Source organism: Festucalex cinctus, chromosome 14 (genome assembly GCF_051991245.1).
Source record: "Festucalex cinctus isolate MCC-2025b chromosome 14, RoL_Fcin_1.0, whole genome shotgun sequence".
In the NCBI taxonomy this organism is placed as follows: domain Eukaryota; kingdom Metazoa; phylum Chordata; class Actinopteri; order Syngnathiformes; family Syngnathidae; genus Festucalex; species Festucalex cinctus.
This window is the reverse complement of record NC_135424.1, coordinates 11,360,759-11,428,014: the sequence shown is the minus strand read 5'-3', so window position 1 is coordinate 11,428,014 and position 67,256 is coordinate 11,360,759. Positions and strand designations below refer to the sequence as shown.

At 38.2% G+C, this 67,256-nt stretch overlaps 1 protein-coding gene across 4 annotated transcripts; it reads left to right on the top strand.

Moving 5' to 3' along the window:
• The first annotated feature begins 17,693 nt into the window (after window positions 1-17,693).
• On the top strand, window positions 17,694-60,414 carry cfap46 (cilia and flagella associated protein 46). 4 transcript variants are annotated; one of them, XM_077494644.1, is made up of 60 exons: window positions 17,694-17,840; window positions 18,192-18,248; window positions 18,326-18,453; window positions 18,721-18,852; window positions 19,079-19,143; window positions 19,860-20,024; window positions 20,548-20,671; window positions 23,476-23,570; window positions 23,938-24,063; window positions 24,879-24,978; window positions 25,247-25,345; window positions 25,680-25,870; window positions 26,069-26,294; window positions 27,236-27,353; window positions 28,102-28,231; window positions 28,395-28,519; window positions 29,142-29,257; window positions 30,001-30,107; window positions 30,527-30,739; window positions 31,425-31,614; window positions 32,894-33,040; window positions 36,037-36,141; window positions 36,392-36,573; window positions 36,851-36,982; window positions 37,098-37,263; window positions 37,595-37,661; window positions 37,776-37,911; window positions 37,979-38,162; window positions 38,681-38,834; window positions 38,917-38,931; window positions 39,389-39,489; window positions 40,569-40,676; window positions 40,788-40,949; window positions 41,104-41,252; window positions 41,490-41,588; window positions 41,662-41,722; window positions 43,052-43,192; window positions 43,281-43,481; window positions 43,551-43,657; window positions 43,774-43,956; window positions 44,971-45,109; window positions 46,887-47,081; window positions 48,197-48,385; window positions 48,618-48,737; window positions 49,785-49,967; window positions 50,135-50,308; window positions 51,725-51,822; window positions 52,502-52,572; window positions 53,075-53,247; window positions 53,352-53,458; window positions 54,543-54,619; window positions 54,916-55,080; window positions 56,267-56,334; window positions 56,797-56,902; window positions 57,251-57,353; window positions 57,437-57,549; window positions 59,467-59,548; window positions 59,740-59,876; window positions 59,982-60,050; window positions 60,280-60,414. In XM_077494644.1, the coding sequence occupies exons 2-60, from the start codon at window positions 18,200-18,202 to the stop codon at window positions 60,387-60,389; spliced, it is 7,578 nt and encodes a 2,525-aa protein (XP_077350770.1). In that variant the 5' UTR covers window positions 17,694-17,840; window positions 18,192-18,199; the 3' UTR covers window positions 60,390-60,414. The 4 variants fall into 4 exon arrangements, with proteins under 4 accessions (XP_077350770.1, XP_077350767.1, XP_077350769.1 ...); XM_077494641.1 differs by having other exon boundaries at window positions 39,389-39,612; XM_077494643.1 differs by lacking the exon at window positions 38,917-38,931 and having other exon boundaries at window positions 39,392-39,612.
• Window positions 60,415-67,256: the final 6,842 nt, after the last annotated feature.

Genomic DNA, 67,256 nt, shown 5'->3' with positions numbered 1-67,256 from the left:
AGCTGCTCCGTGGCTTGACCCCTGACCTGTGACTGAAATGTGCAAGGGGAGGATTTATTTCACCAGAATAGAGCTGTGGCGTAACAAATTTAATAGCACCTGTAATAAGAATTTGCACTGACTCAATCAAAAATGTAATAAAACCCATTAATGTAATAATTCCACCAATAATGTACGGTATTAAAAAATCCCGACTACCGTATATTGTAATAAGATTTTTACCGACTACATTAGGCTATTGGGGATTTATTAAATTTTCAGGTCAGCCCTTTTTTTCTAAAGTGATCATGTAAAACTTGAAAGATAGTGTAATATACAGTATATGTTCATTTTCAAAGTTCTACATTTTGAGAACCTAATATGGTAATATACATTCACAGCAAAAATTAGAGTGTTGTTAAATGTTTCTGAGTTGATTTTTAACACTTGGTCAGTGTTGGAGTTGATTTATTCAGTGTTTAATCAACTCTGCAGATAGTTAATCAAAGTAAGTGCCGCCCACTTGATTAGATCTGATGATATAATGAATAATTTAATAAGCTATGACATTATTGGTAAAAATGTTACTACAATATTAGTCCGTTTTTTTTTTAATTATTAGTGAAATTATTACATTATTGGTTTTACAGTATTACATTTTTGATCAAGTTAATTGCATATTTTATTCAATTTCCAGCTGTTAGATTTTCAGGAAATTATTACATTATAGTGTGCTACAAGGCTCACTACATTTGACTGCAAAGAAAAGGTACAGTTGAAGAGGATATACAGTAAAAAGGAACACTGGGATTTTGTATAGTTGAAATGAGGTTTATTTTAATCTCTACACCTCTTAACTCATTTGCATTAAAAGTTGCCTTGAGGCACACTCGTAAAAGGTCAAATGTGTGCAGACTGGCCACACACAACATGTAAATTTAGTATTTTTACTTTGAATTTGGTAGCAACTTTACAGGTCATTTCACTCTTTCAAATAATTTTTCTTCTTGTGTTTATTCCTGATAAGCTTTGACATTAACTCAATTTAAAAAATGCAAATGTGTTACATACCCAGATGTTATGATGCATTCCAGAAGACTTTTTTTTTTTTTTTTGGAAGAGTGGTATTATAAGTGACCTTCACCTTAGTTTATGACATTAACACATGGCATTTGTATAATGCCAAATAGTAAATTAACATCTACGTCAAAATGAGGGGAAGTGGTCTTCATATAGGTCATCACAAGAGAGGGAAAAGGGAAAAACAAAACTTTTTGGATGCCCTGTATTATACTCACTAGTTACAACTTTAGGTTCACTTAAGCAATCAAATTACCTCAAATATAAATCTAAATATATTTGGACATTTTGGAATGTGGGACTAAATAGGAGTGACTTCTAATTTCATAGTTAAAACTGAAATAACCCATTTGACAATCATAAAATGCCTGTTAACTGTACATCTGTACTATACATCACTGTTAATAACCCATTGAAACAGTAATGTGTACCCACCTGTATCTTTGATGACATAATTTGCATTAGGGTAATTTTTAAAATTGTATGTTGTTTATGTTCATGTTTGTTCACAGGTCTGGTGAAATCATACAACATTTTCAATGACTGAACATCGCACCTACACATTTATATTACATAACCCTGTGTACCGTATTGTTTGTGGCCGCTGGACCCACGGGTATAAAAGTTTTAGGTGCAAGTGTAATCTTATCTTTTCATTTCACACTCTTGTCTTTCAATGTGGGCTTGCTGCTGGTGTTTGTGTATGTTTTTCTTTTGTTTTGTTTTTCTTACCATTCCTGTAAAGATTGCAAGCAATGCTGCATATCTAAAGCATCTACTGGAGTCTGCTCTCACAATTGTGTGTATAAATTTTGCCCAAAGAAGCCATTCTTTATTCTCTCACATTCCATCCCCGCTGTAAATTAGGGGTGGAACATAAAAAAGAAATCGCTATGTAGCTCCATATCACAGTTGATCAAAATGGTTTACTGTTCAAAGATAATATGTTTGAAAATATGTTTTTGAAGATAGTGAGGAGGAAGCTGTCCAATTTAGGATCGGATGACAGTGAGCTTGAAGAAGATGATGATCTTGTCCATATAGCCAGCCACTGAACCAGTCTTTCAGTAGCCAGCAAGTAGAGAATTGATTTTTTTTTTTTTTTTGTACGTGCAATTAAATAGACTTCTTGTTCAAGAATGAGCCCCAAATTGCTGCCAAAGTGACAACCAGATCCAACAACCATTCCATGCCTCTTCCCTCATGTCCCTGAAGACATTTAACATTTTGTTCCTGGTTATATATTAGAATATTATTGCATATAACATATGACCAGCCTCATTGTTTGCATCCCTGGAGTTACGTTGTGATGTGTCAGGGTCCAGTATAAACTGAGGACTGTGTACAAGCATCACATACATGAAACATACATATGAAACATAACATCTGTAAAATTGAATATGTCTTGATTTGGGTTTATTTTGTTACTTTTGTCATGGCTCGGGCTTGATTTTAGTTTGGTTTGATATATTTTGTCCTCATGTTTCTTTCAGTTCTTGTTGTGGTCTGTGTTTTGTCATGTTGTCCTTGTGGGCTTCCCCCGTCTCGTCAAGCCTGAGTATGTCCACCTGTGTTTGCCTACCTGTCTTAGTGTGTCAATCAATCAGCACCCTCTGCCACTTGTGTCTTGCCCAGCTGTGTCTCGTGTCAATTAGTGTGTGCGCGTACTTAGTCTCTTGTCTCCCTTCTGTCTGCGTCGATTCATTGTCATTTTCCTCCTGTCATGCTGCCGGTTTTGGTCCACGCCTTCTCTCGTTTTATCCTTTTGGACGTTGTTGTTTTTGTTTCTTAGTTTGCAGCTTATTTTTGCCCCCTCGTTTTTGTTTATTAAACATTTTTTTGACTTCATTATTTGCCTCCTCGCCTTGCTTCCCTCCATTTGGCTCCACCACCACACCTCAATCGTGACAGTATATACTGCCATGAAAAAGTCTGTGTTGAGTGAAGCTGATTTGGTGTGTCTCATTTAATAAATACATAAATATTGATGTGTCCGAATGAGAAATATTAACAATATTGCATATAAGGGATGAAAACATCTAATGATTGCATGCCCTTGTACATTTGATCTTAATGTGATGGTCAGGAATGGGTTCCCAATATGTAATGCAACTCTGTTCTTCTATCATTAGAAACATTGCTGGACACTGGGCAGAGATGCACCCTTACACATGGATGGATGAGTAGTACCCAGGAATCGGTGCAAGGCCATTAATTTCATGCAATTTTAAGGAAACGTGTAATATTGGGATATATAGATCTTTGTTTACAATTATCTTTTATTATTATTTTTTTTTTTTTGGGGGGGGTGTTATGTATAAAAAGTAGTAGTGGTATCAGGTAATGGTATCGGACTACTCAAAAGTTGAGTGCTCATACTGGTATCGGTCTGAAAAAACATGATATTGAACATTCCTAGTTTCAATCGTAGTTTTCCTTTTTGCGATTATGGTTATTCTTCTCTTGTGGTATGAAAACACATACACACACACACAAAAAAGGACAAAATAAAGTACACTTGCAGAGTTAATGTTTTCGATGCCCACTCAGCCCACTTTTTTTTGTCTTGTCATATTCGCACCATATCCACACTTTTAACCCACATGTGCCCATTAATTGGCTGTTGACCAGTGCAGGGTGTCAGCCTTTCACCCCAAAGTCAAGTGGGAGATCTTCTCACTCACCTGCAACACTAATGAGGACAAGTTGTATTGAAACTTTTGTGGATGACTCTTTGGAACATCCTTGAAGTTCCCACAGTGCCCCTTCTACTTGTTTATGCATGACAGAATCTGGGACCAGCGACCACTTGAAGGCCATCCAGCTCTCAACTTCTTCCCCTATCAGCAAGGCCAGTTATGATGAATGCGCCCCTCCGTTCCCTGCCATTATAATTCTGCTGAGGAACGTCACCACATGCACCTGAGCCCTCATTCATGTGCAGCTTTTTACCTCAGGTCATAGCAGTATGTGCATATTTTATTCATGCTTTATGTGCACTGTACGCCAACATTTACATTTGTTTAAGGCGCACCCTGAAATCAAACCCATTCACCCATTTTTCCAGTGATGTTTGGCAATCTTCTGAATATGATGAGATGATTATCTTCTTCTTCCCCAAGCATCTTTGTGAGGAGCGGCAAAGGTCAAATCATCACCCGAGCATTGAAGACGGACTCTGTCCTCTCTGGTTATTTAGCATGTGACCACAGAGCAAGAGGTGCTTGCCACCATATTGACATGGGCATACATTATGCAACATTTCATTTGCTACAATAGTTATGGTAAAACAATTCGCCTGTTTCGAAAAGGTTCATTTGAAGGGTGACCTTGCCTTCCTTCCTCATCTGGATGATGGATTTCTGTGCAAAGCTTCAGAAATCATGCACTTATCCACAATTTATTACGTGAGCGTGTACATGTTGCAAACACAGTTTAGTGTCAAAAACCAACAGTAATGCATTGGATTGCCCTTGAATAGGGTACGCGATCAAAATATGCAATATATTCTATCTATTGGAGATTTCACCTCACAATATCAAAATACAAAAAAACAAAAACTAAAAAATTTGTGTTGTTCCGATACCGTTTTTTGGCCCCAGATACAGATTCAGATACCCAGCTTTGCAGTATCGGCCAATGGCGATACCATACCGATACCTAAGGTTTTTTTTTCTCAACATGAAAAAGCTCTCCTGCCATTGGTTCAGAGCATTCAAGGGCCAATAGTATATCTTAGATGCAGTGAACATGCCACATATCAGTGAATGTTGTGCATGAGCAAAACACAAGATGCTGCATCCAAAGTCCTATATTAGCATTGAAATTAATGGTATCGGCATGTTGCTTGTTAGTACTCACCAATACCGATACCACTGTTTTAATGCAGTATCAGGGCCTCTGCCAATATCAGAATCGGTATCGGAACAACACTAAAAAAAAAAAAATGGGAGCATATATAGAAAACCGAGTGCGATATTTGGATTTAGAAAATGTCACCATGATAGCTGAATAAAAGCTCCTAATAAAACAACGATGATGTAACAAAAATACTATTTAATGAAAATACAAAAACTACAAAACACATGAGTAATTAGACAAGAATGAGGAAACACCAAAAACATATTGTGGAAATGATTCTAAAAACAACTATAACTAAAGTCGGTGTGATTCAGGAGGCTCCGCCCATCAATGCTCACCCCCAAAACTGCAAAACAAACACACTGATTCAGTAACATGACATATGGGTTGTTTGAAATGAAGAGAAAAAGTTCATCACTTATGTAACCTGTCTGTGATGTTTACCTATGTGTGAATGGCTAAGCTATCAGCACGTGCAAATTTAAAGGGCCTCGGGTGCTGATTTCGTTAGCCTCAAACATTTCAGCTTGAAATCTAAAAAGAATACTACAGTAATAGCTTTCATACTATCAAAGCACCAATATGTGCCTCGTGTCACGACATCCAGCATGTACCTTCAGTGCACAGATACTTTTCCAGGAGGGAGCCCACTAGCAGCTTAAAACTATTTGCAGCATCCTTGAGAGATGTCATCGAAAGCCAGGCTCCAATTCTACCTGAGGTTTCCTCTATTCTTTTTCTGGCATGCTCATATTCAACTGTTATGTTTGCTGACACCAGCACTGTGATGGCTGAAGCAACCCTGTGCGCACGGGAGAAGGATGTGCGGTTGCTACAAAACAGACTCACATGAATAGATAAATAAATAAATGCAACATGGTTTAATCATGTGTCCCCATGCCCCTTGGGTTTGACATGCTCGCTGTAAAATGGCTTTGAACTAGAGGAAAGGATATGATCATTTGGGTAGGTGCTCCTTAAAGACTGCAGTGCAACCAATTTAAAAAAGCCACACACCATAAAATTCTTTCATATATTCTTCTTTCTTGCTCTGTTCATTTCCTGCAACATCCCTATCTCTCATGCCTTCCTGTAAACGTGTTTTCTTCCGACTGTTGGCTCATCCATGTCTTCCAATCTTGTTTTTTCTTGCATTTGTTTTCTTTCCTCTTTTTCACCCACATATGCCCACACATAGGCTACCCAGAATAACTCGGATTATCGGATGGTTGAAGAATGTAGGCATGTACTGATACGTGATAAGAAGGTTAACATCGGTATAGCAATTTCATCCTTTTTCAAAATAAATACAAAAGTTCTATCTTTTATCATCTGGATCATTGGTGGCAAGCTCGAATCGGACCTAAAGGCCAGTTACAGCTGTCACATCATTTTATAGCGTGTTGTCTAGTCATTAGCTATCGGCTAACGTTGGACGCATCACTAGGTTCCACTGCACATGTGCGAGTCCTATTTTACTGGAACGTAACAGGTGAATGACCGTTTGTAATTAGTGTGTGGGCAAACACCGGTATTTGTGATCATTTTCAACATGTTTGGGTAATGTGACCTATTATTATTATTATTTAAAATATCCGGAACCATCTGTGTTGTGGGCGTAACGAACAAGTGTTCAATAATTTTCATAACAGAATATGGACAATCTGTAACATTTGGAAGCTCTGATAATGTAAACGTCAGTATTTTAAAATTTAATGTGAGCTGTATCGTTCTTGTGGATTAAAAAACATTTGCGATTCTCAGTAAAAATCCACATTTCCATGATTTAAAGCCAGCCTCAGCTGTCAGTGAATCACACATCTTTGGTGTTTCTGCATTCATTACCATCTTACGCATAGTGGGTGTCTCGCAAGTCTGGAATGGAGAAAACATAGATGAAAAGTAGGCAAGCCCGTGCACATAAAACAGGACTTGCGTGTGAACGAGAGGATTTGGCCGTTAGTGCACACGGTGTTTTCTAAACCTTGCATATTGTGTAAAATTTACTCCGTAATTGCTTGAATGCAAATATTTGGGTCTTTTGAGTGTCCGTCCATCAAAGCACCAAACAACCAAGAACTGCATAACATTCGTGAGCTGCCTGTTTCTAAATGTGTCTGTAAGCTTGCTGTTCTCAAATTGTGACTTCTGGGAGATGCACTGATCCACACACCGAATTGCCAAGTGTAATTTGACGGCAAGGTGATGAAGTGAAAATTTATTTGATGCTTTGACTGACTTTTGGGAGGGGGAGGGGGGGGGTGGTGCGAACATCAGTCGCACTGGCTTTTGTCAACTTCAAGCTCAATACGCAGCCACACTTCGCTCCCCTAACCTGGCAATAGCCAGATTGATATTGTGATTCACTCGAGGGAGTTCTCCACAATATCAATCTAGGATTGCTCCACAGTACAATACTTCGAGCTGATTGGACGATACCGGTCGGCGGCCACTGGTCTACTGTACCTCTAAAAGAATAATGGGGGAAAAACTAGGCGACTTGCAAGCACACTTTCCTGTATTGCCAGTGTCTGTCAAGTATGATTAATAGCCCACTCATCTCTCTCATTTACCAAATAGATAAGTCTTGGGTGGTGCTTTCTTTGTGGCTTTAGAGTTAATTACACCGCATGGCTAACAAAAAGCAATACATACATTCACGAAATTCCACTTGCATGTTGTAAAAGGTTGGCGATTCTTTTATCAGGAAAGGAAAATTCTACATATCCACAGCCAATTATAATAGAAATAATAATTTTACACACATTTTCATGAGAGCCTCTTGACACAAACTCCACTGCAGTAGCCTATATCATTCGTCTACCGTAATGTTTCTTCTGTGAAACTTCTTTTGAATAACTAATGCATGGACCTAAACAACAACTGGTGTGTCATGAATCAGGTATATCTGTTTGGCCTATTTAATTAATCCCCATTTGTACTTGAATTTGTATGCTAACTATTGTAACTAAGATCCACAATAGCGTCACTGCTCTTTGTTGCAACTTTATCTCTTTGTGGCAATGTCATCTCACATATGAAGGGTTTTTAATCATATAACAAATTGATTAATCTAGCATTTTCTCACAATATAACAAAGAGAAACATTCCAGTAAGGACTGTGAGGGGGGATATTGTTAGGTCAATCCATAGCATTGATGGGACTAATGCTCTTGCTATTTGGCAAAGTTCTTGTGATCGACTTTTGAAAAACAAGTTGGTTTGGCTTCTCATTAGTGTTAACCTTTACATTTGTCTTGGATTCAAGCAGATATTTTGAACACCATTTGGTCAGGGATACGCATTTCTTAAAGTGTTAAGGAGGTTAGGGAATACTGAATATAACACTCCCCCATGGATGAAGAATGTTTATAGTAGCGAGTAGTGATGGGGATTTCAGCTCTTTAGTCAGCTCCCAAGTGGTTACTAAATTAAATTAAAATAATCTATTCCCAAATTATATTTAAAATTACTGACTCATTAAATATAATATTTTGAAGATGCATTATTCATTTATATTACTTTATTAAATCACATTGTCAGAGTGTTACACAAAAATGAACTTTAATACAAAATAAAAAAGGACCATAAAAAAGTGCCTTATTTTTGCATAGTGTTAAACTATTGTAAAAGCTACATCATCTTCATCAGGTTTCCCCAATTCCGGTTTTAGCTGTTTCCACTCACCAGCACACCTGGTTCATATAATCAGCTCATCAGTATGCCTGATAACAATTGCGATCTTTAGTATCAGGTGTGTTGGTAGGAGAAAATATCTAAAACCTGCAGGACCTCGAGGACCGGAATTGGGGGATCCTGATCTACACTTATATTTTTTCTTTGCTTTTTTTTTTTTTTTTTTGTCAGTTTTGTTTTGTTTTGAAGATAAGTATAAATTTGTCAAACGCCGGATGTATGTGACAATGCAAAATTGCAAATGTCGCAATTTCCTTACTTCCTCATGTTTTCCTTTTTCCTAATTAAGAAATTCAGGGCACTAATTAGCAAACCGCCAGGCTTCCCCTTCTATCTCCCTCTGTGAAGACCGTTAATATACAATCCCGGCCAATAAAGATAATTCGGATTTGTCGCATGTTTGTTCACAGCAGGTTCTCTTGCTTGTGTTTTAAAGTAATGGGTGAAGAGCATGTACAGTATATGCCAAAGGCAGGTTGTTTGGGTAGCCTGCTCAATATGAAATTAAAATTTTACAAAGTCACCCTGAAACTGTTTAAAATGTGTGCAAATTGTAATCCCGATTTTGTCTTTCATTCTTTCCACCTTAACTTAGCCCACCCTCTTGTCCAGGGGTGTGCAGAGGAAGGGTGGGTAGCGGTGGCCCCGGGCACCGACCAGGGGTACAGACAGAATCCTCCTCCAGTTGCAAACATTTTTTTGGACCGTGGCCATTGCCGATCGTGTATTCATTGGCATGCTTCAGGGGCATCCATCTGTGTTGAGAGGCATCAAGTTGAGGAAAATTCACGCCACTACTTTTTTCTCTCCCTTGCTCTAGTTTTTGTGGTCACTGAGTAGTCTCCTCATCTCTCCTATCATTTGCAACTGACACGTCACTAATATATAGACAGTTTTATAAAATAATAATCCTAAGAAAAATAATCCTTTGTTGATCGCCAGAGGGGAATTTTGTGTGTTGCAGCAGTATGGGGTAAAGCATCAAAGGATTAAAAAAAATAAAATAAATCTGAAAAGTCAGCGCATATGTACAAAATGGCTCATGTCTATTGAGCTGTCATTGGAGCTGATGGATACCCCTGGTTTGTTTGCCAACGGGCATGGGTGTTGGATTTGATGGCACCCTGGAAGCGTATTTAGCACAAGCTGACATGTTTCCACATCCCTTAAGATTAGCCTTTTAAACAGATTGAAATGACGTGATGTACAGTATTACATTTAATACATAAATGTCACGGTTGGTGGTGAGGAGTGAATGTGGTGGAAGGACCCAATGGCGGAGACACATGACAGAGGGAGGAACGCGAAGGTTTTGTTTTCAACAATCAAGAAATGAGAGGACGGGACGTGAGAGGACTGACGAGGTGTGGGCGGACTTGGACACACTTGGCATGAGATGAGGGGAGACGAGGGGAGGCTTGGTTTGACGAGGGGAGACTTGACTTGACGGGGGGAGACTTGGCTTGATGAGGTGAGACTTGGCTTGACGAGGTGAGACTTGGCTTGACGAGGGGAGACTTTGTTTGACGAGGGGAGACTTGACTTGACGAAGGGAGACTTGGCTTGACGAGGTGAGACTTGGCTTGACGAGGGGAGACTTGGCTTGACAAGGTGAGACTTGGCTTGACGAGGGGAGACTTTGTTTGACGAGGGGAGACTTGACTTGACGAAGGGAGACTTGGCTTGACGAGGTGAGACTTGGCTTGACGAGGGGAGACTTGGCTTGACGAGGTGAGACTTGGCTTGACGAGGGGAGACTTTGCTTGACGAGGGGAGACTTGACTTGACGAGGGGAGACTTGACTTGACGAGGGGAGACTTGGCTTGACATGGTGAGACGTGGAGCTAGACCCACTTGGCTGGGAAGACGTGGAGCGAGACACACTTGGCTGGGAAAACGTGGACTTGTAAAATCTTGTAGACTAACTATTTGTTGTTGTCATGGTAAGTGATTTATTTTTAATAACATTACTTACTGATAATGGTTTGGAGAGAACATAACAAATATCTTAAATTAAACAGCAAAGTTGCATTATTGTGTGGTCTATTTTACAGACCCAGAAGGCTCCTGCTTGATAATACAGTCAAGTTTCCATTAAGATTGCTTGGACTGTCATTTGTATTGATTGACAGTGTTGACACACTCCAATAACCACCACGCCAAAATTGTTCTCTCAGCATCGAAGGGCCGCAAATCAGTTATGATTAGCCACACTATGGTTGCCCCGCTGGCAGCCATCAATAAGCCACTTAACAGATACCCACTGAGTGAATCTTTGCCTCCCATCTTTTGCTGCCTGACGTTGTATTGGTGCACATCGATCATCAAAATGAATATCATTCATGTTTACTACAGGTCGGTCCAAGTCACTGCGCAGTGACAGAATTATGATTCTGCCTTAATTTCCTCTACATAATAATGGATTTTAGATAAAACAGTAAACATCTGACTAAAGTATAAACTTTTAGTTGAAATATTAGAAGTTTCGTAATGGAATATAGCATTTTAATTTTAGTTTATTCATTTTTTCCTTTCAGACACATTACAGCTTACATCAATCACATCACATCATTTGCAACATTGACATCCGAAAGAAGGGCTGACGGGTAGAAGCCGAAGCTTATTCGAGACCCGTCCCCATCGACCCATTACTATAACGCATCAATCATATACATTATTTAGAATAGTCATTTTGAATGTGATATGTGATTGTGAGTCAATTTGCAATTAATCATGAGTTTGTCGTGCTTTTTATTCCAATCAAAACTTTTACTCAACTGACTTGAGACGTTTTTGAATACCAATCCTGACTTGTATTTCACTCCTTGTTCCCAGTTTGCTGCCTTCCCCATGCTCCCTGCGAGCCTTTACACTTCAAGTATCCTGTCAAACCTGACTCAGCTCGCAGATCTCCTTCACCAGCCAGCAACTGCCCATCTGGAGTCCACTACTCTCCGACCACCTGTTGTGAAATGAACGTTCCATCACTTGGACCAGCATGACCAATCACAATGATGGAAAAGGAATATGAATTCCATGAAACACCCACGACCCTTCAAAGGCAATTTGCTTCATTGCAAATACATGGAAAGTCATTATCTGGCACTGCACCCATGATGACCACCACTCCCCTCCCCCACATTGTTAAAGTACCATTCAAGCCTTTACCTGACCCTCATGATGGTGATCTGGGAGTCTGTTTCAGCTTTTTGGTTCAGTGCTCGCTCGTGTTCGGCCAGCAGCTGCTGTCGTACTCCATCGACCATGCTAAAATTGCTTACATCATTGGTTGTCTTTGAGGTACCGTGCTTTCGTGGGCTACGGTGGAATGGGAGAGGCAGTCATGGTACGAGTTCCTCTAATGCTCTCAGATAGCCATCAAGAGATCATCAACGTTCATGTGTTTAACTGTCAGTTCTTGGCAGGGCAAGTCTTGGCTGAGGATCCAAAACCACCACATTGACTGGACCGTACCCAACATCACATCTTGGAGCAATTATTGTCACGAGAATTGTTTGTTTTCAACTGCTGTAACTCCCACTTGTCAAAGTCAGCAAGAAAAGCACAACTTGTCTTCTGCTGTCTGCGATTACTATGACCGCGCTCAGGTTTATAGGAGACCTCAAACCATACGAATGTGCTATCAACCTCCAGTAGAGCCAGAATGGGAGGCTACAGTTTTTGGAACCATAAAGTCCTGTCAGCAAGTCGGATTTTGCCTTCCGCTTCACGATTGTGGAATTTTTTTTAATGGATGAAAAAGACAACAACCTCCATTCTAGCTACATAGGACACAGGGGTGGCATGGCTCAAGGGTAGAGTGGTTGTCTCCCACAGTAGAGGTTGTGAGTTGAAACTCTGGCCCTTGTAAACACGTCTAAGTGTCCTTGACCAAGATACTGAACGCCCAATTGCTCCTGATGCTGTGGCATCCGTAGTTGAATGTGAAGTAAATGTGAAGCACTTGAGTGCCTTAATATGTGGAAAAATGTTCAGTGGCAAAATTGACCATATATGTGCCGTGCGTGATTTAGTAAATACATCCACCACACCTAATTTGAGACGCGATGGAGAGAATATGTATGTCCCCAAAAGCTTCCATCCATCCATCCATCCATCCATCCATCCATCCATCCATCCATTTTCTTGACCGCTTATTCCTCACAAGGGTCGCGGGGGGTGCTGGCGCCTATCTCAGCTGGCGCTGGGCAGTAGGCGGAGGACACCCTGGACTAGTTGCCAGCCAATCGCAGGGCTCCCCAAAAGCTTAACCTAAAAAATGTCAATTGTACCACCTGGCACGGCTTAGCACTTATCTATGTAACCTGCGTTGCATATTGCATATGCAATCACGTTCAGTCTGACCAAAGCAGTAGCGCTATAACACCAAATTAACCTTGAAAATGTTTTTGCACACAATCCACACCCCCCACCCCTAAAAAAAAAAATAAAAAAAAAATATATAAAATCAAAAATAGATTAGGTTTCATAAATTGGTATAGTCTGATCCATAATTAATAGCTACTACAAATTCTGTGTACAAATTATTATAAACAATGTTAAATTTCTCATATTGTGCAATGAAATCCTTGGTCCGCTTCACATGGTGCAAGGATGAGAAGATGAATGATTGGCAAAAGTAGGTCAGCCAGCACCTAAGAAGAGACAAGCATTGAATATAGAACTTCTTGATTTTCCCTTCTCTTTTTAAATAATTTGGCTTTTGTCTGTAGATTAAGCTTCATCTTACAAAGATCTGAAAGAATTGGCAAGCAGAGAGTGATCTTTCTGAGTCTAGTCGCAGATTTTAGACAAGACAAAATGGGCCTTATCCATATTCTCCCATTGACTCACATTTGTCATTTAAGCCCATGAAAGTATGCCATCGTGTTTCTATGTTTCAGGTGGCTTTACTTTGGTTTTGGACCTTTTTAATTTTTGTTATTTTGCCAAGTGCCTTGTTTGCATTTTTTATTAATTAAATCCCTTTTTTTGCCTGCATTCCTGCTTCACTTTTGTTGCTGCATGCATTTGGGTCCTGCATCCTACGCACCCCACCCTGACATGAATAATTTCCATAATTCCATTTAACAAGGCAAGCTTTCATAGATTATAGATTCAGGGCCCACAATTTAAGTGATTTCACGTATTTATCTTTACATTATTTGGGCTTCCAGCTTATAAAACCCACAAAAGCATAATTTTAAAAAATTTGAATCCGAACACATTGTTTGGATTTGAACACAGGATTTAAGGTTTTGAAGTGAAAAGTCAGGGGTTTTGTGAAAATTGTTAACATTTTTGTTTCAGGTTTTGAGAAAGTGGGTGCAGGTTTCAGGAAATCTTTTGGCTATTGAGAAAAACGAATATAACGCTCTTCTGTATCAAGAGGAGCCAGATGAGGTGGCTCGAGCATCTGGTTAGGAATGCCACCTAGACACCTCCCTAGTGAGGTTTTCCGGGCATGTCCCATCTGGAGGAGGCGCCAGTGACAACCCATGACACGGTGGAGTGACAAATTTCTCCTGGGAATGCCTTGGAATTCCGGAAGAACTGGATGGAGTTTGTTGGGATAAGGAAGTCTAGTCTTCCCTTCTAAAACTGCTGCTCCTGCAGTCCAACCCTGGATAAGTGCAAGAAAAATAGATGGATGGTTTAACGTAATCAATTTTTAACAAATGTTGAGAGAAGCCTGATTGCAAAGGCCATTGAAAACTACTTTCTTCTTAAATGTTTTAAGTATTCCTTTTTCCGCTTTCACAGAGTATTTGTTCTTATGAATCATGAATTGATGATAGATGTTGTCTTGGCAGAGAGCAGAACATTTTGTTTTTCTTAGGCACATAATATGACTTGCCTGTATGAAGACAAAAACTATGCTCTACAGTAATAAGATTGAAGAACACGATGTACTGTAATTACTGTTTAGCTGATACCATTCTTGCATGTGTACAAACCATTAAATTATTAATGAGGGCTTGGCAGGTAATCACTGATTTAGCTGATCCTGCGGATTCACCATCATATGGTAGGGATATAGAATATAATATATTTAAACATTTAAGTGATGGTAAAGTGAACCCACCGTAGGTGTCAAATAATGCAAATGTGGATAATAATTCAGCTAACTTTTCTACATTATGAATGAGTTCTGCACATTCGATATATGTAGTTAATTTCTGACAATTCTTATAAAAGAAACATAAACCAGGCCCACTGAATTACATTTAGACACATTGTGGAAAAACGTAGAAATCTATCCTTTGTAAGGTCATGCTGTATGCAAAGCTCTTATCATACCAGCATGCTCTTTTTTTTATTTATATTTGTTTTTTTCTACGTAACAGATTCATAGCTACATTTCAGCGTTAATTGCTACTATAATTGCTTCCGAGTGGTATAAATTACAGCTTTGTTCTGCTAATTAAAATGCATAATAACAATGAGAACCCCTGCAGTGAAACACAGAAGCAACTGCTTCCTGGGGGCTTGCTTCAGTTTATATCTGGAAAGTAATTAATGAGTATTAGTAGCATATGAAATGGTGCATTATTTGTATTTGTTTTCTATTTCTATGGTTTTCAGGTGTTTGTTTTGCCAGATTTATTGCTTTGTCTGTACAAGTTACTTGTCTTGTGCTCTATGACGCACCATTTGTAAAGCAGTCCATGCTGAAAATAACATTTTTGTAATATTTAACTTCCAACTTAAATTTAAAAACTGATGTGAATTCTTTCTTTCAAATAATTAATCCAAATATTTTAGTTTTTCTCACTCTTGGGAACATTTCTCAGATCAGAAGTTCTCAAAACTATTTATTCAATCTTCACATTAATATGTCACTTGTGCACATCAAAAAAAGCAGTTCTCATTTCTTGGAACATGTTGCAAATGCTTTGGCACATCCATGCACATGATTTAGTAGAATTCTCTGTTGAATTGTCTCACACCCCACAACATTTTGGTATTACAGTTCATCGTATACATCTTTACATGCAAAATGGCTTGAACAATTTGTCAGAATATGTTAGCTCAAGCAATGAGCAAACAGTTTTCTCCTCGGATACCTCAATACTCCATCCATCCATTAATTTTTGAACCCCTTATTCCTCATAAGGGTTAAGGGGGCGCTGGAGCCTATCCCAGCTGGCTTTGGGCAGTAGGCGGGGTAGGCCTACACCCTGATGGTTGTACCTCAATACTCGTACCTCCAAAATCAGCACTTTTCAGACCCCAAAAAGCTCACCATTGTTCAAAAAGCAAAATTGCATCATCGAGGCAAGCAATTTCTGACACAACAAGGAGAGGTAGGACTCAGACGCAGGATTAAGGTAGGCCACCAAGGCAACAGGTTTATTTCTGGCCAACAGCTGTCTCCTCTCAAACTGAGATGAGAACAGGGAGTCAAAAAAGTGGAGAACAAAAAGCGCTCCACTGGGGAGGAAAAAACAGGCAAAGGGTACAACAAAAAGCGCTCCGCTAGGGAGGAAAAAGGGCTCAAGGCACAAGGGGTAACTAAAGGCGCTCCGCTGGGGAGGAAAAGGCAAAAAGACAAGGCAAAAAGACAAGGCAAAAAGACAAGGGAACGTGAACGTGAACGTGAACGGGGACAAGGACAAGGACAAGGACAAGGACAAGGATGAGGACATGAGGACATGAGGACATGAGGACATGAGGACATGAGGACATGAGGACATGAGGACATGAGGACATGAGGACATGAGGACATGAGGACATGAGGACTGTGGGACGCTTCCATGCACTGAGATGTGACACTTCGGCAACGGAGGGGAGAATGCAGATGGCTTTTATTGTGGCTTGATTGGTGGCAGGTGGTGATAATCATGGGCGGGGACCGGTAATTAGGGAGCGGCAGGAAGGGCAAGTGACCTGGGGTGAGAGGAGAGTTAGACTTTCAAGGTAAAACAGGAAACAAGGACACAAGAATAAAAGCATGGATCACCACGCCGGTGGCGGCGTGACAATTTCAACACTTTGGACAATAATTTAAATAAATAAATAAATAAATAAATAAATAAATAAAACCTGCATGCTCGGACTGAGAAATAGTTTAGATTTGTAAAAACAAAAACTTTTCATGAAAAGTGAAATGTGAATCTTGCCCAATCTCTTGCAATGAATCTTCCACATACACAAAAGTGTAACTTTCAATTAAGAATACTGAATTTGTCATCAAAATTAAGCGGTAATTTACATCAAAACATCCTTCCAGCGTACACTGTTATTTTTACAACATGACTAAACAATTTGTCTCTTATCCTTACACAATGACACAAAGACTTTTTGTTCTGATGATACCGACATATTCAGTAACACAAATATTTAACTTCTATGCGACATATATTTTGAGAAATAAAATGGATTTTTGCAGGGGAACCACGATTGCTTTGCTATTTGTAAAAAATTGTTTTGAGAAATCCACATTTTTTTTTTTTTTTTTTGCAATTTTCAATTCTGATCTGAGAAATGTACCAAATCGACTGAGAAAGACTGTAAATATTGCACCTAAATGTTAAATTTACATTTAAAAATAAGTTTCATCTATTAACATATTTCTAAATGTTAAATATTTTTCTAAATGGTATAACAACAAACCTTAAATCTATGCATACAATTTATAGGAGCCACATGATTATTTGTCCTTGCGTTTACGGCATATCTTCATCGTTCAGGGGCGTGCAAGAGTGCCACATAATGTTCTGCAGGTGCTTGATGCCTTTCAACAAACCATTTTGGATTTGGAAAACATCTCTCCCTTGTCAGTGAGGCTTCTTTGTGTTGCTATGCTGAAGCCCATTTAGCTTCTTCGTAGTGTAGATATTGATTAATTATGCTGCAGAACAGGTGTATGCTTGTGTCATAATGAGTGATGGGAACACACATTTTTACATTTTAAAAGCCTAATCATCATGATTTAGAACCATCTGTGTGGGGCGGACTGAGCGACTAATTGTTTTTCCAAGCCAGAACCAGCCATGCCCATACTTGATATTACTGAGACTTATTATTACTAACCTGATATTACTAACCCTAACCCTAACCCCCCGACTGAAAGCGATTGAGGAAAGGCCGTATTTTGTCTCTCTTTACTTACCGTAGCGACATTTAGGCTCTGTTGCTAAGCAACACACCCACCAGTCATTAACGCAAAACAGAGAAAACTCCTAGAATAAGATTTTCCTGCTCTTAGTTGTACTACACAGGTAGGCCTATTTATCCATTTTACGTCGGGGGAACTCACTAGTTAGACGTAACATTTACGTTTTCGTTAGCTCGCGCCAGTATGGCTTATTACAATAACATTCACTCAAATCGCAGTGTGCTATTTTTTAATTGTTGACTAAGCAACGAAACATTAAGAGCAAGATGAACAAGTGACGCGTGCTGGTGTCTTTCAAGTCATTAAATTAGTTTGGAAAGGTCGCTAAAGGACGTCATTTTAAGTTCAATAGCTTCATATATATTCTCTGTTTGGTAAACAAAGTCACAAATAGTTGTTTAGAGAATAGAGAAAATACATGTCTGCAGTTAAAGAGTCGGTTTATTTCAAACAGACGCGAAAATGGACCTGGATGTCCTCCAGTACTTGGCCAAGGCCAAGAAGAAACAAGGTTTGTCATCCTGCAGGCTCAGTTACTCTTGAAGTACATTATGGAAATTGTATTGCACAGTTTTGTTTTGTGTACAGACACTGGAGCTTTGCAGTCAGCCTTCAATGAATTGGAAGAGATGACAGAAGCGACAGAAGCTGACTCAGTAGAAACACTCAGCTTTTATCAACATATGTACATCTCCTGTGCAGAAGTAGCCCTGGAGGTAGGAGACTTAGCTGTATAACAACAAATGAAGTAACCTGACGTTTAGTCGGGTGCTAATACCTGCAATGCAGAAGCTCAATGTAGATGGAGAATCATAGTGTGAATGTGCCTGCAGATTCACATTTCAGGTGGATGCTTATTAGATTATGCAGGTGTACCTTCAGAAGTGCCCAAGGTGTTAATTAAGTGACTAGTTCTGCTTGCAATTCAAATGACAAACTGATAAACATACTGAAACAACAATTTTGTTTGGATTGTGTTTTAGCTTGGGTGTTTAGAGATAACGACAGCCTGTCTAAAGAAGTTCTTTCATGGCAATCCACCAAATGATCAATATCTATGTCGAGCCTTCCTCTGTCAGAGCCAGTTGAAGATTCCCCCGCCCACAGGGAGCATGGTGAGTACAGTAAATTAGGCACAGCTTCTTGGTGCTGTTGGTGAATGGTATAGTTAAAGTAAAATGAAAGTTAAAGGTTCAAGTACCACTGGTTGTCACACCCACCTTGTTTAACTGTCTAAGCAACTAAATGGCATTTAGGGAGATTTTAGTTCAAACATACAGTGTTTTTGGGGTGATGGGTTCTCCTTTAATCTAATTTATCGTGTTATTTTTTTTGTTTTAGGGAGACTTTAAAGAAAATGTACAATATTTTCTGAACGCAATTGAGATTTCAAAGCGAGACACCAGGTAAGTAATCCCTCAAGGCAATGATTTTTGCTTTATAATGGTGACCCTATATGCATGAACACACAATATGCATACACAATAAAATATACCGTCTGTAGAAAGTGTACAATGCAGTGAATGGGTATGTGTAGTTAAGTCTGATTTTCCACTACATGAATGTTTGAATGGAAAACAATGAATAAATTAAATGATATCTACTTACTTGCGATGACCTCTTATTCACATTTGGCTCATTTGTACCATGTTGTTTTAATTCAAACAACTTTGTGGTGGTCTTTGATTTAAGTATATTTATTCCCTGGTGTTTCTCTGTAAAAGATGTTTGGATGTCAACAATTACTCTTTGCAAAGAACTGCGGCATGTGTCAAGAAAAGGGTCAAATGAGCAAACCCTCAATTAGCACCTAAGGGAATATGAAAGTTAAACCCAGCCCAGACAAGTACACAACATGCTCTCTGTTGGATAAATTAGTAGCACTAAAGTAGTCTATTTAGAATTAACACATAGTTACTTTTTACACATTGAATCATTTCTGTACTGTGGCTCATTAGACAAATAGTTTAAATTCCACTGTTTTGCATTTCACTTTACTTGGGCTTTCAGACTCAACACAAATTGTACCAAGATAATACATGGCTTAAATGTGGATATATTTATAGACAATATATTAATACATGTATTTTTCTTTGTTGTGCTTATGGTTTGTTTCCGGCAGGTCTCACTACATTGTGTTCAATGCTTCAGTACTGTATCTCCAGATGGTGCGTCCTCTCCTGCAGCCAGGGCGGTGCTGTCACCTCATACCTTCCCTCAGGCAGATGGTCAAAAATCTGGAACTGGTGTCAGACAAGGACCACAGCTGGAGGGCAGAACTCATGATGCAAGTGGCACCCCATTGCACTCTTATGCTCGTTCTGCATTCATGGGGATGGTATACACAGCTAATTAAGCAGCATTTCGTGTGCTGTAACAGCTTTGTGGCTCCCCAATTAATTGGCTTGCTTCTCATCTAATAGAGGGAGGAAGTGCGCTGATGTAAGCTGTCTCATGTTCATGAAAACACCGCAGGTTCAAATGCTAATTTTGTTTTTGGTCACCAGATACAATGTACAATGTGTGTACAGTGCGGTGCGATGTGAGTGAGTTTTAATTAGATTCACAGTTCTTGACAGGATATACGGTGCAGATGACATGTTTTTGCATCTCAGTCCACAGTCGGTTATACTGGATGACTAAATTTCATATCTTAAATCAAAAAGCAGAAAAAAACATCTGAAAACTAACAATAAAAGACAAATAATAAGGTGTTTAATGTAATTTGCTAATCACATATGGAAATATAGTGTGTTTTGGACTTGCAAACACTTTTCAAATAATGTCCATTGCTTTGTGCTTCTGTTCAGGTACCTAATTGACTCTCTTTTGGACGCTGGGAAAACTGATGATGCAGCAATTTATGCCAGACTTACAGAGGAATTCATCAGAAAACACTGTCCACATCTTTACGCAAACGTTTTTCGTTTACAGGTAAGCAATGCAATGTCTTCACAACAAAAAACTATGAAAAATACCAACTATATGGAAGATTAAAATCAGCTTTGTAAGAGTTTTAGACCAAAAAAAAATCTTTAAACTTGATTAGCTGGTTTAGTAAAAAAATAAATATTCTCTGTACTAAAAATAGTGTTCTTTTCAAAATCATAAATATAAGCATTGCAAATTATGGATGTATATAATACAAAACAAGTTTTTCTTTAATTGTTGGTCCCTCTCTATTAACGAAAGAAAAAATTGATTTTCGAAATAGAAACTTAATGAAAATTAACCAATCAAAGTCAGATATTGCTTTGGAATTGTGGTTCAACCGAATTATTACAATATAAATAAAAATACTCATGAAATAGGCCTGGATACCTTCTGTGAGACTTCTGCATCTCTCAGCAGGTATTTTGGCACACTCTTCATGAGCAAACATCATGAAGAGCATTCTCCAGATAGAAAATGGTCCAATGATTTGTTCCTAGCTACTCTTGATGTTTTTAGCTGTGGTTTGGGTCATTATTCTTTTTGTAAAACCCATGACCCATGACTAGGGTCAAGCTTTAAGAAACTGGGTAACACATTTGATATTCCATTGTAACTTGTACTGATTCAACACACTCGGTGTCAGATGTAGCAAAGTAGCCTCAGAACATAACAGAGCCTTCTCTGAATTTGACAGGATTCCCATGCAGTGTTCTTATCTTTGTATCCTTTAATTTTGTGTCTGTGAACGTAGAGCTGATGCCTCTTGCCAAAAAGTTTCAGTTTTGTCTCATCTGTCCATAGGACTTTTATTGAAAAGTTTGTAGTTTCTCAACATGCAGATTGGCATTTTAAAACAATCATCAAAGCAAGCATTTTATACACAAATTACAGTACCTCAATGTGCTTTACATATTTAAAAGTACAGCATTTAAAAACCATTTGCACACAAAGCAGAAATTGCCGGGAAAAATCTCAATCTCTTGTATTTAAAAAAAAATAAAATAAATCCTTGCATTTCCTGGTTATTAGGGACACACACAGGCATACACAAAATAGTCAATTAAAAAGATAATAAAATAAAATTGCAGTTTTTATAAACCTGTGCCAAACGACCTCGCTGACCAAACTTTGACAAAATACATTTTGGGTACAAAATATGCTGAGTCGTGTGGAATCTTGTTTTTGGAATATTTATTGGCAATTTCAAAAGACATTTTTGCATCAAGCATGCTCAACAATATCAACACTTTGAACACTCTGTCAGGATTCGTCAGGTGTTTTTCTTGTGGTAAGCTGCAGACTTCTATCTGCTCTGACCCTTTACACAGAACAGACACTGACCTCTCAGATACCGATATTTAACAAATTCCATCACTTGTCTTAAGAAATCAGCTAACTTCAGTGTCTAATTTACTAATGCCATTTTTCGTTTACACAAGACAATAAGGCTGAATGGTGGAACAGTCATGGCCACGTCACAATGCTTCATCCACAGTAAAAAGGAGTTGAATGTTGATATTCAGCAAGGTCCATCAACTTGTCTTTTTCTACAGAAATCAGTGCAGGCCAGTGACTAATTTACCATTGCCATTCTTTGGTTACACAACACAAAAAGCCTTCTCCCAAGGCATGCATTTGCATAATTGGACACTGGACAGTCATGTCAATGATTCGAGTTGTTAGAGGCAACACAGGATATGAATCCTACAGCTACTTTGTGCCTGCAAATTGACCTATTGACCGAGTTCACCATGCAGAGAATGTTTACAGAGCCAACTCCTAATACGGCCATATTATCCGTTTGGCACAGCTTGTTCTTGAAAAATTAATGCTTTTATTTATTTGATTATTTATGTATGTATTTATTTGTTTATTTTTAAGTTATCTGATTATGTCCAGTCGACATTCATAACCCACAATATCACAAAACATTACAAAAATAAGGGCGGCACGGTAGTCGAGTGGTTAGCACGTCCGCTTCCCAGTTCTGAGGTCTCCGGTTCGAGTCCAGGCTCGGACCTTCCTGGGTGGAGTTTGCATGTTCTCCCCGTGCCCGCGTGGGTCTTCTCCGGGTACTCCGGTCTCCTCCCACATTCCAAAGACATGCATGACAGGTTAATTGGGCGTTCCGAATTGTCCCTAGGTGTGCTTGTGCGTATGGATGGTTGTTCGTCTCTGTGTGCCCTGCGATTGGCTGGCAACCAGTCCAGGGTGTCCCCTGCCTACTGCCCAGAGCCAGCTGAGATAGGCGCCAGCACCCCCCGCGACCCTTGTGAGGAATAAGCGGTCAAGAAAATGGATGGATGGATGGATTACAAAAATAAATCATAATCATAATAATAATAAACATTCTAACCTGTGAAAAACTAACCAGAAGTATGTTGTAAGCGAGGGATGATCTTAGATCAAATTAGCATCCTGCTGGGACTTAAAGTTCATAATCCATTTCTTCCACTAACATAGGGGTAACCAATAATTTTCCCCATGTCTGTATAGCAATAAATTGCCCCATATTAGCCTGTGGTTGATTCAGATTTATTTTTCATCCAAGGCTTTGGTCTGTTAGACCAAACTACGATACTCATTTATACAACATGAAAAGAAAAAAAAAAGTGTGAAAACCACATTTGCAATCAATGGCCCTTGTTGGTAGTATTTATTACAGTATAGTAAGACGCATAATATTGATTTTGGCAGGAAAGTAATGGAAACACACACACACACACCAATTTTTACATTGCTATCTGATTTATAGCATATCTTAGAAAGCAGTGCCAATTGTAACCGGAGCCCTCTTGCCTTAGGTGTGGCACAACCTGTCAAAAAGGGAAATCCTCCTTAAAAAAAGTCGCCAGACTACTACTTTAACTGTCATTTACAAAATGCTACAGTTCAAAAGGTAAGAAACTTTGATATACTGTACTGTATTTTTGTAACACTGTACTGTCGATGCCAGTATTTGGAATGCAATTACTTGTTAATTGCTTATTCCCTGCATGTGTTTTGGAGAGTTAACTATGGCAATCAAAATGTTGACGTCACATTTCAAGTTTTTTATGTTTTGATGTCAGCTAAAGTTACGCTTTTTCAACTTACATTAGGTCAAAGTTTACATTATTAACCAATTATCTTGATGTATGACAGTATTATGATTTGTGCAGACGCTCACAGTAAGCAATTTGACTCACAGTTTGTTACTTCTTTAACACACAAATAAAGTGTACATAAACAATTTATTTATTCAATGACTCTGCCACTGCTTTTAGGTGGTTGGGAGAAATAAGTGAGGAGGAACTTGCAAAAAAGGATTTGAATGAGCTTGAGGAGATTTTTACTCTCCTGGGGGACCCCACAAAAGTTTCGCTTCGGGCACCCATCCCACCAGCTAACAGGTACGAAACATTAAATTCCCTGTTAAAATCCCATCTTTAACACGTGGATTCCAGGCACATATTGAGGCAAATGTATTAATGTATTCATTGTCGCCCAAAAATTGTACTCAAGTAATAGTACTGTTACCTTTTTTTTTTTCTTTTTTTACTAAGCAAAGGCAAAAGTGCAGAAATACTAAAATTGCTAAATGAACATACAGTGCAAGAAAAAGATTTCTAAAATTTGTTTTTAAAAAATGATTTTTGGATAGGGAATGTAAACAAGTGAAATTGTGGTTGCACAAGTGTGCACAGCTTCTCATAATTGGTATTAGTTTAGTTTTTACCAGTGGTGCCATTGGAAAAGGCTCTGAAGTTAAGAACCTAGGAAGTTAGGGGCAGAGCTGGTAGAAATGTTGGGAATCTTGTATTCAAATCATTACTAGCATCCTGCTATCCTATAGCATTTCTCATTGCATTGCCTCCCGGAAGTATGTGTGACGCTGAAAAGGTGTAGTCACTTATTTTCTTCTTTTGACAGTTGTAAGAGTGACTTCCATCTGTTTCTGAAACAGCACCACTCTGTTGGCACAGCGTAATACCACAATTGTAGTAGACAATAGTTAGATAATGGTTTTCATTCTGTCAGAGCTTTGCCTGGCCGAGGTGGCCCAAAATATGACAAAACCTCCAAATTTGATACGCAGTACCCTACTGTTTCTTCTCTTCACTCACACATGGATATACAACAACCTGCTCATTTCTCATGGTTCAAATTACTGTTTAGTTGTGATTTGAATTGTATATTGCATATTATATTTTGTCTTGGATTTCAGAGTTTCCTTCCTTCTGGAGCTGGCTCTACTGGCTTTACAAGCAAAGAATCACAAAGTGGCTGCCAAATGCTTAAATAAGCTCAAGTCAGGAGGGGAGACTGTGAGTGCTCAATATAGTCCTAAAATCTTGACACACTAGCAAGACTGCACATACATAACAGCCCGGCATTGAAATGATACACATACATACAGTATGTGCAGTATACACAATGTTTAATGGTGTATTTTTAAAGGGAAGGCAATAGAAAGAAAAGTTAATACCATACATACCCATATCTCATGTATAAATGGCTACTTGTTTTTCAAATAGAACAAATCTTTTTCTTATTGCATTTAACACTGAACCTTGAATTGCTTCCTCCCTTCAGAATATTGGTGAACAAATAATAATGGAGTGTGTCAACTGTGAAATAAACCTACGGAAGAAAGAGACAAAGACGAATGACTATTCCAAATCCAGTGTGGAGGTGCTCCATCATCAGACACATCTCAGAACATATTATTAATCAAGCAGTAACTTTAGTAGTTTGATCAGGAGTTCAAAGTTAATAGTTTCACTTTCTTTTTAAGTCAGCCATTTTTATACTTACACACTAGTTAAATTCATGGCTGTACTTTAAGTGAGATTGCTGTTCAAATTGAGTTTTATGTTTATGAGTATCTTTATTATTGCATACATTAATACACTATTATCATATAGCACTAGGTTCTACTTAAAACCCCATTTTTTGAGAATAGCGCACTCAGTGGTAGAAGGGTTGTCTTTTCTAATTGCTTCAGAAGATTTTGTTTTCTTCCTAGGCCCGTCTAAAAGCGATAGAAAAACTAAACCAGTGTCTGCAGGCTGCAGTCAGAGAGGGGGACCCCCAAGCTGTGCAGGCAGTGTGTGCGACCCAGTGGAGTTTCTGTCTCCCGCTGTTGCAGCATAATCTTCGCAGACACGTGAAGACACCTCTGTCACGGGTGGCCCACGCACTAGAGGACATGCAATGGTAACCAATTTCATTGATTTTATCTATAGTCACGAATGTGTGAATCTTTTGCTTTTTGAAACATAATCAGATTTAGTTTTCGTGCTAATAGTTAGATACCTACCTAGTACCTACTAACCGTGATATGGTTCTATTGTTTGTTAGTCTAGAGCATTATTATTAGTTTCTATTCTAAGAGTTACAATTTCATTTTTCCAGCATGCTGTTCCCAGTTCGATGTCAGGTCCACGCTGAGCTTGCAGTGACTGAAGAGGAAGATGGACTCCTTGAGGCTTCAATGACTCACCTCCAGAAAGCAATGCTGCTGGATAATGGCACACAAAAAGAAAGATTGTCGTCAGCTTTCCATCTCCTACAGCTAAGAAGAAACCTTTATCAAACGCCCTCTCGGACCGAGGATAAATCCGCGATGCTTATGCAGCAGGTTTGCAGCACTTTGTGTCACACGTTTTTGGAAGCTGCACAAGGTAGAATTTTTGACGGAAAGGATGCTAGTCACATTTATTAGGAAGGGATAGAAGAGGATGCAATAAAATCTATACATTGCCCTATAAATATTCAAATTTAATAAGACAGTTTAATTAGTGTTGCTTAAGAGGGAAATAATTTTACAGAAGAGTGTAGCTGCAGTTCAATTAGAGCTACAGACAGTTTAAGGTCAAAATTATTGTTCCCCTTTATAAAATCAAATACAGTAATAACACGTATCATAGATGTTGCTGATTTTCGTGCAGGCCAGTACACCATCCAGTTTAATTAAAATAAATACAAAAATAAATAAATAAATAAACAACATGGCTGGTTGTGTAAGGATAAACATCTGGCATAAAAACTGTGCCAAACAAATCATGCCAGAATTTGCAAAAGCAATATTTTTCCTCATTAGATGATCATTACACAAACATTTTGACAATTGAGTACTTGACGCTGCGATTGGCTGGCAACCAGTCTAGCAACTCAAGTAGTCAGGTTATTTGTTATTCCAATGTGTGGTGATATTGTTGAAGAATGTATTATATAAAATGTAATCAATATTGTACATATTGGGAGGATTTTATGCAAATGTTTCTTATAGTTTCCAGGGGTGCAACATATTTTGCAATTAACCTTACTATATGCAGTTTTTGCGTAGCCAAGTACTTTTGTCCATATTAGAGCCATACTCAGATTTACAGTATTGGTCATGTAACCACAAGGACTTTTGTCTTCACAGTCACAACCTGTCCGAGAAACACAAAAAATAACTCAGAACGGGAAGCCTGCCGGTTTGCTAATTAACACCCCGAGTTTCTTAAATAAAAAGGAAACATAAGGAAGTCCTTAAGTATACAGTACTTGGCAGTAAGCCCCCTCTTTTTCTTTCAGGTCAAGGACAGGCAGCCCCAACAGAATACCGATTGCCGCCCCTTACTGCTCACTGTGGGTCAACTATTGGCACCTGCTGATTTTCAGATGGTGCTGAATGCAGACAACATCTCGAAAAGTACACATTTTCCTACTTCACATTCATTTTCACATAGTTGTGGATCGATTCGCTTTCAACCCATGTCACACATAATCTTTTTCTCAGAGGTTGAAAAAAAACCTTTTCATTCTGCATGCAATTTGTCGAACTGGCACATGAGCCAGTTCCTCTTTTATGGGAGGACATTGATTTTCTGATTGTAGCATTATAGGCTGTGTTAAATGGGTTTAATCATACAATAACATTGTTTCACATATTCTATTGTATCGCTGCATTCAAAAGGACTTTCCGCCGTGGGAGATTATGTTTAATTAAAAAGTAATTTAGTTTACACCAATGATCATCGATAACAGCACACACATATACTGTACACACTGTAGCATTTGAACCACTGCAGTCACGACCTCTCGTTTTAATCCTATTACTGAGCCAAATGCCCCCAGTGCTGTTGAGACCATGGCATATCTTAATAAGATCGAAACAAGAAACTCTCTTTTAAGTTCCATTCTAAGCGTCTTGCTGTGTAGCCATTGACATGACTGAAACGAGGATTGATTGACACACTTTTCTTCTTCCTGCAGCGTACATTTTTGATTAAATAAACATACATATTTAATCTGTTTTATATAAATGTTACTGAAGTCTGAGAAACTGCAACATAACAAATAGAATATTTTCTGTTAGTGACCTCTACAATGCCTTCCTAATAAATTATGAATATAGGCTACAAGTTTTCAACATAATTCATTGATTTTTGTTTGACTAGTTACCAAAGCCAGTGTTGGGTGTGGACCAATATCTCAGCTCTCCGCTGAGGCTCATAATTACTATGCAGCTGTACAGAAGTTGGAGGGATACCTGGATCGACAAGGAGAAAACGCTGACAACACAGAGAGGTGTCCATGCATGTTTTTGTGTGTGGGGGCAAATTGGTTCTGCCAATTTCTTATGTTAAACTTCACATCTGAATATCATTGCATCATCAGAAAACCTGAAAATACCCATATTGAAAATGTTCATATTCAATTTGATGTGTAAGGTATATATTTTCTGGTGTAGATTGAGACTGTGGGCGACACTTGCAAAGACGGCAAGAAAACAGGAAGTCTGGGACGTGTGCAGAGTGGCTGGTCGATTCTGTTTGCTCTATGATGAAGCGAGATCGAAGATGTCCAAATGTTACAGTAAGATGTTCAATGAAAGGATCGTTGAAGGTCATAAAAGGTGTATTAAATATGCCAGAAGACAAAACAGTTGTATTGGTTAACTGAGGAACAAAACTATTGAATATAAGTTTACATTTCAGTAAGATGTCAGTTATTGCTTCTATTAGCTACCTCTATGAAGGCTATTATGATTTTACCTGTCTTGGTTGTCTGTGGGCAACTACCACACATGGATCACATGTTCTTTCTTTCTTTCTTTCTTTCTTTCTTTCTTTCTTAATGTAACCATTACATTTTTGGTAACAACCCATGAACAATAACCTGATATTTGACGTGAAAGCATTTGCTGTGTGTATACATGACCAGAAGTTGTAACGTCAAATCTGCTAACCAGGATGAAATGATAATATGGCACTCTATCTCCATGAAATCCTATACGTATGGTTTTTGTCTTTTCTGTGTTATCTACAATCTTAATAGATGAAAAAGGCTAAAGTATGATTCATAGATCTATGTCTATTTTTTTTGGGGGGGGGGTGATCAAAATGAACGAGAAATATTTATTGCCGTTTATAAATTTCATCAATGGAATCAGTGCTAATGATGTGCTTAACTGGTGTACTGCCCAATTTGTATGCAGAGTCAAAGTGTTCAGAGGAAGACAGTTCTGCCGAAAGCCTTAGCAGCTATGAAGAAACTCAACCCTGTCCAAAGAAGCTACGCCTTTTAGCTGAAATTTGCTTCATCACTGCTGAGGTATTTAAGTCTTTCCTAAAAATTATGGTACACCTATGAACAATTTAGAGTCATCAATTAACCTACCATGCACAATTTTGGAATGCGGGAGGAAACTGGAGTTTCTGAAAAAAAAAAAAAAAAAAAACACGCCGGTAGGAGGAAATGTAAACTCCACACAGGAAGGCCAATTTGGACCCATGACCTCTGAACTGCGAGACAGCTGTCTCTGAGTCAGTCACTGTGACGCCAATTTAAAATATGTCGTTTCTCATAGGTCCTAGAAAAGTTTTAAAAAGCACTGAATTCATGAATATAAGAACAAGGTCTTAATTGACATAAAAATGTTTTATAATCAACCTTTCAAGTCTTAACAAATGTTGACACATGATAAGTAGGATTTTATGGTTGTAAACAGCCTCAAATCGTAAAAAAAATATATATATATATATATATATATATATATATAATTAACCGACTGATTCTTGTGGTAAGATCTGCAATTACAACAGCTGGACCAACAAATCTATGATGTGGTTTTAGTGGGGACTCTAATTGCGCATAAATTTAATTTAAGATGAAATTAAAATTCTTAAAAGTCTTGAATTTTAATTACCTTAACTACAGTAACCCTGTATATGTAAAAGATAAATATATGGTTTGCGGATTTGTGTCTTTTGTCAGTAGTTATAGAACGTAACCCTCATGCTAAACGATCAGACTACTGTTTATTGTTTTAAAGTGAAATAATCTTTGTTATTCAGGCTACTGCCCAAAAGCTACAAATGCAAGGTATGCAGCTCAATAGCCCTGCAGTCCTCCCACAGGATGTAGGTGTGTCTGAAGATGATCCACACTGGATTATTTACAGGTAAAAACACAGTTACAACGATTTGGTTATAAATCTGAAAACACGGTGTCCAATATAATATGTCATGAAGAAGCCACTCATATATATGTTTTTGGGGTAAAATGTTTATCTTTTATCCCTCATGAATAAATTATACAGTTAATAGTAGTCTATTTTTTTTGTTTTGCATTATACACGGTTGTGTGCTATTCTTTTCTCAACAAATGACGGTATTCAAGGTGACCACTGTGAGTGGTGAGGTGCACCCTGGTGCACTCTATTGACCCTCTGCCACTTGTTAACCACACTAAACATGATCTATTACATTTAGCTGTGTAACAATGACTTATTAAACATAAAAATAGAAAACAAGATCTCAAATTGTATCTTGAGAATATATTAAATGCATGTATAATTCTTCTTTATTCAAATCAACCCAGAGACTGGATCCAGGACCTGTCTGCCTACGCCACATCCACTTTCTTGCGAGCAGCGGAGCTTGGCACACAGATAAGGGAACCCTGGATTGTGGCAAATTCCGCCATTTACTTATGGAACTACAACAAGCACTTGCTGGTTACTGGAGATTATAACTGTCTCATCCCCACCTTCCAAAGCCTGGTAGAGATGTTCCAAAAGACGGAGTGCACAGGGTAGGAATGCGTTGTACATCATCACTTAGCATTTGACTTTGTTTTCTCTAGGGTGCATGTGAAGCAGAAACAGCTTAATGGCGTCCATGAAATAAAAACATTTGAAACAACCATTCAAATATTTTCATAGTATGAAGTGGGCACAAGTAGAGATGTGAGCATATATTTTTGTAACGATCGATTATATTTTTTCAGAGATTAGGTGACATTCGGCTTTTCTACATTCATTTTTAGAATATGCCTTTTGAAGGCTGCATTCTTCAGCCGCCGCCGTTGTAAATGTTTTTTGTTTTTTTTTCCCCTTTCCTGAAGGAACAACATGAAACCTGACATGGCTATGTGTCCCTATCTAAATTATCGAAATAATTCGTGACACAATATTTCATTTTTAGAGCAAAATAATTCAGGGTGTAAGTCCAAAAAGAACAACTGCCCTGTTTGAATGATTCAGCGTGTTTTTCTTCATAGTGATCACGTGCTTGCTCAAAACTGACCAAGATACGTTATTATTTTGATACTTAATCGGCTTAAACGTTTTTTTTTTTCATGGAATCAGATGCTATTGATATTTTCACTATGATTGTTTATACACACTGCCTAATTGAATTGAACATGCATTTTCAGTGGTGTGTTGCTTTAACCTTCCCCAAATGGCTCATATAAAAATCAATTTTGTCATCCATAGAAATCACGCTCTTTTGGTGCTCCTATGTGATGCTGTGGCTCGAGGTTTGTACCAGCATCTAGCTTTACCAGACAACATGGAACAAGCCTATCCACAAGACAAGGGAAAAGGGAAATCTGAGAAGGCGAACAATAGTCAAGCTGCAGTACTTGACCCTGATGACCTCCTTAAGGTCCAGAAAGCTTTTGAGGTACAATATGTCAGTGAGTGTTGTGTGATGATGCTAAAGTGTATCAGTTTCGGTTTGGGATGGATGGATCCCTCTAAGCTGCGTGCATGCGCAATCGCGCAATGCTCTCACCCTCTCCGTGCACAGCAAATGTCTTCAGCGCATTAAAATAATAATAAAATATAATCTTAATGATGTTGCCAAGGGTTTAATGTAAACAAATGGACTAACAGGTTTACATTTCACAGTCAATTTTGTCCTGATGGGCTTTGTTTTAATTTTATATTTCATGGTTCTTACAACATGGTGTGGACAAATCTTTGAGTAGCACTCACACTATTAGCTTATAAGAGGAAATTTATGAATGCATTCTTACCACTGAAATGTGCATGTAGCACTTCTCACAGACTTATTGGTACAACCATACTCCACACGTGGTGGCATTTCACCATAGAGACTGTACATAACATGAAAATGCTGCGGGAAAATCAATATTTTCAAGTTTGGTGGGCTTAGCGGGTGGCAACGTAAGATGGCTGCCAGTGGCTTCACTTCTCGCTATGGTGAATAAGTGGCATTCATATATAAGTCTGTGGATGTTGCTCACCGTAGTCTAAGGAACGCTCAAGAAGTTTGTGTGAATGCACATGCACACGGAAAATTGGATGGATGGATGGATGGATGGATAATGTACTGACAAGTACCTGCACTCTATACTGCCAAATAAATAGGAGTAAAATCCATCGAATAGAATTAAAATAAATACTCAATTTATAGGCGGCGGCACGGTGGTTGAGTGGTTAGCACGTCCGCCTCCCAGTGCTGAGGATGCAAGATTGAGTCCAGGCTTCGGCCTTCCTGTGTGGAGTTTGCATGTTCTCCCTGTGCCTGTGTGGGTCTTCTCCGGGTACTCTGGTCTCCTCCCACATTCCAAAGACATGCATGGCAGGTTAATTCGGTGCTCTGAATTGTTCCTAGGTGTGCTTGTGAGTGTGAGTGGTTGTTCGTCTATGTGTGCCCTGCAATTGGCTGGCAACCAGTTCAGGGTGTACACCGCCTACTGCCCAAAGCCGGCTGGGATAGGCTCCAGCACTCCTGCAACCCTTGTGAGGAATAAGCAGTTAAGAAAATCGATGGATGTACTCAATTTATAGTTCAATTCAGAAATTATATTCTGCAGTCAAACCTGCTCAATATTAAAAAAAAAAATATTTTGTTCCAATTAGACACTATGGGATACTCTATATCCTGTAAAAACAACTTTAAATAAATAACTCTAATGTTTTGTGTTCACGCTCAGCTGTGTAACTATGCCCTATCCATATCCAATGGCAACACCACGGTGGAGGCAGTACCCCTTGCTGTTCAGAAGCAACTGGTGGCGACGTGGGTACAGATCAAGATCCTCCAGCAGCAGACTGGTTGCCAAACAGACACAGATGAAAAGGTACCATTATCCCTCTCAGCCCAGGACAGTAATGTTAGGTCAAATTGAGTATTCCATTTAATATACCATTATGCGCCATTACCATTATATTTTTCAACCATCAATATTTCCCGTTTGAGTCAGATGCAGAAGAGAAACCTTTTCAGTAGTAGTCAAACACGGTGAAGACACTATATTGTGACAATACATAATAGGGTGTTACAAAACTTGGTGGTGGACCTTAGTGGGACGGGAAGCATGTATTTTCCCGCATTCAACGGTCCTTTCAGGTTTGTCACATTTATTTGTATGTTGTCCTGTTTTACCTCAGCAGGCTAAGGGCACATAGTTGCCATTAGATCAAGTTCAATCAGGGGGGTCTCGTGTGACAATTTACCTGGCTCAATGGTACACATTGCATTCTACTACGGTCTGACAGGGCTAGTGCAGTCTGGCAGGATACGTCGCGTATAGAAGTGCCCACACTTGTCTCCTATAACTCTTCTAAAGCTAAGTAAGCCATCCGATCCATTTACCATGGCATACCTGCTTACAAACGTTGAATATGCGTGCATGAGCCTGTTTCTATAGGCGTGAGCGTGTGAATGTGTTTTGGAGTGACAAAGACAGCATGTGTGCTTGCAATTATAGCGCACTGAGCAGTGTGTTAATGAATAATTTCCTTTTTTAATTTTTGAGAGGAAGCTAATATCACACAATTCTTGAACAGCAGTACGTCTCTGCCCATATCCCAAGGGTATGTAAACTTTCAAGCACAACTGTATAAAAACAATAAGACAAGAGTCATAGAACTGTCGCTCTTCACAGCTCATCATTAATGCCATCCATCATCCATCATCAACCAGTTGCGGCACGCAGTCCATTTTTCATTGGCCCGCGGCGTATGCTACAAATGGTATTTGACTCAGTTAAAAATAAATTAACAAAAACAAAAATGTTTGGAGATGGTCAAAGTAAGAAGGGAGGGTGTCGAAAAAAAGGTGCCATTAAAGGAAATAACTAAACGGAATAACTAAAACTAAAATTCAATAAACAATTTCATTAACAAAATAATATAAAAACGAAAATGCTTTTTAAAAAACGAAGACTAACTGAAACTACATTTTATGTTTCCAAAACTTACTTATACTAACTATAATTATAGCAAAACTGTCCTTTTCATCTTTGGTGTGGATTTATTTTGATATCATCCGGAATAATGACGTTTGAAAGTATGTCACACAGAAGTGACGTCATCTAGCAGCAGCCAATAGAAGAGCACCTTCAGATAACGTCGCTCCCATGGTGTTTTTTTAAATATTGCGCGCATGTAATACACATTTTTTTTCAACTAAAACTAATACTGAAACTAACTAAAACTAAACTAAAACCAAGCATTTATTAAATAACTAAAATTGATAAAAAACTTACAGAACCACCCTCAAAACTAATTAAAAGTACCCGGTAACTACATTTAAAAAACCAAAACTCAAAACGAAATAAAAACTAAAATGAAAAATTCCAAAACTATAATAACCCTCCTGCCATGTTAAAGTAGTTAATAATAAATACATTAGTTTATATACTGTAGCATTTTTCTAAATATGCAAAAGCACAAATGAATTATTTGTACAATTTTTAGGACTAACCACAATTTCTCTTCATAACATCACATGGCCCTAGCATCCTTCTGATTTTCTGTATGTGGCCATCAAATGAAAAGGTTTGGACACGCTGATCTTCAGCATGCACACTATATTCTCTGTCAAATAGTATGTCTACCAGTAAGAGTGCGATGAGCAGCTTAAGCTTGCTACCCGGTGACCCGACCCAAGATAAGCAGAAGAAAATGCATGGTTGGATGGACTGATGACACTTCTGATCCATAGTAGGAATTGTACATTGTGGTACTTGTACATGCAATATGATCCAGTATGTTGAAGTGATACATAGTTTGATTTACTTGCATATAAGAATTCACTGTTCATATTTTTTTTTTTACAAAAGAAAAAAAAAATCTTGTTTTGGACTGACAAAATAGCATTTTCCTTGAATAACAGGGTGGATTGCCTCCGTACATGAACACAGAGATCACAGACTTGCCTTTAAAAAAGCCAATGTTGTTGCTACATGGCAGTGCATCAAAACTTAAAAGTTTTGACTTGATTTCTGTGCTGTACAACTAAAGAAAAGTTACCAACTATTTTTGGCTTTGTATTTCCATGACACCCACGGCATCCATTGTAATATGTTGCCTGACTACTTTGTCAGGAAATATTTGCTTAGTTTTCCCACATAGCAGTCAATGAGCACAACAGAACACAACTTTGTTTGTGATGATGTTAAAAAGAATTACTCATAGACTTTTAAAATGACTTTTATACTACATTGCACATTCTTTATATCTTCTTACGATGATTCACCCACACATTTTCTACATTTGTTGTTACATTTGCCATTGTCACATACAGTAGTAGCATAGTGTGCACAGCATTATGATAATGCCCCAATGTTATATTTTTCTCTACCATAAATGAAAAGACTGATTATATTTGCCACTAAAACTGACTGATTGGTCACCCTATTCCTACACCCATGAGCTTGATGCGTGTTTTTCGTCAGAACTAATTAGGATTGTTCCTTCCCAGGCAAACTCAGAACTGCAATGTTATACGCAATCATGAACGCTTGTTATTTGAATTGGCAAGTCCAAGAGAGTTTGTTATATATTTTACCATGCACGACATTTGGAAAATTTAATTTGATAATTACACTGCATGTGTACAACCTGCACTAATGCAATTAGATTCAATAATAATAATAATAATAATCTTTTATTTTGTCATATTTATTTTGTAATGATCACTTCTATTGAATCCTATTATTACATTATACAGGTTACCTAATGATGCGTTCAGTCAGTGCATGTATAATTCAGAGCCAACCATGAATATGTGCTCAAAAGATCACTGTGTCCAACTTAAAGTTTAAGTATAGTTGTTGTTCCAACTTGTCAGAATGAAGAAATGTCACCTATGACTCGTGTGCTGATTGCAGTGGAGATGCTTCAGTCCTATAAAAATTCCAGTCCGTTGGAGGGTTTTGATCCCGGTCTCTCAACGGTACGTACCTGAATCTTTGTGTGTTTCAGTTGTTTCACCAATTGACTGGATGGCCGTACGTTGAGCTATTGGATGCCATGAGATGATAATTAATTACTGTACCTTTAACTGAGTTAACACCTGTCCAAATGGTCTTGAACCTTCAAAGCATCCACTTCTCCACTTGTCAATATTTCCACTTTTTTTATTCACCGGTATATACTCCACTCCTTTGTTGTTCATTTGTTTTTGTCCCTCTTGTTCCAAAAAGCTGGTGACCATGGTGTGTAATTGCAACTGGACTGATGCTGTGGTAGAGTTACAGACATGGTGTCAGCTTGCTGCATTCTGCCACCATGCCAAGGAATATAATTTGGTCCTGAGTTGCACTGAGAGAGCAATGCAACTTGAGGAAGCAGCATCAAAGTGTCTTAATACCACACCTTGCCTTTTGTAAGTGCATTGACATGTTACAATCATTAATCACATACCTGAAGTAGTTGGTAGACCCTTCATATCAGTTTACACATGTTATAGGACTAACTTATGTATTAGTGGTTGAGACATTTGGAAGTATTGTTGGGGGGAGAATGTTCTGTAGAATTGCAATTTGGCACACGTTTTTTAATTTGTAAATTTCATGAAATTATAGAATGTTTATGCTCTGCAACTTTTGGGGTTCTAATCCTTGTCTTTGATCTAACACTAATTAATCTGCTAAAATCCCCAGGTATGGTTTACCTGCAGTGAATGAGATGCTGAGCACGGCAGCCTGTTTGAGAGGGTTGAGCTCAATCCATGACTCCATTGGAGATGTACATATTTACAAAATAGCGATGGATATGCTTCTGTCTAGTGTCAGGTGCTGTTTACGTGTGTACTGATTTAACACCTCTAACACAACTTGTTCAAGAATCTTTATTCATTACTCAGCCTCACACTTATCAAGCATGTTGTAATGTATGATCTCTTCACAGGTATGCACAAAAGGCTGGCCATTCAGAACTATGTTTTACAGCTGCCAGGCATTACTGGAACAATTGCGTCCCTCTAACAAGTTCACCGGAGGAAAGACACCAGCTCAAAGAGCCATTGGAGGCAATTCTTAATGCCCTCCTCCACACTTATCCCAAACACACAAACGTATGCCTCCCTTTCTTTTGCCATATTGACACCCTCACTGTCACATTTATTTTCCTCTCTGTGATTGTGTGTGAGAAGGGCCTGTTGCCAATATTGGCAGCCAGCATTTTTGTTAATAGTTAATGGTATTTTTCCAAATGAAATTGGTTTCCTTCCTATCAATCTTGAGTATATAGACAGCAGGGCTCCAGAGCAATTCATTATTTATGAAATGGTGAGAACTTGTGGATAAACTTAGCTTAAACTATCGAAACATCTCTTATATTGTATTCAGCTCTCTGTTTCTCATAATGCACTTCAGTACTAATACTTTTCTCATTTAATGTTTCAGAAACAGGATAAAGTGAAACATTTGCAGAAAGGAGTCCCTCTTGGGAGTTCTAAACCTGAAGCACCAAGTAAGAGCTACATACATGGACCCAGGCATGGTTCATCTTATTTGTCGTTTTGGAAACCTATATTCCTGTCTGAGGTTAAAAAGACACACTTTCTGCGTGTGCCTGTGTGAGCAGATGAAGAAGTCCTAACCCTGAAATCATCGATGTACTGCCTGTTGCTTCAAATATACATTGATAGAACAGATTACAAAGGTGCTTTGCAGCTGTTGGATAATGCTGTTAGGGATATGCCTGGCACCAAACACCGACTGTAAGTAAAAACTAAAAACACTGATTAAAAAATAAGATGGAGCTAAGTTATTATCTGTATTTCACAGACTTCTGCTGAAACATCGCATACAGATTAAGGCACGACTTGGGGAAAGTGTATTGATGGATATGCAGACGTTGCAAGGCAAAGAAGAGCAGAATTGTTCATTAATGTGGCACAAAGCAGCACTGTGTTCCTGCAATTTAACACAGCAGCTGACCTGCTATCAGAAATCAGTCACCTCTCTCATGGTAGGTAAAGATAATGCTGCAAATAACTGTGATACCTATCTTATTGTGGAAACATATATTTTAAGTGTAGTCAATTGGGGTCCATAAAAAAAGAGCTCTTAGCAATGAGAGATCTCCCCCTCCCCCAATGGTGTCCGCAAAATATATGAGATCTTACCACCATCTTGTGGAATCAAGATATTATTACAGCCGTTTAACAAAACGTTCAAGGGGTAGGGTGTGATAAAATAGCATATAACACAATATAAATGAACTAATGAATGTTATAAGTAAGTCAGTAAATAAAATAAGAACAAATTTAATAACACAAGAAGAATTTAAGTAAATAAATAAATAAAATAAATATCAAATACATTGACACAAAATACAGCAGGCACCAAAACACACTGAAACAATGCTGAGTGAAAAGCTAAATAATAAAGATATTTTAAAAGTACAAGTATTTGCATGATTTTTCAATCTTTGCATGATTCTTCTGTTCTTGATTTTATGTTCATACATATGTGATGGCATTAAAGTCTGAGGAAAATCAATGGCAAAAGGTCAGCTTCTTGCTTTCATTTGGAGCATGGATGTACTGTCACAACATGTCTACAGAGGAGGCCCAGCTCCAGGTTCAGTGGGCCATTGACATTCTTCTACATTTGGAAACAGAGCAGTCGCAAAAAAGAGGTAACCGTTTGGTGACTAAACATTTCACTGTTATTGTTAATCTAGTAAAATCAGCTTTTTCTTTTGGCTTTCGTTTGTACAGGCGTACCTGTGTCAGGTCAGTGCAATTTCTGTCTGTTTTGGACCAAAAAGTATTTTTTGGTTTAACTGAAGCTTTATGGAAAGAATGGTTTTATGCAGGAAATATCCTGGCTATAAATGGAAAGTTTAAATATAAAGCTTTAAATGTTATGTTTCTAATGTGTACAAAATGAAGACTGAGATGGTGCTGCTGATGCTCCAGTTTCTCTTTTTATGTGATTCCAGTTGTTTTGTTAATAGTACATTTTTCTGCGTCTAAAAAGAGAATGTGTCATTGACTTTTTGTTGGTTACCTTGGAAGTATGCATTTGCCTATACTCATTCCTATTTTAGTTTTTATAAATTATGTGCCATTGGAGTCACAGATTTCCTTACCCCCCCCTGTCCTCTTCTCTCCTGTACTCTCTGCATAACGCAGCTGTCTGCATCAGACAACTCCTTATTTGTTTGGACTTTTTGAATTTTCTGTTTAGAAGAAGACTCTCAGGAGATGGATCCGGACTCAGTGAAATGTGAAACTCTGGCTGTTGTTCAAGGACTGTCATTCACACAGACTGTGTCCAGTCTGAAGGAGGTACAACGTCTTGACAGCTTGGTACAAGCACACACACTGCTTGCCGTCATGGCAGACAGGAATTCACCCGAGCACCAGTCTAACCTGCTCCGAGCATACGACTTTGTTCTCCAAATATGGCAGGTATGTAAGGGGAAAACGATTTTATTTATATAAAGTTTCTTAAAAGAATATATAGTAGAGTAAACCTGCATGACACATGTCTGTAAAACAAATCTGATTAAATGTAGTGGCACATATAAACAACAGATTCAAACAGATCTTATCACATGTAAACAGTTGACCTGAGACCTTCAATAAGAATGATTTCAACCAGAATGACATTAAAAAAAAATGTCTATAAGCAGCAAAGGGAAAGGAACCAATCAACGGTTTTCTTAACAGTTGGAAAGATAGAGAAGGGTTAAAAGGTAAGATGGGGCCTTGCCGAGGATTGTCTTGTAAAAAAGCCAATGTCAGAGCCTGCAGACGTGTAGGGAAGGCCAGTCCACCAGTAGTAAAGGTTACAGTGACATGTGTTAAAGACTCCATTGGTAGCAAATCGGCATAGCTGAATGCAAGCGAAATGCCCATTTTTTGAAGAGCTGTCTTCAAAGTCATTTTATACAGTTTAGCGGAGGGTGTGAATGTTGCAGAAGTGAAATACCAGTCTGGCTTTCAATTTAATCTGAAGATTATTAAAGGGGAGGTCAAGTCAACATTTTCTTTATATTTCCTATGCAGCCCCACTCTTCTAAGCTCATTATTTTTTATGAACAATTAATACCTTTAAAAAATAATTTTGCCACTAGTTGTTGACTGAAGATAACATCACCTGTGCTGAGGAAATAGGCAACAACCAATCATGGCTCTGTTTGCTGACCAAACCCAGAAAACAGGTGATCAAATTGGGCCCTATTAGAAAATCACCCATGTGATTCATCAACATAGGCACAAGAAAACAATGGCAAAATATGCTGATGATATATAAAACAGAATTGGCCCAAGGATTTAGCCCTGAGGCATCTCACGTTCCCACACACATGTCACAAAGTCCCGTCTTTGTTAAATGAAGTCATCTTATATTTGGGAATTTGTAGGTGTCAACTGCAGTTGTTTCTGTGACTCCAAGTGAACAGCCTAAAGGTCAGGGCCCCACTCCTGCTGGGAACAAAAAAGACAAGGGCAAAGGCAAAAAAATGAAAGAGGTACTTTACTACTACAACTACTTTACCTCATTGACGGGATTTACTTTAATATGTGGTTTCTACGAAATATTGCAATACATTATTTCTTGTGTGTTCCATCTCCTTGCCCAGCACCCTACCCCACCAGAGGTGACTCTCAAACCTGTCTTGGATGTCACTCTTCCTTCTACTTTGGAGTACTGGGTTAAATACACGTGCTCTGATCAAGTCCGTTATACGTTCAAAACAAATTGTAACCCACAGTGCATCAGTATTCACAGCATTACAAATCAGGTAAGGCTACTTCTTCACCTATTGTTTTAATGTTGAATCTACTTTGTAAGAGGTTAAAGGATACTAACAAGTTTCATTTCTATAATAGAAAGAACGTGATTTTTGTTGATTGATTTTTTTTTTTTAATGTGTTATTTTATGCACCTGATATTAGACCCAGAGCTTGTTTTATCTTGAACTCCTGGAAAAGGAGCTCCACTCGCTCTCATTAGGCCACCTGACCCTACCTATTATGCACCTAGCTGAGACATTCGCTCATGACCTTTTGGATAGGAGGAGCCTTTCTGACCTGTATCGACTCAGGTACAAACAGTGACACATTACTAGTTTGGATAGCTAATACGAGATCCTTTCCACTGACAGTTCAATAGGTCAATAAGTCAAACCCTTAAAAAATGCTTATTTATGAAAGGCATTTAAATAACAAGAGTTAATTGATTTTATTGATGACCACATGTTTTAGAAATATGCAATAGGCCTAGTATGAATGTAATGCATGGTCATCACATATTTTTCTTCATGCCCTACTGTCCTTTTCAGAATAGTAAGGACATGCTGTCAGCTTGGAATGGAGACTCATTCCTCATATCATGAGAGCCTCTTGACTTTGATGAAAATACAAGAACAAGAACAAATCAGGTTTGTAAATGGATGTGCTTTTTTTGTACTCATAGCATCATTCCACTAAAGTAAATTATATTGATTGCCTTAGGTGTCACAGAGCAATCACTCTTTTACATGAGAGAAGACGGCTCTACAAATTGCATAATCAGGTAAGTTTTCTGCTTTAATGGTACATCAAATCCTCCATATTCACAAACCGTAATAAGCCTGAGTATATACACTGTGTTCCAAAATATTAATTTTCATTAATTTTCCTAAATAGTCAATGCCATGTACAGTAAATATTTTTCATTTATCAAAAACAATTGTATTTCCTATAATAATGTCTTTTATTGAACAAATCTACCACAATGACAACAGTTTAGAGGTTTCAGGTAAGAAAGACAATTTTATATGAGTATGACTGTGATTGGTTACTTCGCTACAAAGCCGACTTGCTCAATTTTTTCTTCCCCTCTCAAAAATATTTAATTATTCCTTTAAAATGACTTGTTGGGGGTCATTGGTCACATTTTTGGTGATTGTTTTTAAATGACTTATCTTGGTCTCATTTTCAGAACATTAACAGAAACATTTGAATGAGCCTATTTAGACTTGTTTTATATCACTGTATATCTATGTGCATAATTTGGAACATGGTGCAACATTTCGAAAGGTGCTCTGCTCAATACTATACGAGGGTTGAAGAAATTAGGGCAAATGGATCCTGTATCGCATTTAACCCCATGGTCAAATGTTATTTGAAATCAATTAGATTTCAAACAACATCTTATTTGTATTTGTATATTAAGTTACGGTAAAAAAAAAATCTTACATCACCCCTTTTTCTTTACTATCTTGTTCATTTCAATGTCTGGTACCACTTAAGGCAGGGGTGCCTGGTCCTCAAGAGCCCCTATCAAACCTATTTTAGATGTTCCCCTCCTCCAACACACCTGATTCATATGATCAGGGTCCTGCAAAGCTTGCTGATGAGCAGATAATTGAATTTAGTTGTGTTGGAGGAGGGAGACATCTAAAACAGGCAGGACAGGGGCTCTCAAGGACCAGACTTGGGCGCTACTTTCTATAAGTATATCGTGATTAACACAAATGATGGATGGATGAAAACATGGCATGCCTAAAATCACATTTGAGTATAATAATACTCAAATGGCATACACAATAGTGTATGAAATGTGTTATGTAGTGCTAAATACATTTGCCTTGCCTTGTCCAAAATCACCGGTTTGGCAGTAGAATGCCATAGCTTTACAAGTACATGTGATTTTGATTGTTATCAAATCATTGAAAATCCTGAATGTCAGTTCTTACATTTAATTCTTAAGAACTGTTTTTATTGTCATTATATTTACCCAACAAGTGTGCATTTAGTAATAGCCTGCCAGGCATTTAAAATGAAGGAACTGAAGAAATAAGTATGGTCTAATACTACTTCCAGGACTGTACCATGTTTTAAATGTTTTCCTCCTTTCCAGAAATCTGATTTGGAGTCACATTTACAGAGGAAGAATTTGTTTAGGTTGAATATCTGGGTTGACAAAGCAGAGGTCTGCATGGAGATGGGACTGTACCAAGGAGCCCAGCAGCTCCTGGCAGAAGCTCAGTTGGTTGCATTAGTGAGTTCATACAATAACTAATGAAGTTTAAAAAAAAAAAAAAAAGTTAAGATTTTTAATGTTCCTTTCCTTTGTTTCATCACATTAGGAATTTGAAGACCAGACTGTAATGCCAAGAATCTTACTCGGAATGGCTACTCTAGCTTGTGACGAACATAACCATACACAGGCCCTGTACCTTCTGGATAAGGCCCAAGCCCTGGGTGGGGATGAGCACTTCTGGTACAAGTTTACCCTCATAAAGGTTGCTGCTGTAGTAGGCCAGAGACCTCGGGATGCACAAGCCAAGGTCACGTAAGACCCTGTAATTAGACTGATTTTTTCTCAAATTGTTTTAACATAAACTTATGTTGAACAGATTGATCAGATTATCAAGCAAGGGTGTGAGGCTTTGACGGTGGTTCTGAAGCAGCGGGTGAACCGAGTCTCAGAGATTACATTTTTAATTTCATCATTAGAAATGAGGTAATTGCACATATTCAGTCAGCTAAATATTTCTGAAGTACATTCTAAGGGTGGAAAAAAAAATGGTTTACTCTGATTAAATATAAAATCTCAATGTCATTTGTGCCGTGTTTCAGGGGTGCCATTGAGTGTATAAGTGCCATTTCTGGCAGTGAGCCGGGAGTTGCACTCACCACTAAGGAACTCCAGATGCTGAAAACTGCCTGTGACACACTCGGGCAATGTGCAAGGGTGTTTACTCAGCTCAACTACAGAGACCATGCTGCAAAGAGCCATGAAAAGTGCACATATGGTCTGAGGTCAGTAAGGGCAAAATTACTCCAGATTTTGATTTTTAGTGGTATGCTTTGTTTCAGCATCTATGTTTGTAGCATTCATGTTTCTTGCAATGAACCGTAGCTACCCAGCGGTGGCAGCAAGAATGCAGCATTGAAATAAGATGATATCAAAACACACAGCAACAATCTCAAAAGTATTGCTAAGTACAAAACACTAGACTACTCTGAAGTATTCTTGGATGAGTCATGATCTATATCAAATTGAAAATCTGGTGAAAATGCTGAAATATGTAGTATGGAAAAGTTGCCCTTCAAACCTGAGACAGATGGAGTAGTTTTTCACAAGCAGGTCTTATTGAGTGATTGAATGATTGATTCATCTGATTAGTTAGTTAATGGTCATTTTTTTGTCAATCTCAGGTTATTTCAGTTAGTTTTTTATTTTGTTTTCGTACATACCAATCATTTTCTAACTCTGTTTATGCATATATAAATATTAAGAAGCAAGAATGTACAGTGGCATTATGTATGATGATTTGCAAATGAGTGATAACTTTATACGGATAAATATTATATAAAAAGTTGTTAAAAAAAATTGTGTACACACTAAGGATGAAGGATGACCTCAGAGTCAGTGTGATTATTAGTAATCAATAAGTCAAATTTATGGGTTTTAAATGAAACGACTGTTAAATATTATATAGCTAATAGCTACCTGTATATCATGAAATCTATCTGTAACCACCATTTGTCCAAATAGTTTGCTGCATGGTCCTTTGTTGTAGCAAATTAAAAGTTATGCTAGTAAAATTGTCTTAATAGTCTATTGGCTGCCCTCATTCTGCATGATATTCTTAGCATGTCAAGTTGAGTTTTGACACTTAAACCTTGACAAATGTACGAAAGCTGATGATTTTATTAGTTTTGTGTTCATTCTTTCATGTTTTCGTTTTTGTATTTGTTGACCCAGCTGACCCTTGAACTGTTCTCTCACACTTGATGTTCTCTTTTTAAAACACGATCAACGCTCGGAAGATTTCTGGCCAACCAGGCTACTGACAAAAAAGAGAAGCAGCGTTTTCTGCTTGATGGACTCTCCCACATGCAGTTGGCAATTTCAGAACAAGAATGTGTGGTTTTGAATGCTGAAAACCTGCTCTACCTGGAAGAGGCTGTAAGTAAACTGCATCATTTTAACACTAAAATGTAATTTTTAAGTAGCATGTGCGTATCTTGTTATTTTTCTACTTTTTTTATTTTGAGAATATTGGAAAGAGTTGACATTTTTGTTTAAATTAGAGAGGAAACGTAATTAAGAGAGGCCTTAATCAACCAATAAACAGCAGCATGAAGCAGGCAATGTAATAATGAACTCCCTGCATTTATTTCAGGGTATTGAGATTATATTACAGCTATACAATTGTGCATGTTTATTTTTAAGTCATAAATCACAATCTTGCACTGAAATAAAAAGCCTTTTGTCATTGAAACCTTTGGAGACAATTACATGATGTACACAAGATGTACAAAGGATGTCTGAGGCTTGAAAGGCAGGGATGGTTCGGGTGAAATTCTGGCTGATTTACAGAGGAAAAAAAAAAAAAAAGATTGAATGAACAACCATCGCCCCTACTGGAGAATCGAGTAAAATTGGGTTTTTAATCATTAGAGATTAACAGTAACAGTGCATGCCCAGCAGATGGTGTTGCTGCCCTAGTCAGTTGTGGCTTCCAGCTTTTAGTGGCTACAATTGTCTTGAACTTAGTGCTGTATCAGACCTTAATAGTAGTACAACTATCCATCCATCCATTTTCTCGACCGCTTATTCCTCACAAGGGTTGCGGGTACTGCTGGCGCCTATCTCAGCTGGCTCTGGGCAGTAGGCGGGGGACACCCTGGACTGGTTGCCAACCAATCGCAGGTCACAAAGAGATGAACAACCATCCACACTCACACGCACACCTAGGGACAATTCAGACTGACCAATTAACCTGCCATGCATGTCTTTGGAATGTGGGAGGAGACCGGAGTACCCAGAGAAGACCCATGCGGGCACGGGGAGAACATGCAAACTCCACCCAGGAAGGTCCGAGCCTGGACTCGAACCGGAGACCTCAGAACTGGGAAGCAGACGTGCTAACCACTCGACTACCGTGCCGCCCTAGTAGTACCACTAAACACTCATATTTAAACATGTGATCCCCCCACCTCCTCCACACACATTGACACTATTAGATTTGTTTGAAGCACCATCTGCGGATACTCAAGTTTCTGTCCACAGTTTGGAAACATATACAGTAAGTAGTCAAACATTTCATTACATTTGATGTACCACAAGCCCTTAATCAGAGGTACAGTGGCAGCCTGATGCTCCTTTACTATTTCAGAATGTGTCAGCATAGGCCAGGTGGCAGTGCCTCTGTAAAAGTAAATATTTGAAATGACACATAAGAAATGTACGGTGTTGTGTCGCTTTTGTATTATGCAAAAATAGTATAGTATTATCCAAGCACTCCTTGCTGTGATGATAATGTTGACATGAACAACTAGTTAAGTCTTCATAAAACAAGTTTAAAAGAGTTGATTATTTGTATTTATTATCAATTTTAAGTTTTGCCATTAGTAGTATTGCTATGCCATACAGTTAAATGTAAAGGTAAAATTTATTTTTCAAGGTAAATATGGCAACCCTGGGTATTTTTTGTGTTTTGTCACATTAAATTACTTCAATTTTTCATTCAGCTTAATAGTGCAGGTATTTTCTAATGAATGTCTAAAAAGTTCGGAAATTAGTTAACTTCAGGTGTTGTTCTTATGCATAACAAATGTCATTTAAGTTGTGTGATTTTTTTATACATTTGGAATACAATTTTGCAAGTGTGCAATCAAGTGTATTCAGTTCGATCACTTAATATGAACTTGCTTGTGTGTATGTTTTCTCTCTTTTGCAGAGTTGTGGAGTGATATTGTCACCCAAGTGGACACTACTACGCCTGCGTCTCACACTAGCAGATGTTTGCTTGGCAATACTGGAGGAGCATTGTGAAGAAATAGTAAACCGAGCCCTGGTCAAGGATAAGAGTATAGCTGAGAGAGCAATTGAGGATTTTATGCGCAGCATTCCTGAAACCAACTCCATTGAACAGGTAGATGCATAAACTCTATAAACCCACTTTAAAATATGATGCCATATGTACATATAATCAAGAAGGAAATATTTCAGAGAAAAAATGCAAATGTATACAGATACTCAAGTACATAAATGTTTAGGTCTACTTTGAAGTTTCCCTTGAAACACCTTTGTTGTATATCTCCCGATCAGTTTCTTTAAATTAGTAGCCCTTGTTAATTCTTGAGTTCATTTTGATGTTGCCTTTGTATGTACAAATCAATAACGTTTCATGAAGCCATACCAGAACCATGACATTCCCCAGTCCTCAGTTGATAAAACACTTTTTGAGTAATTGTTTTGGGCTTGAAGACTAGTCTTCCTATTCTTCTTGCTCATTGGTGGTTTTGATCTATAGTTGATGTAAGGGTTTTCTTACAAATGTTTCTGTCCTTAACTGTGGGTTTTTTTTTCTCTTTTCATTTGATGCTTACTTTTTTTTAGGATGTTCCAAAAAAAATTATTAACTATTTTTCTCTCAGCAACAATGCATTTTTGTGAACAATAGTATACATAACACTGACTTGGCGACAACACTAATGACATGAATAATCCTTTTCGAATAGCCATATTACCGGTCAGCACAATCAAAATTGTGTGTTATCATTTGCATTGGCCAACACTTTAAATGGCAAGTTGGTCATTCAATATTAATAGCTTGAAGATGAAGAAGACGTAGCTTGAGAGAGGCATTTAAAGATGTGAGTGGAAACAAGTTTAGACTTGAAGCATTGCTTCAATCAACTTAATGAAAAGTATAATTGCAGAGGGGTGATATAGTTTAGTGTTTGTCCAAGCACATTGTTGCTAAGTACTGCAATCATGCTCTCTAATTAAGGCTTTGCTGCCTCCCTCCACCTTTCTCACCCTCCATCTTCATTGTGGATAATAGCGACAATAATAGCTGTGAGGAAACTTACAGCAGCACGAGCACCTCTTTCTTTTCATTACCTGACTGTTTTCAACTAATCAGTATTTTTATTCTTGCCAACCCAAGTAGTTTCTGTTTATACAGGTCCTCACAAATGATAGGCTTTTCATGTGATGATACGAATAAGTACATCTGACTTAATATCCTTGTGTTTTGTACAGGAGTGGATGAACGTGGGCAGCACATTGGGCCAAACGTCGTTAGGCCAGCTGGCTGCAGTGAACTCTTGCTCTCTGGACGACATGGAGATGAGAGCGCGTTGCCTGAGTTTGATGGGGAAGACCCTGAGATTGCTGGCTGTGCAGGAGGATCCTGTTTATATGACTTCTCTTTGGGACAGAGACCTGAAGGTACACTACCGGTAGTGGAAGTGGGTCCAAGTGTCTACTTTACAGCGGCCAACTAGGAAGCAAGTAGGCTGTGTTCACTCACTCTGTGTTCACGATGCAAAGAAAGAAATCACCAATGCCCACAGTTTTCCGCTAGCGTTCTTCAGGACACGAAAATAAGGCCCTTTATGTTTTTGTGACCATGCTATGGTTTTCATTGAACTTGTGATCTTGAAATCATTCTTCACAACAGGAAGGTACATGTGGCCCCACTGCCACGATTACGGAAGAAGATCATTCTGGGAAAGAGAAGGAAAGTACATTAAGCAGTAAAGAGTCCAAGATGACTTCCGCAAAAAGCACTGACCTGCAGGTACACAACTTCTGACGTGTGACCCTGTCATTCCTGACTTTTCTCTTGAGATTTAACTGATATTCACATCATCCGTTCAGATTATTGAATTCTCAGAGCATTGAATCAATCATAAATGGTTTGTTCTGGATGTCTTAGAAGACAATCTGGGTAGGTTTTGTCATTTCGTGTAACACAGGCTAGGTAGGACAGCTCCAACCTAATCAACATTAACATTAAAAACGAATGACCAGAACAGGTTTTGTATGTTCGTATAGTTTCTTTATGCCTTAAAAACATGTAATTGTTAAAGATCCATCTCTGGATGCCATGGGACGCATAATCAGTGATGGTCCTGAGATCATCGGGTGGTTTGGATCTTTCATCATCAAACGCCCTCCTTTAGGTGACCCTGCCAGTGTTGATCAGATCCCAGCTTGTGCCCCAACAGCAATGCCCACTGATTATTCTTTTGTATCCAAAGCCATCTGGAGGCTCACTCTGCAGCCTCCATGATGTTTTTGATGGCTCTACTTTTTGCCGTCTTCCTGATAGCCAGCAGAGAAAAAACTTTTCACAATGACCGGCCATAAATTTGCACATGGGAACACGATCATTTTGTTGAAACATAGAATGTCATAGTGTTACTTCGTGTTGCATTCAAAAAGCATTAAAAACAAAATCGGTCCTGGCACTAATTTTAAATGTAACCCAAAAGCTGGGTACTTTTTTGGGGGGGCTGTTTAAGTTGATTTATTGATTATAAAACACAGGCATGCATTTTCTTAAAAGGTTTTGATTCATATCTGTTGCAATAACTTTAATCTGTGTTGTATTATTTATAATTTATTTATTTGTATCCAGTGCATCACAGCAATGCATCATATCTTATATATATTATCTATATTATATTCATTTTTGGGTATTATTGGCCCTTTATTGTTACATGAATGTGTCACACACATTTGAACTGATTACAGTTACAGTGGTATACGATGCCTTCATTGCATTAGCTGTTGCATATAACTGTTTTTAAAAATATATATCTGGTGTGTCTTTGCTATGCAGCAAAAAAAGCGGAAGGTTGAGCAGCTTTTGGCCCAAGCCAGGAACGTACTGTCTGAAGCTGTTAGTTTGTGTCTTCAGCACAATTTGTCAGCCTCCATCCTGGGTGATGCCTCTCTCAATATGCTGGAGTGTCTTGGCCAGTCAGACCATGAATTGGCATGTCAATATCTTGCCTTGTTTCAGGTAAACGTCTGAATCAAAACGTGTAACCATATAGTGCTCCAGCATTGTTTCTTAACATCATTTGCAAATATACCAAACGTCATCTCTAATTTGTCTAATTATATTCTTGAAGAATGTCATTACCACCTATGATTCTGACCAAATCCATCATGTGTTTTTATCCCTAGAGCGCATGTACTGTTGATGTAATGGCTGATGTTTTAAGTTTGTCCTGTGACGACACCAGTGTGTCCCAGCTCTCGGCTCTGCTCAGCCTTTACAGGAAACTTCTTGTCTCTCAAGAGGGTCGGCCCACTAAAGTGTTGGAAGGCGTAAGACACTCCCTGAACAGCATTTCCAAGGTACCAGTTTCCCAACTCTCACTACTCATGATTAATGGATTCTGTCATAACAAGTTGCTAAGTTCCCTCAAGGTTGGACTTGATATTTGGGACGTTGTGGCCTCTGCTCCAAATGTACCCAAAAATTGCTTAGGGAGGCAGAGCTACACATACATGTATGATGTATTACTTCAAATCTTTTTGTCACAAAATAATATACTGCATAGTCCTTACGTCTCAAACTTATGTTAAATGGGACTCAGCCTTTAACTGCCACAAAGTACCTCCGATTAATCCCAAATAAAGATGTTTTAGTAGGATTTTCCTGACTTTGTTGCAGAAGCCTATAAAGGTTTTGTGCTAACACCGACTGGTATTTTTAACTGTTCATAATTCCTTCCACGTTGACTAAGGCTCCAGTTACAGCAGAAGATAAAAGACCCCACAGCATGATGCTGCCACCACCATTCTTTACTGCAGGATTGGTGGACTTTTGTTGATGACCAGTGTTGTATGTGCCCAACATACCGTTTGGAATTATGGAAGTAGCTTGTATTGAAGCTACTTTTTGGAGGTTTAACCTTGGTTGCATCAGACCACAAACATTTTCCCACATGTGTTTTGGGAGATTTCAAGTGTGCAAAATATAACCAGGCTTGAATGGATGCTTTTTCTTCGTAATGTAAGGCTTACGTTTTGTTACCCCGCTTGATGACTATGAAATACAAAGAAGACTGGAGATTGTTGTTACATGCACAAAACACTTGCCAGAAATTCCTTCAGCTCCCTCAGTATTGGTGTCTGCCTTTTGATGGATGTCCAGTTTTGGAAGCTGCCCCATATTTTTTTCACTTGATGATGACTGTCTTGACTGTGTTCCTTGGTAAATTACAGTGCCCCTTCTACCGACTGCTACCTTTTAAGCAATGAGAGCTCTCTGATGCTGATTTGTGCTATAAGATATGACTGCAGAATTGTTAAGAAAAGCATACCTTGCATACCTAGTGGCAGGTGTGGGCTGCATGAACACCATTTAACAAGTGTACATATGACTGATCATTCTGAGCACAGCCTGTGCATGCATCTCCAACCACATTTTCTCAGTTGTTCAGTTTTACGTAACTTCTCAAAAATATTTCTTTTTTTTTTCAATTGGCTTTTGGAGATTTATAGGTCACCTTAATGGTAGAAAACATTCTTAAATTATTCATCCTAGTCATTTTTTTTTTTTTAACAAAATCATCACAAAAACCTGCCATTTGACCAGGGGTGTGTAGACTTTTTATATCCACTGGACTGTATATGCAAGTTAGTGTCTTACAGGGGTCTACTATTATTTTCCTGTATCATCCTTTAGAGACTCAACCTGAAATAGGTTAAAAATTATTTGATGTTGCATATCATACCACTGTTTCAATAAAATCTCTTTTTTTGCAGGCCTTTTCCCAACTAACCATCAACCCCAACCACCTAAACCTTTTTGCAGAACTTTTTGCAGACTTGAAGATTATTTTACTGCAGCACTCCAAGGATGGGTAAGATCTACATCTGTAAATTATTTTTAACAACAAATAAACCCGTGCTGCTTCCGTATCATGCATGCTCGCTTAGCGAGAACAATGACACCCTCAAATTTTAAGTATATTCGGTGTCTGCAGGAAATACGCAAAGTTGGCAATAGGCAAAGTTGCCGTAAATGACTTACTTATTTCTAATTGCTCCAGTTATACAAGCATCAGTGAAGCAATTAAAGGATCCATATCTGATTTAATGAGCCATTCGTGGTTTCACAGTGGTTTCACAGGTCGTGAGACACTCAACTCTAAACTCCACTTTTATATATATAGACCACAACTGTCACAAACTGCTGTTCAGAAATAGTGAACATAAATAGAATAGAAAACCTTTGTCACTGTATGGTGCAGATGCAGTGTAATTGGAGTAATTAAAACATAAAAGACCACTAATGAAGATCAAAATTCCCTCTGCTTGAAAGTTATATTCTAAGGTTAGATGAGGTGTGCTGTTTGTAAAAGGTGAAAATGTGGTGGAGACTGCTGTAGTTAAAAATTTATTTACTGTATTAGCTATATTTAAATACAATAAACAATGAATGTATAAAATTCAATCCCTTGTTGAAATATTTGATTATATGGTGTCCCAAATGCTTCTAAGCATAAATGTGTACTTTCCGTTGTGTATGTTGTGTTTTAGATCCGAACTTTACGGAGCGCTCTACAAGGTACCTGACTCTTCAGAGAATCCAAAAAGAAAGGCATCACAAGGTTAATATCATTGAACTGGACAGAACAAGTCAGTAGACACTGCTACGTGTTAGAGAAATGTTTCTAATTTGCACACGTTTGTTGTATCCCAGTGAAAAGTACTTATAGAAATGTTATCACACCTGACCAGTTAAGTGAACAATGCATATAATTTGAGTGTGAGGTTTCTGATTAACGGACACTTTGTATTTGAAAGAATCATTTGATAGTGCTACCACTGCTTGCAAATTAGGTTGTTTTGCCTATTTTACATGAGACAAATGTGAAATCACCACTCGTAGAAAAAAATGCCAAATCGGTTGTATAGTTTCTTGAGATCGGAGCTGATTCATGAAACAGAAAAGAGTGCAGAATAAACAATGAGACAGGAGGTGGGAGAAGTGAGGGTTTGGAGGATACCATAAGCAAGAGGCTGTGAAGGTGCTCACAGGGACCAATTACAAGTCCTGTACTGCATGTGTCTATGAGAATTCTTGTCTGACTGAGTGTAAATTTGTTGTAGGTTCACTGACATGCTCTAGAGTGGCTAAGGTTTCTGTCTGCCCGAGGGCTCTGCTGGCTCTTCGAGAGCAGACACGGGCCTTTGACCAAAAGATGAGACACCCTTTCCTGAAGGAGGCGTGTTTGCATTATGGAAGAGTTGAAGGGCCCGAAGAGCATCACATTTCTCCTCCGGTATGTGTTTCCTCCTGTTTCATGGCAATAATATTTTAACACATGCTTTATGATCTGCAGTTATAGTAAAACCACCTAACTTGTTCTATTTACTTTCTGAGCAGAAAGCTGATGATGAAAATACTTTAACACTTCACTTCAGAGAAATTGTTCGACAAATGGAAGAGTACTTGAATCCACTCATTTCTCAGTTTGATTTCACGTTCTTGAGGTACTACGCTTGATGTCCACAAAATTAGATAGACTTTCAGAATCTCATGAGAAGTGTTGTATTTACATATTTTTAGTTTGCCTTTACAGAGATTATAATTTTGTTTCTGTATTGATTGTATTATTTTAAATAAATGGTTCTTAATCTTGATTGAGGTACTGAACCCCGCCCGTTATCTATGCGCGTTCACCTAACCCTTCTTTATTGAAATTTTAAGTCAAGGCATAGGTATAGGATTTACTGGTGAACAAAATGAACAGGGAGACTTGCCTTTTCATCGAATCTGGCTGGAGAAGGGAAACATCCAGAACTTGCGAGACTCCGGCCCTCCTTGCCCACCCCTGCTTTAAAACAACCAACACTGTTTTCTTAAAATACATTTTTTCATGATTGTTAACACACAATATAAACTTTGGCACAGTTTTCTTAATTTGCAATTTTCTTAACTTCGTGTACCATTCGCTCGACCTGAATTGTCACTACTTCACATTCCCATATGACTCCCCTAGACTATCTTTCCTTCTTTACACTGTGACACCAATTCCACATCATCTTGTTGTCTAAACACTACACACAATGTTAAGTTGTTGAACACACCTCCTACGAAAATGCTCAAAGCTTCAACCTACAATACACTGTGTCGTCAATGCACATTAACGTGTTGTCAAAATACTACAGACAATGTTCTGTTGTTAGACACATTTCTCATGTGACATCTCGGTGGCATGAACCTATAGCACACAGGTGTTCAAAACTCAACACATTCAGGTCTGGTGAACAATTAGCAATCAGGACTGCAGCGTATAAGTGCCTTGACCCTCCTCTGTGTTTGGTGAACAATGGAGAACCTTGAAGAGAGCAACCCAGAAATAGAGAGGCAGGAGGATGACAGAGAGGAGGAGGAGTAAGAAGGAGAACTATTATTAACTATTATAAAAGCTTTTTTTTCATGGTTTTGCATGATATGCACTCTTTAATGGTTCTAATAAGATTGTACTTGATTGATTGATAAAGTTGAGTTGAGTTGAGTTAAGTTGAATTGAGTTGTTACAATACTAATCCTAATTTTGTACTTTTCTCACAGTTCCCAAGAGTCAACAGACCCAGTTTCTGAAAAGGCCCAAACCAAAAAAGAAGAAAAGAAAGTACCCTCAGATGAAGGTACACTGAGTATTTTATCCTGTGCAATTGAATGCATATCCCCATTGAGCTACTCCTTCTTATGATTGGGATTAAATATAAATTAAATATAATTCACACACTGTAAGCACAATCAAAAAGTAGCAATGAACCTGAGGGATCTTCATGTTTCTCTTAATACAGTTTGGAATTCTTTAGAGTTTATTGTAATAATGATCACTTATAATACAATATTTGGGACCAAGACAGATATGAATTTCTGAACCAGTTTTAACGATGTATAATTTTGTGTGGGCCTGTATGTCTGTGAACATCAGAAAACACACCAGGCGAGTTTGTGGTGTTGCTGGCAGATTCGAAGTTGATGGAGTTGCCATTGGAGGCGTTGTCCGTCCTTGAGGGAGACCTACTCAACTCTGTATCTCGAGATTTCTCCCTCCAGCTTTTCTGCAGTCGTATACCAAAAGAAGACCCTGTAAAAGGTATGGAAGACCCAAATGTGTACTATTTTAAACATGTTCAAAGTCTGCCAAGGGACCTGAAAGGGATGTAAAGGAGAAGCCAGTGTGGCATATTCAAAGTCAAATGTATCAGTTGTTTAATCAGAGACAAGGAAAGGATTGGATGGTGTTTTGCTGGAAACCTTTCATGATTTGATCAAGCGTGTGTTTCTCTTCCTCATAAAAATAATTGCTCACACCAATGAAATCCTCATTAAATTGTACAGTGGATATAAAAAGTGAAAACACTCTTGATCTTGGTCAAAAAAACAGTACGTTGTGATATAAAAATAAAATCAATATTAAAACAAATATTGCACCATTAATATGAGCTATAACCAGCACAACCAAATTGAAACAAATCTTGAAATCGTTGAGTGGAAGTAAAAACAAACAATTAAGATAATGCGGTTGTGCAGGTGTGCACAGCATTAAATTAACCCCAACCTTGCTTGTTGTCTCTTTATTGCAGGGATTATTATTCAATTTTTAACCCTTTGATTATTTATTTTTCCAAAATATTGTAATATTACCTTGGGGTTTCCCAACTGCCCCCAACATGATCATACTGCAGGAACTCAGGTTTGAATACACCGTTAAGATTTGGTTGACATTGACAGATCGTGAGGTGTGAGTGTGTGTGCCAGGGTTATATTAGTTTCAGATTTTATATTATAAGTAGTTTTGAGTTTGTTTTGACTTTTTTTTTTTTAATATATATAATTTAGTTCAATTTAATTCATTCATTCAAGCAGGTATGTTACTTTTTAATTTTTTTAAAATGCTTTGTTTTAGATTTTTTGTATTATTATTTAGTGATGTTTCTACTTTTTTTCTTTGTCAAATGCAAGATATATATATATATATATATATTTAAATCACAATAGTTATTATGTAATAGAAACTCAACAAAAAATACCATTTTACGGTAACTTACTAACAAGTTAAATAAATATCCACTCTTAATTAGTCCATTAATTTTGCAACCAATTCCAGCATTTTGTCAAAGTTGCGGGTATGAAAACCTTTAAAAGTACAGCATTTGCATTCCCAGCAAACTTTTAGAAAGAAATGCTGATGACTTTGCAGATATTCTGAAACTCTAGATGGTGTAATAGAGGTGAGAAGCACACATGTATTTGTTCATTCTGCCTCCTGTTTGTAACAGTGGAAAAGGACCCCAAAGGGGGTAAAGGCATGAAGGGGAAAGCCGATCAAAGCCAAGCCATCAAAGCGGTGAGTAAATTGATTTGGGCCTGCTTGATAGTGACAATATTTGATATGTACCTGTGGTTGGCACTAGTAATTAGTGTTTCTCCAAGCTCCAGGCTCTCTTTTAAGAATGTTTTACAAATGTATATTTTTAATAAAGATTGCATTTCTTGCATTTTGAAGTTTAGTTTTGATTTAATTTACCAATTTGCCTGTATAAATCGATCTCAGCTGGTATTATCCAATATATGTCATGCAAGGTAAATGTGTTTTTAGTTGCAAGTCTTACAATTAAAGTGTACTGAAAATAGTGGCCATCCTGACTGGACCTTAGACTGGGTAGTGGTCTTAATATTAATTTTGTAATTTGTTATTGTTCAATATGTGTCTGAACAAACAAAGGCCTCCTCCCATATACAGTTGAGTAAATAAACACACCTTGCTACTATTTGCAGACGTATCAGTATTATTTTCAAATGTCCACAGATTCCTGCCAGTCATATTTTGCCTGAACACACCGTCCCGGTGGACACACGGCACTTCAAATGCATCTTTAACGACAAAGATATTGTCAACACTTTTACCAATTTTGGTGAGTAAAAGTTGATGTAAGTATTTTTTATTTTTATGTTTTTGGGCCTTTTCATACATAATAATGCTCGGTTTTGATAGACTAGATGCATTCATTTCACTATTTTGTTTGTTGTTATGGTTGTAGTTTGCAGTAGGATGTATCATACAATTGTATTCTAGTATTGAAAATTAGTCCATGCTTCTCCTGCTTCATTCATGTGCTTGTCTTCCATTCAGCCTCTTAAAGTCTCTTTTTTTTTTTCCCCCCTCTTAATAACATCTTTACAGCTTTGTATTGCATTCAGCTGCACGTTTCATTTCCTCTGACTATATACCTAATTAGAATCGTTGTCCAAATGTTTTCCAGAAGGGACCACTCTTGTTGAGAGAATGAAGATAAACTGGGGTGCCTACGGTCCGCATTTTAGCCATTTGTTGGCGGGTTTTGTGGGCATCAAACAAACTCCCAGGTTTGAGTCTTTAATTTGATTTTAATGTTTTTGTATCCTAGTGTACTGTCCCTAATTCCTTTTCATAATTTTTATATTTCAAGTTTGAGTGAGTTGGAGAATGTGCTGTGCAAATGCAGTGGATTCATGTACCTGGGAACAGAACGCTTCTTGGCTTCGATCCCACCTGGGAAACTAGCAGCCCTCAATTTGTCAGGTATTTTTTTTTCCTACACACTGTACTATAAGTCATTTATTATTAATATACTTGACTTGGGGGGGCGGCTACCCCTGGAGAAAGGTCAAGAGGTCTTGTCAGACAGACTCAAAAACAAAATTACTGGAAGAATAGCATGACTTGCAGAATTAAATCACCACTCTGTACTAGATGTAAAATAGCCCTATAATTGATTTTGCTGGAACTCTAACTATAGTTAACGTACAGTACATAAGATCACACTCAGTGTGTCTTTTGTCAATTTGTCAAACACCAATTTGAACACATACCACTAATTTCTAGTTAACATTAGTTTACGGGGAATATGCTGAGAGGATCTTCACTTTTCTCTGTAATTTTCAGATAAAACAACCTACCTATGTTTCCTTATTACCATGGATCAGACTTTTTCTTCAGTGAGCAACATTATGCTAGTCAAATGACACCATTGACAAGGTGTCAGGTTGGCCATTAGCCTGGCCTCAGGACAGACATGTGTGCCACCCAAGAGCCCGATATTAGTGCTGCTAAGTATAACACGACTGACACATTGCTCTGAATTCTGTGACTTATATGCCTATTTTGAAGAAACAAATCATTTTAGCAGGAAAATACTTTGAAACACACTACTGCATCTTTGGAAAATGAATGACGTAATACAGTTTTTCTTGGTGCATGTTTCACATGTACCTCATGTATCACAACATACGACATACTGTCCTTTCATTTAATTTGATGATAATAAAGGGCAGAAATTCCAAGTTATTAGACCTACTTGTTCTTTGTTATCCGTAATTTGATCAATTGGGAGACTGCGAAAAGTCACAGATTTGTACTATCACTACTTTATGCTACATCTACCAAATGTGCAGTGAACCCCAGATATTCATGGGGGATATGGACCAAGGCCACCCACCTACAAAAAAAAAAAAGTTATAATTGCACAACTTTTGTCTAAATGAACATCCTCAACTTACTTCAACACAGTTACTTGGCACCAAGATTTCACAAGTTTGTGGTAAAACAATAATTTTGTTGCTTTGAAATTAGGACAAAACAGTAAAGGAGTTTTCTTTATTGCTATGTTTTGTTTAATGATTTTGCTGTTTTGAATTGTCATAGTCATTGCAATCCCAGTAAGAATAAAGTAATTGTTTTTTCACCCCCGTTTGGTTTCAAGAATGCAATACATTTTACAAAATCTGACAGGCTTAAGTCTCAACTAGATAAAGAGCTCATCCACTGTTCAACTAAATATGAACGTGCAGTAAATGATAATTTTCACATTGCAAATCCTTACTGGTAGTCATATCCCCTTCTTTGGTAAACTTGGCTCAGGTAGAAGCTGCACTCTTGTCTGTATGAGAGTAGGCGTTGCGCTCTTGGTACTCAATCACCTCTCAAAGGAACCATTGAGTAAAAATAACATCCTGTGCTGCTTTGTAAAGGATGAGGACCATTCTGTTGGACCTTGCTTCACATTGTCTCCAAAATTGATGAGGAATTGTATGAAAAGTTCATGGACAACCCAGAAAGGTCCATAGTCATCATTTATGCTTTAATTAACACCAAAAATAAAAGAACGTGAAATTTTTATGAATCATTTCGAATACGATCAGTAACAGAAAAAACAAAAATGTCTGCATGTGTTGATAATCTGTGTCTGTAAATATATTCTTGTCTATGTCGTGTACCCTGGCAATGGTCTGGGTTGCCTGCCCTGTTGTGGCATCCCTGCTTCCCCTATAATGTGGCCCAGGCTCTGCAGCATATTCTTTACCTCCTCTTCCCATTTCAATTGAATCCCACTCTTTTTCACTCTGTTTTTCACACATAAATCCAACCTGAATGGACTTTTAAAAAGTAGGTTACATTATATAAAAGCAGACAGTGTTGATGGTTTTCTGTCCTTTTCAGAATGCCACATCGCTCTTCTCTTTGACCTGGTCCAGAGTAACACCAATGTTGCGTCCTCATCCAACCTTGACAGGCACAAAAGGTAAAATTAGCTTTCCTTCATTAAAACGTTTCCAATTATTATGTCTTTATTATTGACATTTTCTCTCCGTCTCCTCTTTCAATGTGCCTCCATTGACATTGTGTTTCCCTTTTTGTTGTCAAATTGGACTCATGTGTCATAATATTTTCCTCGCAAGCCTACTTACTAACCTTGCTTCTCTTTTCCTCAAGGGCAGGACAACGCCCCCTTGAGAAACCCTCAGAAGTGGCTCTGCTGTTGAGCCTGAATGGTGTCAATTGTATTGTCCTGAACCAGTGGCATAGCAGCCTTCAGCAGAACTCGGAATACATGACCAACTTTTTGGACAGTATGCTCTAAACCGCCATTTGTTCAGGCATTGTTTGATTTCTTTAGCTGTTTACATTATTTTTGTTTTTGACTTTGGGAATTGAGAATACAATCTTTGCTGTAGGTTTTCTGAGCGGCAGACAGACCTCCGGGCAGATTGTCCATTTCCTCAGGCGAGATGATGATACCACGGGTACGTGTTGAATTACACCTAACTTTTCAAACAATTTTGCATTTCTGCATATACACAACAATATAAATTTGTTTTTCTAAACTCACCTTGTAAAAACATTGCCACCAATTCTCATCTCTGGAAAGAAAAAAAAGCATCCCATAGAAAAATCTAACAGCACTAGATCCAGAATTAGCTCTTTCTCAAAATCCCAATTAATAGTGTTTTTTGTTTTTTTTCCCAACTGCAGATCAAAGTTCAGTCTCAGATTCAGAAGAAGATATTCAGCAAAAGCCTGATCTGACACCATCAGCCTTCAACTGTGTTCTTTACGGACTCCCTATTATGACTCGCACATAAAGCTATTAAATTACCTCAGATAGGACATCGTGGATAAAGTTAATGACTACTGGAACACAGTCGGTGCATTTTCAATATATATATAATATATTGGCGGTGGTACGGTGGTTGAGTGGTTAGCACGTCCAGTTCTGAGGACTCGGGTTCGAGTCCAGACTCCGGCTTCCCTGGGTGGAGTTTGCATGTTCTCCGGGTCCTCCGGTCTCCTCCCACATTCCAAAGACATGCATGGCAGGTTAATTGAATGCTCTGAATTGTCCCTAGGTGTGCTTGTGAGTGTGGATGGTTGTTCATCTCTGTGTGGCCTGCGATTGGCTGGCAACCAGTCCAGGGTGTCCCCCGCCTACTGCCCAGAGCCAGCTGAGATAGGCTCCAGCTCCCCCCGCGACCCTTGTGAGGAATAAGTGGTCAAGAAAACAGATGGATGGATAATATATTGGCCTCTTTGTCCACATTAAAACTTTTTTGGCTAGTTACACAGTAGCCTCCCAGAAAAGTCATTGATCGCTATCTTCACCTCCTGCAGACCAAACCTTCCAAAGCCTGCTTCTTCGGTTTAGGAACTCCTTCATTTCTCCGTCTCTCTCTTGTTGTCTGTCAGTGTCACTTATGTCCAGAGGCAAATTCCCCGATGAGCTTGTAGTGTCCTCATCATCACACAGCAGTCTAGCCTTTTGAAACCTGTTGGTCGTAGTGGATTTTTTCTTTTTTCTTTGTACACTTCTCCACTTTGTCAGAATTCACTGGAATGTTTCAATATAGTGTAGTTGCTTTTTGCATACGGCCAATTTTGGAAAAAGAGCTCGTCATTGGCTAATAGAAAGATTCAGTATGAGGGTGAACTCAGACTGTTCCATTGGTCCATTGTGGTATGTTCAGTTATGGGGTATACGCCATGGAAGAGGCGGGACTTCCGTGATTTTGCACAAGAGTTTGGTTCCGGTCCGGATTGCGAACGCGCAACCGAGAGACACAATGTCGGAAGCACAAGTATTTTGACGCAAACCGAACCGGAACCAAATCTGATGTGCAAAAACAGTCCCGCCTCTTCCCTGGCATATATCCCATTTCATTGGTTATATGTGATGAGACTATCGGGAAATGTATTGGTGGCATGAAGCTCGTTAGTAAAAATCCTAAATTAACCGTGAAAGTAGGAATGCAGTCCCTTGTCAGTGCAAATGAATATCAGCTGGTTCAGTCCTAATTGATAGCCTACAAAAAGGTTTCATTGCCAAAGATGAGTCAAGACATCTCATGATAGGTAAGAGAAAAAGGGCTGTCTCGAGACCATTGAAAAATAATTGTTGCAAAACATGGCATTGGTTACAGGTGCATAGCTAAGCATCTGAAAGTTACAATGAGCATGGTTGGGGCCTTAACACTATAAATTGCCTTGAGTGGGTGCTCCTCCAAAATCATCTCACAGAAATAATCTGAAGAGTTGTCTAAGAGCCAAGGACCACCTGTGGAGAGCTTTGACAAACCTGGAATTCACAGGAAAAAGTAAGTAATGCACTCCGCCGCCATGGCCTGGAATCACGCTCACCACACAATACTCTCAGAGAATAGTCTGATCCATCCATCAATATTCTAAACCGCTTATCTCTCACAAGGGTCGTGGGAGTGCTGGAGCCTATCCCAGGTGGCTTCAGGCAGTAGGCGGGTGCAGTTGGCGGGGTACACCCTGAACTGGTTGCCAGCCAATCGCAGGGCAGACAGAGACGAAGACCATCCACGCTCACAATCACACCTAGGGTAGTCTGGTCCAATGAGAGCAAAACTGAACTTTTTGGATGCCCTTTAACACATTTGGAGGTGAAATTAGCTTATTTGTTTTAGTTTCTTTGTATGTATGGATTGCTTGGGTTGTTTCCAACAACTGATGAAAATTGCATGCCAATAGTGCCTTTGGTCTCGTCCACTAGCTTCGCTGCTAATCAACGAGCAGTGCCAGTGACTCATTATTTCATCGGACACCGAGCATAGCACTGCCTAATATGAATAACAGCAATCGGAGTTAGCATCAAGATGTTAGCCGGAAAGACTCGACCACTAACTTTGCTTCTAGTCAATGAATTATATCACCCGAGCACTGGTAGTGTTTCAATCGCAAAATACAGACAATACATAATACTTGGCAGCTCAGGAGATTGTAACGATCACTCCTTACTTTTATTACTACATTTCAATTTAAGATAGCTGTCAATATAACACTATCAGACTGTATAATATAACAGGAACTTGAACCACTTGTAATGCCTTTTAATTCTGCAAAATTAGAAACTATTTCTCATTCTCATAATGTTATCAGTGGGATGCGACAGTTCAAGATTATTCATCCTCTATTTTAAACATGCACGTAACCTTCAGGTTGACATTAGTAGGCTATTGTTTGTTTTGGACATTTGTATCCAGAGGATGTGGTGAGACTGGAGCTGAACTGTATATCATTTGACCTTTGCATGCACTTCATGTATGCATGTGGGTCAGTACAAGAGGGCGCTCGATATGCAAACCTTTTAAGCTGGAGGCTTGCAAGAGGGGAAATGAAAATGTGTTGAAATTAAATGTAATATTAAAATAGCTAGTCCAGTTTGTACCCTGCGTCTGTCCTGCTGGCTCCAGCTCACCCACGACCCTAATGAGGCATGTGCTATACAAAATGGATGGATTCTTAAGTAATTAAGTAAGTAATTAGTAGGTTTGTTGTTTAGTTTTGATTGTTCATCAAAAATGTTCTTTTGCATTGTCTGCAATCAGGCATTATCTCCACGTTTGGCTGAAAATGCTTACATGTGTAGTGTTAAACTGCACAAATCGCCAGTTTAAAGGTTGTGGACGAACATTTCACCTGTAAGTATGATTGAAATGGAAAGAAATTGAAAAATGAAAAAGATTGTTTTTTTGTTTTTTTTAAGATGAAAGAAAAAGAGAGTACATACCTTCCACTTTTTATACCTAGTGCTCATGCCCAATTTTAAGAGCGTGTGTCTGTCAAATCTGATTTATTGGTTTTAAAAGGTAGCAACTTTTTTAAAAATTATTTTCAGTTATTTATTGTTGTTAAAAATATACATTTTCAAAGAATGCTGATGTGATTATTTTTTTTAAATGTCTATAAGAATAACTATAAAACCCAAAAAAAAATTCTCAGATTATAATCAAACACCAAAATCTGAAACTGTTACACCCTTAAAACTCGACCCCGGATAAGCAGTAGATAATGGATGGACACATTTCTAAAGTGTCGTCAGCTTGTTTGACGTTCATTACTAACTGTAAGATGTCTACTCACCACTGTGATTTATACTCTCGGGTATGATGGCCTGCTGTGGCCACTGGAAGGGTTAGTCATTTGTGGTGTTACTTACACGGCATTATTTGGGCTACTACCTTCACATATTTTTCCCTTAATTACTCTGAAACGTTGAACATTTAAGCCTTCTCTGGTAGGTACTCCTTTGTCTGCCAGCCACATAATTCAAATCAACGAACAACTTTAATTACAAGACAACTTTAACTACCTAAGTTGTAGGAGATGTCATCAAAGATAGAAACGGTTTCCTTTTTTTCAGGATTTTGCATGATTAGATTTGATTTTCACATGTTTCGACTTGATCTTGACTTAACCTCTGGGAGCATCTGGCTCCCGTCTGCCATGCCTGAAGGTGGACATTAAAGCTGCTCTGATGTGTCAAACAGAGCAGTAAATCGGATTTCCTCCCACTTTAAATGGAACAGGAATCTACGAGCATTATTTTAATAACCATGATCCTCAGTTTTATTAAAAAAAAAAAAAGTAACATTTAGCCACTTCACATTTGGCCTCCATATTCATAATCGTGTTACCCTGTGCTAAATTGTAATTAGATTGTATAATCATATTACATGCTACAATGTTTTTGACTTGCTCTGAGCATGGGTCTGTTATTGATTTTATGTAACGTGTTAAACAATGTTTCCCCGTCAGCCAATATGATTGAAGTAATTGTATAGCTTTTATTCTCGTGATCATATAATGAATATTTCAGTGATCATAATTTCATTTTCTGATTACCGGTAATCATATGGGAGGAATGCAAAAATAGTCATGTTTGTCATCTGATTCAGTGTAGCTAGAGTCACACATCCAATACAGTATCTTAAAATGAATTTCAAAATGTTTAAACTTCCACATTTTTACATCCGACTCCAGAGGAGTCAGCTTGTCACTAGTTGAACCTCCCCTCACATTACCATACTGCCTCTGTCTGTTTGAAGTAACGAATGCTGGCATCTGAGTTTACTCACTCTCTCCTTACTGGCACAATGCAAGTGTTAAATCTTAGAATAGCTTTGCTAATTATTGTGAGCAGAACTCATCTCGTTGCTTGCTTACTTGCTTATTGAACCACTTCATGATGATGAATGTGAAGTGCCACAAAGGTATTGTCTCATCTAGTCACACAGGACTATATTGGACTTTGATTGCCTCCCTTTGTTAATGATGCGTTTTCCCTTCCATTGTCTTCTAAGTACACAGATTATAATGTTGATTGAGAACTCGAAGCAAGATCAAATCCCTCGTCGACTGAAATTAGTGGAGTAAAATAGCCACTTTGTCAAGAGAAAAAAATGTTAATTACTTGCATCAAAGGACACCTCTGCTTGACCCCGTTCGGTTTGCTTACTGAGCAAACAAGTTGTTGAGTGATGCAGTCAACATGAGGCTACTCTTCATTCCGAAACACCTCAATAGTGAAGGGACCTATGCAAGGATCCTGTATGTGGACTTGAGCTCTGTATTCAACACAGTCATCCCACATATCACTTGGTTTGTGCTCTGACATGCACTGTCACCTTTGGGAGGTTATACTGCGTAGTGATGATGACATGTACATTTCACATTGCCATTATGGGGTGTTATGTGCACAATTTTTAGGAGAACAACAATAGAATGTGGAAAGGGACAAATGGTGTAGTAGAGTGAATACTTTCCGGATGTTCTCTATATGCCACGTTGTATTATCACCACTTGGCAGCCCCCTGGCAAGCAAAATGACTTGGAGCTATGTACAGGTACAGCTATAATACATCCCGTCCATTTCCAACTAGAACATTTTAAAAATTAATACGTTGCTATTAAATAATACATTTAGTACTGTACTGTATTACTATTATTTTATGGATACCATGTCATGAAGTTATTGTCAAGAAACTTTAAATGAGGGGCACGAGTCCATGTGTTAGATGGACGATGCTGTTTTGCCTTCTTTTTATTTAATGCAGAGCAATTTGTCAGTAATGAAATTAATATACATGAATAATGCACTTTTAATCCTGATGTTTTAGTGCTTCATAATCATTCGTGTGTGGGCGGGTTTATATCACATCATAGGGTCCATTTTCTGGGTTTTTACTATCATTGTGGGGACCGCATGCCTTTGTGGGGACATTTTGGTGGTCCCTATTAGTCCAGACCTCTTTTTGAGGGTCAAGACTGTTTTTGAGTTTAGGTTTGAATTGGGTTTTGTTTGGGGTTAGGGTAATGGTTCGGATTTGGCAATCAGTTATGATGGTTAAGGTTAGGGTAAGGAGCTAGGAAATGCATTATTTCTCCTCCGTGAGTGTGATTTGCCGAGACTGAATATTTCACTCAACACTTTTCACGTGTTTAGCACTTGTTAAACACTTGTTGAAGAATGACTTATAGTTTACCACCGCTTTTGTGCAGAAGGTCCGAATATTGGTTTGCACGGTCATTTCATTTGCCGTGATTCCATCCATCCATTTTCTAAACCATTTATCCTCACGAGGGTCCCAGCTTTTAGGTGGGTGCACTGCTTCTGCTCAGCAAACAGGCCAGAAAGACTCATCTATGGATTTCATGCTAATGTTATCCAACAAGAAAATCCTTGAAGCTTCCTTGACACTATCGTATCACACCATTCCCAGGCGGCTATTGAGGAGGAAATTGTATGTTCTAAGATATTCCACAATTGTTGTGAGTTGATATTTTTATCTGTGACCTCGGAAGGCCTCATTTTACGAGATACACAGACACATTCAGTGTTTGAGACCTACGCAATTAAGCATCTCGTGAGGATTTGAAAATTGTCCAGTGTTTTTGGAAACCACTAGAAGAGTTAAATGTCACTTTTTGGAGGGCAATGTGACCAAAAAAAAAAAAAAAAAAAGGCTCAACAGGTAATTAATTCTATAAAAATAATTTATCTAAAGTGAATTTAATATGTTTTATTTTTTATCATTTGAAATTAATTGATACTGTATTTAATTGTCATTTAACATTTTATAAATAAAACCAATTTTTTCTGGCCCCCTCTGTAATGTCAAGCACCTTAACATCGTCATAGCAACCTATCAGTCTTCTGGAAAAGTATTTTTTTTTTCGTTAACATTAATAATAAATGTAAAAATAAAATGAAATTAATTACTCCAATGCTTCTATATGTCAGATGGAGCAGGCCCCCTTGCGTCAGCGGTCCAAATTTTATTTTATTAAATGTTTGCAAGAACGGCGACAACCCCCTATACAGTAAATTCAAGGACAAATGTTCATTTGTTTAAATCACAACAGAGTCACATGAAAAATGTCACCCTTGGAATAGTAACCTGATAAGTATTAAACTAACTAGAGAGCTTTATGTGTTCCCAATTCACAACTGAACACTAATACCAATAATACCATTTACATTTATGTTTATTTACGGATTCTGAGCTGGGAAAAAAAAAAAAAAAAAAGTAGGTCACCCAGCAAGCAATTACTCACCACGATATGATAATGAGTTCTTCTAAAATGTCAAAACGTTGGTCATGGCCAGACAGCCTTACAATGTTAGATGAAAGGAGAATACATGTCTCCAT

Bases quoted from the DNA above. Each gene is read 5' to 3' on its own strand.
- cfap46 (XM_077494641.1), top strand. From the start codon at position 18,200: ATGGACCTGGATGTCCTCCAGTACTTGGCCAAGGCCAAGAAGAAACAA. The intron at 37,662-37,775 runs GTAAGAGCTACA...CTGTGTGAGCAG, and splicing joins TTCTAAACCTGAAGCACCAA to ATGAAGAAGTCCTAACCCTG. The intron at 48,386-48,617 runs GTACACTACCGG...TCTTCACAACAG, and splicing joins TTTGGGACAGAGACCTGAAG to GAAGGTACATGTGGCCCCAC.